Below are 70114 nucleotides of genomic sequence, written 5' to 3'. Positions count from 1 at the left end.
ACCCGCACCTTCAAGTGTGATAAGGTGGTCCTGTCACACAACCAAGGGCTGTACTTGTACAAAAACATCCTGGCCATCTTGTCAGTGCAGCAGCAGACGATCCACGTCTTCCAGGTGACTCCTGAAGGCACTTTCATTGATGTGAGGACCATCGGCCGCTTCTGCTATGAGGATGACCTCCTCACTGTGTCAGCCGTTTTCCCAGAGGTGCAGCGCGACAGTCAGACAGGCATGGCCAATCCTTTCAGAGATCCCTTCATCAACTCCCTGAAACACCGGCTGCTTGTGTACTTGTGGCGCCGGGCAGAGCAGGATGGTAGTGCGATGGCCAAGAGGCGCTTCTTCCAGTATTTTGACCAGCTGCGGCAGCTGCGCATGTGGAAAATGCAGCTTCTGGATGAAAACCATCTGTTTATCAAGTACACCAGTGAGGACGTGGTAACCCTGCGGGTCACAGATCCCTCACAGGTACGAAGTGCTCTCCTGCTCTTTCTCCTCCCATCCCCTTGGTAAAATGGGAAGGTTTCTCTCTTTGCCTATAGCCAGCCTCTCAGAAATTTGCATTTTCTATGCTCTTGAATTTTTGTTATCCTAGGCCTCAAACTTAAAATAGCTCCATTTTTCTCTGGCCACATGTAATTATTTGGACAAATGGAAGCTAAATCTCAAGTCATTGACATGTGGGTAGTCAGCTCTGTAATTATTGCCCTAATTCTTCTGCAGAGCATTTTCAGTTCCCTTGAGGTAGAAGCCAAAGTGCTACAAGGTCAAAGTTTGGACTACTGGTGGATAATCCTGCCTGATTTTGTGGGACTGTGCTTGTTGGTCTGACTGCTTTAGTTCTAGGAATGAGAATGAGCCCACCATACCAAAAAAAATTTTCTAAAAATTTGGCCTTTCCTGCTTAAGGGGTTAATGTCAGTATACTTTTTCATACAATCCTTAGGAGTTAACTAATAGGTAAGTTCGTCTGGCAGTTAAGTTTTATGGCTTTACCCTGGTCTTGCCCATGTGCTGGACCATAGGCTGTAGGGCAGTGAAAAGATTAAAAGGAAGCCAAAACTTCTGATCCCCCAAGTGAATCATCAGGACTGCAGGTCCTGGGGTATTCCAGTTTGGCTGAAGGATCTTGGAGGGGAAAGAGCTATTTCTCAAATGGGAATCAAGTGGTGTTAAGGGCGCAGAACCCTCCCAAGACTCTTAGGTTGAAATATCGTGTTGAAATTCAGGCTATTTGGGAGTATTTCTCTTTGAGAAGCTCTCCACTTTAGTGTTGGTCGAGTAAGAGACCTACCTTTCTGTACCTTTGCCCTCTATTCTCCTGTTTCCAGAATGTCTCCTTAGATAGGAGTTTGGGGATTCAGAATAGAGAGCAGACCAGTCAGCCACAAAGAGGGCTGAGTCTCAAATCTCCCACTGACTTGTAGTTGGTTCTGTCTTAGTAGAGACTGTGCAGGACACTGTTTCCTAAGACCTTACCAACTATCCACGGTAAAATGCTTTCCAGTATTTTTCTTCTGAATCATAGCTTGTATATTCTAAAAAAAAAAGGTGGGTGGAGGGGGGAGTAATATGGTTGGAGGTTAGTTTTTCTGGATTCTTTTCTTTCCTATTAATGAAGAAGGTGCCCATTAAGCCATCACGAATGAGCGCCTAGTCCATCTTATGTGTCATGGAAGATTGGCATAGACACTCTTGACTTCTGTCCCTTCTGTATTTCCCAGTCTGCCCTGGAGGGAAGGCTAGTAAGGTTTGTGTAATTTTATATTCACATAATTATGATGGATCCTGGTGGAGCCCTGATAGGGTCAAAGTGTTGTCCAAGTCTATAGAAAGGACATGAGTCAATCTTTTATTTAGGTTTGAGCTATAATTACCTTTGTCATTTGGAAAGAATAAGTTGTCTGTGATAGCTGCATTTGAGATTATCCTTCTTTCCTTTGCTAAGACATGACCCATTTATTTCTGGTAGCTCTAATAAATGTGGCTAGACTCAGTCTAGTGCTCAGTGTTTTGCTTACAAAGCTTGTAACTTTAAACCCAGTTTGTCCTAGTTGTCCTCCCACCTCCTTCCCCAGTTTAATTTGATAGGTTCCAATAACGTTAATGAGAGAAAGTGCATCTACACACAAAGCCTTGCTAATATTATGGGTATTATTCTCAGGTTACTTTCCAGCCTCTTTAATTTACAGTCATATTTAATTTCCAGTTTACTGCAAAAGTCATGTAATGAAAGCTCTGGGAAGGACTAATGACTAGTAAAACAGGTGGGCCATGTGACTCCAGGAATTGATGATGGAGACTTAAACTCTGTCGTAGGAGGGGGAGTACTAATTGAAACATTCTGAAAACTTCTAGGGTCCTGTTGAAAGCTTACAGATTGATTCGCATTGCCACATTCATTGGGACAAAAACCAGGTGTTCCTGGAGCTTCCTTGTTAGAGCAGAGCACTGGTGATTTAGAGGGCCGATCACCCAGGGGCCCATTCAGACAAAGTGGTAACTGCCACCTATGGCATTTGAATGCTTTTCAGGTTCCCCCTCTGATCTTAATTGCTACAAATCTCAAATGTATCTTCCAAATGCTCTTGGCTGAAAGAACGTTTATGAAGAAAGAAATGGAAAATGCCTCCCTGATTTTTCATTTGTTCAACAGCAGTTCCCTGCTTGGTTACAACTTGCCTGGGCAGTTTTAGGACACAGTGTACTTCAGGTGTCTCTCTGCATGTTAGAAATCTTAAGAGGGAAAATAAATGTCCCTAAATTGAACTTTCAACTGTACGTATACAAGAGAAAATAATTTGCCAACAGGCAGCTACAGGCTACCAATCACTTTCTCAGCAGGGAGGAAAATTAAATCTGGCATTTAAAAAAAGTGCCTTTTATTTCAGGCTGGGTTGGGGAGCAAGTAGCGAATAAATACTAGGAAGGGAAAATGTTGAATTTGCAGAGTCAGAAGTGAAAGATTGGCAACCTTTCTACACGTACACGCAGGCCACCTCAGTAATTCCAGCAGCGCAGATATGGTGGTAAATCCAACAGTACTGGCCATGACTGATGGCCTTTGATCGATAAAGTGCACCGAGGCTTCCTCCTCTCCCAGAACCACCTGGAGCCATGTTGTTATGGTAGTACAGGAGCAGAAGTGTTTGCTTGGTTTACTTGTTTGAATTTTCAAGCAAGTGGTAAGTTTCCGAGGCATGGCAGTATACCCAGCTGTCTCATAGCTCTCTCTGTTCTTCTGCAGGCGTCTTTCTTTGTGGTATACAATATGGTGACAACAGAGGTGATTGCCGTGTTTGAGAATACATCAGATGAGCTTCTAGAGCTCTTTGAGAACTTCTGTGACCTCTTCCGTAATGCTACCCTACATAGTGAAGTGCAGTTTCCCTGCTCAGCTTCCAGCAACAATTTTGCAAGGCAGATCCAGCGCCGGTAAGCTCTTCCACCAGGCTTAACAGGCTTAATTTTTCTTTAGACAGTTCACTGGTGTTAGGCCAGTAGTCATGTCCTCCAGAACACCCTTCCTGTATTCTCTCTGTTTACCTTGCTTTGGTTAGGTCGGCCTGTTGTAACCTCTTGGGTCATCCTGAGCTTCTGTCTCTCAGCACCTGTGGAATTACTTGTACATTATCTCTGATTTGTCCTAGAGGAAAGAGAGCTGTATGAGAGCTACAGAAAGATAGAGACCATGTCTTTATTATTTATTGCTGTATTTTCGTGATGTACTGTCAAACATTTAAGTATTTTTTGAGTGAATGACTAAGGAAATACTTTTAGAACTTTTGGTTAAACATGATGTGTTGAACACATGTGTTTATCTCTGCTCCATCCCCAAACCCCACTAAAATGACATTAAAGGAGTAAGAGGTATAAATATAACAAGAGCAAAGAGAATGGGAGAGGAGAGACATTGGAGACAGGAGATGATTGGCGACGGGAGAGAGATCTGAATCAGTGTTGGGTGCTGAGAAGCTAATTGATGATCGGTAAACAACTTGCCACACTTCAGAGAACAAAAACTTAAGACTGCAGAGCTTAGCCATCCAGAAACAAGTTGCCTTGCTCCAGAGAACTCTGGAAAGAGTTGGGGGAATTGGAGGCCCCAGGTACCTCTGAAGATACCTATGATGTAGGCTTAAATAGGATTGGGGGAAGGTCTGGAAAGGAGTAATCAGGACTTCTCACCCCTTTCTCTAAGCCTACTCTGCCATATGACTGTCTCTTCTCCACCTCCGCAGAGGGCTGGAGGTTTAGTCTCTGGAGAAACTGAACCATGTAGGCTCTGGTTTCAGGTTCATGAGGCACAGCTGAGGTAGTGATGAGATTTGTCATGCTAAAAACAAGAATTAAGTGAAAACCAACAAACTGAAGGTGAGATTTCTGTCCTCTTTATCAGATTTGGCAGCCAGGCTTATACTCCTGAGGGAGGAGGTTAGAGATTTTTTTCCTTAGGGAAACTGACCAACCCAAAGAAGAGACCTTCAGATATTCATACTTGGAGTCCCTCCACAAACACCTGGATCACCCTAAGTTAAGACCCCCCCATCAACCAGGTCTTCCTATGAACCGGAGTTTTGGATATAATTATCTGAGAACATTATTGTGAAATGAGTGGTTACTTTGGGCCATTGGACCAAGCTGAATCCTACTCTAGTTGGTCAGTGCCTTATTGGATGCCGCATACTAAATTGCTCCCCCAACTCTAGCCAGTTAGGGACAATATCTGCTTTAGGTTTCAAGATAGGTCAGACCAGAGTGAACAGATGACTCAGAATAAGCATCAGTGCCACTGGAAAAAAGGAACAAAGCAGATACATTAATGCAGTGGCATCACCCCTTATATAAAAGAGTAGTACTCAGAAATAGATGGATATTGATTTTCAGACAAGTTACTTGCCTTTTCCTTTTTCTCTGGTTCACACAAGTTTTCTGTCTTATAAGCATTTCTGTTCAGTATAGAAGGATTTTTGGAGGCAGAACATGGATCAGAATTTGCTTTTTTCATTTTGGAATGAATTTTCTTCTTTTATTTTTAAAAAAGATTTATTTATTTTGAGAGTGGGGGGAGGGGCAGAGGGAGAGAGAGAATCTTAAGCAGACTTTGCACTGAGTGTGGAGCCCAGTGAGGGGCTGGATCCCACAACCCTGAGATCAGGACCTGAGCCGAAACCAGGAGTCAGACGCATAACCAGCTGTGCCACCCAGGTGCCCCTGAATTATTTTCTTCTTCTTCTTCTTCCTCTTCCCCCTTCTTCTTCTCCCTTCTTCTTTCTTCTTCTCCCTTTTTTTTTTTTTTTAAAGATTTTACTTATTTATTTGTTAGAGAGCACAAGCAGGGGGAGCAACAGGCAGAGTGGGAAGCAGGCTCCCCGTGAGCAAGGAGCCTGATGTGGGACTCAGTCCCAGGACCCTGAGATTGTGACCCCAGCTGAAGGCAGACGCTTAACCGACTGAGCCACCCAGGCATCCCTGAATTTTCTTCTTTTAAGTTAGCTTTAAAATCAGGCAGATCATTATCAACTAATTACAAAGCTGGGTATAGCTGGCTGAGAGAAAATACCAAAAAAGTCACTAGAAGGTAAACTGCCATGAGGGCAGAGATTTTAGTTTATTATATGCACTGCTGTACCCATAGCACCTAGGCCAGTGTCTTTCATGTGGAAGAAGTTCATAAGTTGTTTGTTGAATGAATGAAATCACCCAGTAATTCGAGGAAGCTGTTTTTTGAGAGTTATTTCAGAACGCATCTGGAATTAAGTGAAATTGTAGGAAGTCTCAGGAGGAGAGAATAAAGGTTGAAAAGAAAGGTGGAGTTCCAGTTTTGTGATCCTCAGAATTTTACATCATACCACTAAAAGATTTTGATCAACTGTAGGTATCCTCTTACATTAATTTTTAAGTTGATCTTAAAATTTTTTTGCTGTTAAATTTGAATAATTGCAGAAAGTGCAGTTTTCAATGTATATTTAATATTGATTTTTAAAAATAAAATTATTACAAGCCTTTTTTCCTAGTTTTATTGAGATATAATTGGCATATAACATTGTATAAGTTTATGGTACATAACCCAACACTTTTATTTTTTATTATTTATTTAATTTTTAAAGATTTTATTTATTTGACAGTGAGAGTGAGCACAAGCAGGGGGAGTGGCAGGCAGAGGGAGAGGGAGAAGCATACTCCCTGCTGAGCAAGGAGCCCGATGCGGGGCTTGATCCCAGGACCCTGGGATCATGACCTGAGCCGAACGCAGAAGCTTAACCGACTGAGCCACCTGGGTGCCCCAACTCAACGCTTTTAAACATAACCTGGGGGGGAATCTAGATGCCATAATAATTTGATATTCAGTATTTGATATAAAAAGGAGAGAACAAATTATGCCAATATTATTTGAGATTTTACATTGTTATTCCTTATGTTCAAATTCATATATTTTATCTCCCCCACAGAACTGTATCGTAATGTAACATTTCATTAACCATCTTGTCTTGCTTTGCTGCATTGAAAATACAATGTGTATATAAATTGGAATTCTTTATTTCTTGTGAACTCATGGCTCTAAAATGCTTATTTTTATAGTCTCCAGTAATCTTTTAGTAGAAATAAATAAAAGTGGATCCAATATAGATTAGAGTAAATGTTCAAGAAAAAAAGCAGGGGGACACCAAGGATCATGAGTTACTTAAGGAAAATCTTCACTTTGAAAGAAACCAAAATAAAACAAACAGTAGAAAGCATAAAGGAACAATAATGCAATGTCTGAAATAATTCAAGCTATAAAAGAAGAAACATTCCTAGAATAGATAAATTTTTTAGGAATAGTTGAGGAATTCTCCAAGAAAATAGAATAAACAGATGAAAGTAGGAAAATGGGAGAGAAACAATGAAAAGAAATTAGAGAATTTGCCCAGGACATCCAGTATCTGGTTATTTCCACAAGGCTCAGTAGAGCAAATGACAGGGAGGAAATAATGCAAATTGTTTTCCGGTCCTAAAGAACATAAATTTTGAAATTGGCAGGACCTTTCAGTGGTGTGCTAAGACTGGCTCTTACGGGCTCATGAGAGCTAATTTGTTAAGCTTTCAAGAATTTCTGCAAGCAATTGCTAAATGCGGTCGTTATTAAAAATTAATTAATTATGGGGCACCTGGGTGGTTCAGTCCGTTAAGTGTCTGCCTTTGACTCAAGGTCATGATCCCGGACTCCTGGGATCAAGTCCCATGTTGGGTTTCCTTTTCAGTGGGGAGTCTGCTTCTCCCTCTCCCTGTACTCCTCCCCTGCTCATGTTCTCTCTCTCTCAAATAAATGAAATGTTTAAAAACAAATTGTGTCCTTAATTTAAAAAAATTAATTACGTTGTAGTTATTTTACTATTATTTATGCTTTTGAGTGTATTTGTATCTATTTTATCTGTATGGTGAAAATACTATCCAGTTAAGAGCTACTGCTCATCTTTCGACAGTTCCACATTCAGCGATGTCACATTGGTACCTTGAAATTGACCACAGCAGTAGGATTGACAGCACAGAAATTGGCAGGTGCAAATCATGGCTTTTGCCCCCAGATAAATAATTATTAAATCTTTATTAGCCTGTCACCAGCTCCATCAAGTACCTAATGAAAAAAAGACCCATGCTGAAGCATATCATCATGAAATATTGGAACATTGGTGGGCACCTGGATGGCTCAGTCGATTGGGTGTCTGACTCTTGATTTTGGCTCAGGTCATGGTCTCATTCTCATGGGACCAAGGCCTTTGTTGGGGGGCGCCTGGGTGGCACAGCGGTTAAGCGTCTGCCTTCGGCTCAGGGCGTGATCCCGGCGTTCTGGGATCGAGCCTCACATCAGGCTCCTCCACTGGGAGCCTGCTTCTTCCTCTCCCACTCCCTCTGCTTGTGTTCCCTCTCTCGCTGGCTATCTCTATCTCTGTCAAATGAATAAATAAAATCTTTAAAAAAAAAAAAAAAGGCCTTTGTTGGGCTCCACGTGGAACCTGGTTAGGATTCTCTTTCTTCCTCTCTTTGCTCCTCTCCCCTCATGCTCTGTCTCTCTCTCTCTAAAAGAAATAAATCAGTCTTTTTAAATGAAGTTTTAGAACATTGGGGATAAAGAAAAAATTGTAAAAAATTGCATAAAGAACGTATATTTCACATGTTAAAAAATAAGTCATCAGAATAGTATTGGACTTAGCAATAATAACACTGAAAGCTTGAAGCCAATAAAACCATCCCTTCAAAATTCTGTGAAAAAAATGATTTCCAGTCTAGAATTTTATATCCAGTAGGGTGGAACAAAGACATGTTCAGACATGAAAGTTCTCAAAAAATGACCTTTCATGTACCTTTTCTAAGGAAGCCTCTGGAAAATATATTTTCCCCATAAACCACCATAGTATGGTACAGGAAATAGTCTGAAACTGTGTAGGTGGGGGGAAACTGATGGTTTGGGAAAAGGTGGGGAGGAATTGATTAAATGTAGGAGAGGTTGTGGAATTTAGTACTGGAGGTTCAGGAACTAGGAGGCCATGGTGCTGGAAGGGTAATCTCTGTGAATTTAGAAATCCCCACGAATTGAGAGAGTCATAACTGGACAGAGTGACAGTGAGCGAGGTGTTAAACATCAGAAGACGTCCCAGGGATTACTGCTTCATGTTTTTGTCAGTAGGGAGCACGGAGAGTGGAGCTGGTGGAGCTGCTGGGGAAGACGAACTGCTTCAACCTAGAGATTGTCATGGAGGCTGTGATTTACGATTATTATGTAGCTGTGGGCCAGCCCCCATCATCTGAAGCCAGTGAGCCAGGCAAGGCAGCGTGGATTATGAGAGTAGTACTAGATGTTGGCCGAAAAGGAGCTGAAAACCAGAGAGCCCAGAGTCTTTGATTCCAGCTCATTCAAAATGGAAAGAAGTTCTCTTTGGCCTAAGATTTAATTTTATGATTTACGCTGAGGCTGTGAAAATTACGGGCAAGAGGAATAACAGAAAAGCAATATTGAGAGCTAGGCTTTCTTCAGGGGAAACTGAGAACTGTTGATGTCCACCCAGCATCACAGGTTAATGGTGAAGACAAAAATCAGAACCCATCTCATCAAGCTTTCTGGTCTCCACAAAGTTGGGAACGTTCAAGTTTTTAAATTTATTTCATTAGTTTTCATTCCATTGATTTCAGGGATAAGATGTTATATTTTCCCCCTGGACTAAAAAAATTATTTTCCCCTTGAATTTTAAACCATATAATATGCTTTGATATAGAGATTTTAAAAAATACATTACTAATAGTTGACATTCTTTCTAAGAAACTATGGGAAAGTGAAAAAGAAAAAAAATCAAGATGTAATTATACAAGCACAGTTATAATTTTGGTATATTTCTGCCAGTCTTTTTTTTAGGCCTAAATTTTTTTTTTTAAGATTTTATTTATTTGACAGAGATTGAGCCAGAGAGCACAAGCTGGGGGAGTGGCAGAGACAGAGGGAGAGGGAGAAGCACGCTCCCCGTTTAGCAGGGAGCCTGATGCGGGGCTTGATTCTAGGATCCAGGGATCACGCTCTGAGCTGAAGGCAGACGCTTAACCAACTGAGCCACCCAGGCGCCCCTTCTTCTTTGTTTTTTTTAATTCCACTGTGTATACAGAATATAGCCTGTTTCTTTTACTTACCATTATGATAAACATTTCCTCTGTAAGCATGCAATCTTTGAAAATTTCAGTTTTCCATTAGGTTTTTATCATTATCATAAACAATGCTGTATTGAATGTGCACAGATTTTTCTGCATATGGGATTGCTTCCTTAGGGTAAATTTCTAGAAGAGTAGAAATACTTGGTCAAAGGGTATTAAATTTAGTATTCATGACAGTTGTGAGAAATAATTGCTCTGTTATTATAACTGAAAGTGAGAGAGATACGTGACTCTGTGTCCACGTTACTGTTTAGATACCGATATTTCTGTGGGAGTAGAGGTAGCTAGCTCCCAGACTTGAAACAAGGGATGAGTACTTTGTTGAAAGTTTTGATGGAAGTTGGCTTATAACTGATCCCAAGAAGAGTCGGAGAGGGGCGCCTGGGTGGCACAGCGGTTAAGCGTCTGCCTTTGGCTCAGGGCGTGATCCCGGTGTCGTGCGATCGAGCCCCACATCAGGCTCCTCCGCTGTGAGCCTGCTTCTTCCTCTCCCCTGCTTGTGTTCCCTCTCTCGCTGGCTGTCTCTATCTCTGTCGAATAAATAAATAAAATCTTTAAAAAAAAAAAAAAGTCGGAGAGAGGCTGCTCTTTTCCATGGGATTCTCTGTCTCTATAACTGCTTTCTAAATGCAAGCTGAGGCTGTTATTTGGGGGAAGTAGATTTGAGTAGAAGTGTTGTCATAGAATAGTTATACTCATTTTAAACTTGTTTGGAGAGTCTGTATTAACTTTTCTAAAGTAATTTAATGTTCCCACTTCAAATTCTCTTTTCTGGTTTTTGAGAGTGTTTGTAGCCAGGCAGACTAGTGACGTGTGAGAGTTCTGAGTTCCTTCACTATCTAGATTTCTATTTACAGAATGAGTTGTTTTTAGACATGTTTTATCAATTTAAAATCCAAGGCAGCTTTTTGTGCCTACTAACACAGCCTTCCTCACTGGTGCTTTATTTTAGGTTTAAAGACACCATTGTAAATGCCAAGTATGGAGGGCACACGGAGGCAGTGCGCCGGCTGCTGGGTCAGCTCCCCATCAGTGCCCAGTCTTACAGCGGTAGCCCCTACCTTGACTTGTCTCTCTTCAGCTACGATGACAAGTGGGTGTCTGTCATGGAGCGACCCAAGACTTGTGGAGATCACCCTATCAGGTACACCATCACTGCTCCAGATGCTAGTAACTGTCTAAGGGCTAAAGGTGGCCCGCTTTCTTTCTCTCTCTCTCTCCTTGGACCTCATTCCACTGTGACTGTGCCCGCTTGTACTCATGGGTTGAATTGGAAGGACAGGCTGTTTCTATAATGTGGTGAGTGCTTTTGATCATGTAGGCACTAATCTCATAAATTAAGTAGTTCTGCTCTTTACTTCTCATCAAAACATCCAATTCAGATAAGTGTTGTTCCCTTTTAAAGGTATCCAGGGTAGGAAACCACATATCATTTCATAATAGTGTTTATAGTTGAGACTTTCTAATTTTATTTCACTCAAATTATTTTATCCCCTCATGTTACCTAGTAGAAAAGATAGCAGAGATAATTTGGGGAACAGGCAGATTTTGGAGAAACTCATGCTTCCTCACTGGAGAAATTTTAGAATGTAGACTGCTATATTATTGCTAGAACCTTGAAAACTAAGCAGTCCTTCCCTCACAAATGTCTACTCCACAGACCCCCTCTCTGTCCGTGTTGGGAGTTTGTGTTGCTTTGTATGTTGTGTTTGATACTAGGGAGAGGAACTGGTACCACAACTACCCATGGGATGATTTCAGGGAAGGTGTGTTCCTGGAACCCTTAGCTAGAGAGTAGAAGGCCTTTTTCACATGGAAACAGTGGTAGGTAGTGTTTCACGATCCAGCTTTATTGTGTATTAAATAGGCTTGTGTAACACATTCTGAACAGTTAATCACCACTCATGGTATTTCCTTTGGGAAATTGCAGTCATGTTCCAAAAACCAGTTAACTTTTTTTTTTTTTAATTACAGAAAGCTTTAAACATATAAAACGTGGAAGAGTATAATGAACCTGCACATACCCACCACCCAGTTTTAACAGTTATCAGCTCATGGTCAGTGTTGTCATCTCTTTCCACCTGCCCCCCACCAACTGCCACCCTTGATTATTCTGAAGCAAATTGCAGATTTTATAGCATTTTACTGAGACATTTCGGCATGAATTTCTAAAAGATAAAGACAGAAAAATACAACCTCCATAACCATTATTTTATCTTAAGAAAATTATCAAAACTTTATTAAGACCACGAAGTACCTAGTTTTCACATTTTCCTGTTGTTTTATAAATACTCTTTATGGTTCCATTTATTCCCATCAGGATCTAAACAAGGCTCATACATTGCATTTGGTTGCTGCTCCCTTAAGTCTGTTTTATCCTGTAGGTTCTGCTTTCCTCTTATTTCCCTGGCAGTGAAATTGTCCTGTAACGTTGCCCACATGCTGGAGTCTGGTCACGCGTCCCTGGAGTAGTATTTACGATTTTTCTCATTCTCGTACGTTGCCTGTGAACTGGTAGTTAGATTTAGAAGCTCGAACAACTCACTTAACCTTACAAGCCCTTTGTGTGTTGGGGACTGTGTGGGTGAGGTGAATGTGGTTTTTACACATAAAAGCTTTTCACGGGCCTCATTTGATATTGTCAAGGTAGCATGAGATACATTCCTCTCCTTTCTGACCTGCCTTTCTAATTTGAAAAGAGAGTAACCTAAGTAATAAATTTGGAAATGGCTATTGCCTCTGACTAAAGGGGTTTTTCACTTATTTTTAATTTAAAATGAGGAATATGAGGATATTAAAGGCATTGGAAGAGGAAACGCCATGACTTGAGCGCCTGTATCGGATGTTCCATTCTAGTCTTTGTCAGTATGCGTGTTCACGTGTACATTGTTAGAATCCTGGTTACCATCGTCCTTTGTAGTAGCCTGCTTTTATTTCAGAAATGTTTTTTCATGTTGTTACATAGTCCTCAGAGTTACAGTCCTAATGATGGCTTATTATTCCCTCAGTTAGATGTACCACAGTTGATTGAACTAGTCCCCTGTCACTGAGCCTTCATTCTCCTGCATTTTTACATTGGAGCTGTGCTGGAGAAGCCGTCTTTATTCATATCACTATGTCCTCCATTTAAATTAAATTCTGAGGATATGAATTCGTGGAAATGGGATTATCGAGTCAGAGGCTATGAATATCTTTATGTCTACCATATGTTTGCTTTCCAAAAGGGAAGTTATAGAGCTCTGTAATTCAGAGCTCTTCGGGACTTCCCCTAATTCAGCCCCAACCCCACTGAACATCTCTAGTATCCTGATACCCGAAGACGCTTATCTTGCATGTGGGAAGATGTCTTTAAGTCTGGGGGTGAATGGAAGTATTAGATGAAAAATGAAAAACTACTTAGTATTTTATTTTTGTGTGTGAAAAAGAAGGACCTTCTGAAAGAATTTATTCTTAAAAATGAAAAACTCAAATATGGGCCAAGATCTGGGCTGTCCTGGATAGTAGCCACTCACCACAGGTGGTTGTTAAGCACTTAAAGTGTGAGTAGTCCATGCTGAGACGTGCTCACGTCACACATCAGATTTCAAAGGCTTGATACCAAAAAAAAAATGTGAAATATCTCATTAATATTTTTTACCTGAGTTATAGGTTGAAATGGTAATATTTTTGGATACCAGTAGTGGGTTAAATAAAATATATTACTTAAATTAATTTCACCTTTCTCTTTTTACCTTTTTTAATGTGGCTACCTGGAAATTTAAAAGTATACATGTGGCTTCCATTTCATGTCTAGCCCTGGCCTAGACAGTCTTGGGGCAGCTTTTCTGGAAAAGGGGAAGCTGTAGTTAAGGCTGTAATTAAAGGTCACCTTGGGAAAGAGAAATGACCCAATGACTCAGGACAGCACAGTAAAATTCATAATGACCCTGTGCATAGAATGAGCTGTTCAGACAAAGGCGGTTTTGCATTTCTGATAACCTGGGGCCGATGTAAGAGGAGATAACAGATTAAATAATGAGTTGCTGCATTTCCGTGCTGTGCAGATTTCAAGGTGGTGGTGAACATCTGTACCATCTTCTCTTTCTCTCCTTCTTCTGTTTAGGTTCTATGCCCGGGACTCTGGTCTGCTCAAGTTTGAGATCCAGGCAGGCTTACTGGGCCGCCCCATCAACCACACAGTGCGACGCCTTGTTGCCTTCACCTTTCACCCTTTTGAGCCTTTTGCTATTTCAGTGCAGAGGACTAATGCTGAGTATGTTGTCAACTTCCATATGCGACACTGCTGCACATAGGTGCCTCACCAAAGCCCAGTTATCTGGTCTTCCAAGACATTGCCCCCTGTTTATCTCGGTGGACTCTGAAGCAAAAGCTCCTGACTGCCAGCTTTGTTGGTTCCAGACTGTTATACCTCAGATGGGGAGGGCCAAAGAGAGGAGCGAGGGTGGCTCAGCCTAATGGAATTTTTATCATATCCAACTACTGATTGATTGAAAGTCCTCTGGTCTTTTCCCTGTGGGAATGTCCAGCATTAAGTCCATTTAATTTTTGTCTTATTTTGTATTTTATTGCTATGAAGATGAGAGCATTACCCCATTCCCCCTTGGCGTCTGTTCTTTGGCATTATGGTGTGCAGTCTGAAGCAGGATGTCTTGTTTCCTCACGGGAACTGTGTACATCCTTTCCACGTAGCTGACAACAGGGCTGTCTTTATAAAAAAAAGAATAATAATAAAGCCTTGGTATTTTCTTACTTAAATATATCCTGTTTGATGATTGCCTTATGTCCTGATCTCACTGAATGCTTTTCACCTCCGTGGGTTCCAGGAAGGACTGTGAAAGGCACCAGAGGCCATGGCTGCGGTGGCCACCCTTGGGAGAACTTAGTGGTGTGTGCCAGCATGGAACACCGTTCTCTGCCAGGACTGTGTCCTTCCCTGGGGTTTTGTCCTGGTAATTGTTACAGCTGGAGGAACTGGGCATAATTGCACATTGTCATGAGAAAGCATGCTCCCATCTGTACCATCTGTGTCATGCGGGTGGAGGAGTAAGCAGTTCTCTTTGGCCACAGCAGATACAAACGCTGTGTAGCACGTACAGCGATTGGGAAGGGAGAGCTGGCAGGCTCCTGGCGTCTCTAAAGAGATCAGATTGGTTGTTCCTGGACGGCCAAGCCATCACAGCTCCTGCAGACACCTGCTGGGCCCTAGCCGACCTTCTGTACGGTCTCAGCCAGGGTCCTACAGCTGCCTGGTCAGGCTGTTTAGGTTTCTTCTGCATAATGTAGCTACCGTTCATGCAGTAAGCTTGTTCAGTAACGTCTGACTTTGAAAGCAGCCTCGAAATGTTGGGTTTCAGAGTAGGTTGTGAAAGGTGGATTCTGTATCCCTCTGACATCCCTTGGGAACATGACAAATGTGGTATGAGATGCTGAGCCCCACTAAAAGCAGTTCAGCTCATTTCATCATCTTCAATATTGAACAGCTAAATTCATTCTCATTCAGCATTCAACACAGGATTTGAGCACCTAGTATGAGTCAGGTAGATGCTGTGCTATGACGTGGAGGATGAGGAAAGACATAGAGAATTCGAATGCAGAAAGGCAAAAGCCCCCATAGCGGTTGTCTGGGGACGGTGGAGGAGGATGGAGGAGATGGGACCGTGTTGTGTGAACCAGGGCAGAGGACAGACGTTTCAAGGAGAGCTCCAGCATGCCCAGAGGAGTAGAAGCATGAAGAGGGCTGTTGGGGTTGTGGAATGGTCAATAACAGCTCTGCGGCACCAGCTTTGGGGGAGGCCAGGGGAATGTGGCCAAATTGTGAAGGAGAGTCTTGTGTCTTATGGTGCTAGGGTTTTGTGCCGTGGAAGACCTAATCTGCATTTCACAAAGACCGTGTTTAGCAGTCCGGAAGATGGTGTGGGGGCACTGGAGACTGGAGGGAGGCCGACAGGGCAGTCGGGGTCATAACCCAAAGGAGAATGGGAGGGTTAGGATGACATCCCTGGGCGTTGGAAGGGTGAAATACTGAGGCATCCTCCTAGATTCTTCATAGGTCATAGCAAAATCAGGGTCGCACAGCAGTCACATGTTTGTGGGGCTCAACAAATCTTTGTAGACGCACCTTACCTGCAGCTTTGTCTTTGCACCAGGTCGCTCGATAGCGCCTGAGGGACTCGCAGTGTGGAAATACCACAGAGTTTGAAGTCACTTGGGCCTCAGTGTGAATGCCCGCCTTTCTGCCCATTAGCTGTGTGACCCTGGGCCCATTTCCTCACCTTTTTGAAGCTTAATTTGTACTTTGCTCCACCTTACTCCTCCACTCTCCTGGTCGTAGCTTTCATCACGTCTGACGACTGAGCAGTCCTCATATACCTTTCTTGTCTGTGAACTCTCCCACTGCCTGGAATTGCTGCTTGACCCCTTCATTTCTCTTCACAACTCCTCCTCCCATTTCTCATGATCACCTTGCCCCCTAGTCCATGCCAGAAATAGAAACAATCAGGTGGGAATTCCCTTATCTTTCACCACATCAACCGCATGACTTGGCGTGTGTATTCCTTCCCTGCCTTTCCTCCCGAGTGAAATAGCCCTGCTTCTACAAAAGGCCAACTCCTCCTCCACTTGCTCACTGAATCCTGTCTCTTCTTGACTTCTCAGTGTCTTCACTCCTGCGATGATTCTTTCCCGCATCTTCCTCTTGATAGGTCATTCCTTGTCAGCATGTTAGATAACCCCTAGGATCTTCTTTCTTTAAAACCTCCTGCTTTGGCCTCTTTTTCCCTGTTAGTTACCACTAACATCTCTCTGTTACTCTTCACAGAAAAAATTCTTGGGAGGGTTGTCTAAATTAAACGCTGTCACCCACCACGTTCCATTTGTCCTCCGCCTGCTCCACATGGGCCTCAGTCGTCCCGCCCCACCGAAACTGCTTGTCTCAGCACCAGTGACTCCATGGTACCAATTGTGCACTCACCTCTTGTCCCTCTCATACTCAGCCTCCTGACATTGGGCATAACTCATTTCTCTCTCGATCAAGAAACACTCGCTTCTCTTGGTTTCCAGGACAGTACGTGTTTCTGGTTTTCTTACTGCCTTGCTGGTTGTTGCTTCTTGGTCCCTTTGCTAGCTTCTCCTCTTTGGTTCTACATTTAGATACTAAGGGCCCCAGGCCTTGGCCTTGGAATCTCATTTCAGTTCCTCTGTATGTAATTTCTTTAATTGATTTCTTCCATTCCCCAGGTTTTAAATTCTAGCTGTATGCTGATGAGTCTCAAAATTATAACTCTAGCCGTGACCCCTTCCTTGATGTCCAGATTCATATATCCCGTGGCTAACATGATATCTTCATTTGAATATCTAATAGGCATTTCAAAACCAGCACATCCAAAACAGTGCTCTTGGTTCCCACTGCCCCCCCCCAACCTGTTTTTCCTTCAAGAATTACCATATGGCTTCAGTGTCTACCCATTTACTTTAGGCAGTCACTTAGGAACTATTTCCAATTTTCCTTTTTTCCATCCCCTCCCTCTCCGCACACCACCCACACCTCTGATTTCACTCTGGGGATGTGCCCTGAGCAGTCTAAACCAATCATGGTAATCCCATACTCCTTGTTAGTGACCAGAACTAGAACTAGGTCAAGAGCAGTCGGCAGAAGAGATTAGTTTACGAATGTCATGTGACTTAAAACAGGTCAATGGTACTATGAGGTACAGGTTTCTGGAACTGCTGGGGGAACATTTCTCTTTTGAAAATGTGAGTGAGGAGCCACGTAGCCCATGGTTCCACTATCCACCACCCATGATCCTATTCAAAAAAGAGCCTGAGGACAAAGCTGACCTGGAGGGCAGAATGGAGAGGAAAGAACCCGATCATAGATGATATAGTTGGTCGACTGGATCACACGACCTTGAAACCCACCTTATAGCTGGATTTCCAGTTCTGTGAGACAATAAGTTTCCCTACTGTTTAAGCCACTTCGAATTGGGTTTTTTGTTTCTTATAATTGAAAGCAAATTAATAGATGCAAAGAGGAAGGCAGGTCCCGTGAGGAAAGAGTCATGAAATTCCTGCTGGCTGGGTACCTTCTTAGATTGGGTTTGAAAAAGCCCAATTATGATTCCTGTTCTTGGATTTCTGTAAGATTCTTGGCTCTCCTATAGCCCTCTGCATCCGTATCTCGGATGGCCTCTTATACTGGAAATGATGTAACTAAAATGAGAAAGCATTCAGCTCATGGAGCACTGGACCCGTATGAAGTTCGCAGTCCCTATGTGTTCATGTTAACTTTGTTTCTAAAAGATTTAAGGCTGCTCTCAGTAAATTCTAGTGCCTTCTCTCTACAGATGTCCAGTGAATCTCAAGAATCTTTGGAGAAACAAATTCTTTGGAACCAAAATGTTTAAGAAAAGCAGAGACTTCCAGGGACATATCTTTCAGATCTAAATTCTTCCCTGAAACTCTCTCCTCTCACCCCTACTCTGCAGGGGCTGGCATGTCAATGATCAGTTCCAAGCTACTCTGGACCTTTGAGAGAAAGGCTCCATTTAAATTTAGCAAAACCTCTTTCATTCAGAGTCCTTGTAGAGAAGCACAGTGTAAATCAGTGAAAAGCCTAAATTAGATAATTTTTAAAAGAACGGTAGCTTCATTATTTTCAAGTACACAGAGTAACTCCATCTCAGCCATGAAGTGTTCCTTTGTAGAAGCCCTTAGAGACTTTTCCTTAATGAATGGATTATAATTATTGGTAATCAGCATAACAGTTCTCTGCACTACGTGCTTTGAAAAGAATTGAGCATATTAAGTGATTCTGATGTTCCAGAGGGCAATTTTATTTACAACATTCATCTGCTCAGTGTATACCCTTTATAGCTATAAGCCTCTGTTGTTTTAAAAAAAAAGAAAAATTCTAAAGACTCTCTCCATCACACGACATTTGATTATCAGAGGCAGAAATAATGCAGAAGGAGAGAGATACACAGTAGGACTCGTTCTTTACCCGTGGTGTCCCAGCAGAACTCTGGGAACAGCTTAGCCTTGCGAGTGGGGCCAGGTGCAAACCCTGGGCTTCATAAAAGAGCTGAACTGAGTTCCAGTTTCTCTGTAAAATGGGGCTAATGTCTACTTTGCAGGGCTGATGTGAGCACTAAATGAGTATTAATTAAAGCTCTTAATACAGTATGTACTCAGTGAATGCTAGCTGCCTTTCTCTAGGTTTCTTGGTCTGTGTGGGAGGCTCATGCCTCTTTCATGTCACAGAGACTGCACCCAGCCCTGATAGTGCCTCTTCATTCCTTGCGAGAAACATGAGCTTGCCCCTTCTCCAGGCCCAGCCCCTACACAGGAGACCGGTGGCTTTTGAGGTGGTACCATTCTGCTGCCATGGCCTCTGTCCCCGGCATACCCATGTCTGAGAAGACCAGAACATCCCTGACCCTCTTCGCAGCCAAACACGTTGGATTAAAAGGAACCTTGTTTGCTGAGAATTTGTTGTTGATTGTGAACGTGTAGTAGGCATTTACTGTGGGGCCGGAAGCTATGTAAGCACCTTTTGTTGGAAGGTATTCCTTCATTTCGTGAATTCGGAGATGCATTTTTCAGGATTGGAGTGTATCTAATATCGGTGTCTTATCAGTGATGCTAGACAGTGACCGTGACGTCACTGCTGTTGTCACCTGTGCATGTACACGCTGGGTGTGCTCTTCACATTGTCGTCAGCCCTGCTGAGTAATATGCACTAGGGATACCACGTGTGTTAAATGTACGTGATATTTAAAATGTCTTCAAAAAGATTGTACTGTGATTTCGTGTTGAAATGAAAGGTTATTTTATGTACAGAAAGGTACAGACGCAGAAGTGCGGTTAATTTTGGTATCAGGGAAGCAAAGGTTTGCCACTGCAGGAATGAATGTGAGGCCAGATATTTTTGCAAATCAGTAACCCTGGGCTTTTGGAACTAAGAAAGAAAGCAAGGTAACCACTGGTAAATGAGGTTTTATGGACATGCTGAGAGTCGTGCACAAGAATTGCTTATCAAACACCAAGCAGGGCACATGAATGAAGGGAAAGCTATCACACGCCTTGGAATAAATGGAAGAAGTTTTAATGCAATGAGAGGCCTGGTGTGACCAATTCATGCAAAGCACGGGACTAATCATTAAGGTGTGAACCAATTTGTCAGGAACTTCATGCTGACTTTGAACAGAAGCTGATTAACTTACAGGGGCCACATGATTCCGAATAGGAAGAAGACGACACTAGAGCTGAAGTCAGATGAGAAATGCTGGTGACACTGGCTGTTCCTCAGCACACCCCTAATGCCTCTAAGTCCAGAAAAAGGCCTAAAATGCTCTTTGGGTAAGTATATGTTTTAAGGATCCAAGGATTTGTTTTAATTCGACACACAGACATGGAAGTGACTCGTGAAGGAAGAAGTCTGTTTTACTTACAGGTGTCTAGATACAGGAGGTGCAGTGTGCCTTGCTTCCATGGGCAAGCACCTGGGTCACTCAGGAGGTAAGGGAGCCAGGGAAAATGTGGGCAAGAGCCTTGATTGTGGTTTCTTTTTCTTTTTTTTCTTTTTAAGAACTTTTTTTTTTTAATTTTAAGATTTTATTTATTTGAGAGAGAGAGAGAGAGCATGAGCGGGAATGGAGGCAGAGGGAGAGGGAGAAGCAGGCTTCCCACGCAGCAGGGAACCTGATGTGGGACTCGATTCCAGGACTCTGGGATCATGACCTGAGCCAAAGGCAGACGCTTAACCCACTGAGCCACCCAGGCTGCCTTTATTGAGGTTTCTACAAGAAGGAACAGGCAAGGCAAGCTGAGTAGGTTTGGGATTGGCTAATGGGAGTATTCGGTGGACTCTGGAACATAGGGACTGTCCCTAGTTGTCTGATACCTGGCTCTGAGGTATTAGGGCAGCTGGATAGTGGCCCAGAGTGTAAGAGCACCATGAAGGAGGTGGTTGGGGTATTGGCTCTGGATTGGTTGGTGTGCAAATAAAGGCACACTCCCAGATGTGCTATTTGGTATCTTTAGGAATTAGCTAACTCCCTATAGGGAGCGGCAGTCCCTATAGGGTCAGTGAGGTCCTAACATGTCAAATCATCAAAAAATAAAAGGCATGGTTAAAACAGTATAAAATAGTAGTTCCAAGTAATAAGAAAGCATTGTCATGGTGTAATTATCTGGGTTCTTTTTTGTTAGTGTTACATTGTTTGTAGCCAGCCTCCAAGAGGCCCACCATGATCCCACCTCCTAGATTCATGCTGTTGTGTAGTTCCCTCCATCACTGGATCTGGGTTGGTCTGTGTGACGAATACAACACAGCAGAAGTGTGAATGGGTCACTTTCAATCCCAGGTTATAAAAGGAATTTCAGGGCTAGACTTCTGCATCTACTCTACGCCCCCCCCCCCACCTCCTTGAATCACTCACTCGGGAAAACCAGCTGTCATGAGGATATCAGGTAACCTTCTGGAGAGACCCACTTGGCTTCTTGCTAATAGCCATGTGAGAGAGACATTTTGGAGGTGAATCCTCCAGCTTCTATCAAGCCAACAAATGAGTACAGCCTTAGGCGAAACCCTGAAGAGGAACCACCCAGGCAAGCCACGCTTGGTGCGGAGTCCGCCTGAGAGTCTCTCCCTCCGCCCCTCCCACTCATGCGTGCATTTTCTCTAAAATAAATAAATACATCTTAAAAAAAAACAACAACAAAAAACCCACCCAGCCAAGCTGCTTTCAGATTCTTGGCTCTCACAGATTGTGTGAGATTAATGGTGTTTTAAGCTGCTGAATTTTGGGGGTAATTTGTTATATAACAATATATAATTAACACAAATAAGAGTGCGTTTTGCAATGTAACACCTTGTATTTGAAAAATGCCATATTTTCCTCATTTTATAAATAGGGAAACTGATCTCAGAGAGACTATCATCATTACTAGTTAATGGCAGGTAAAACTAATCCAGCCTCTGTCAGAATCCACTTAAATCCTGGATTTCTATAGGTCTACACTGGTATTTTACTGACTACCAACAACATTAATAGGGAATTCTGATGTTTCTGTGCTTCTGTATCCATTCCTTCCCTTTCAGGGGGAACGACCAACAAAGGTATCTTTTATTAGAGGTTGAAAATACGTTCCACATATTTCTCCCTCTTCACACTAGTGTGTAGGTTGGCTTATTTGTTCATTTAGGATTTCAAATTTATTGAGGACCTACGAAGCGCCAGGAACTGAGAACATGAGAATTTGTAAGTCATAGGCTCCAACCTTTGAGTTTCTGAAATGTTTCCGAATGCAGCTACAACTCAAGAGATACTTCGGTTTCCTTCCCCAGCACTTCAAGAAAATGAGTACTCCGATAAAGCAAATCCAGTGAATGTTTTTGTTTACCTGTACATATATAAGCTGTATTTACACTATGCTATCGTCTGTTAAGTGTGCAAAGTATTGCTAAAAAATGCTATCATCTGTGCTTTCAGTGGGTCAGAATGTTCTTGCTGATAGAGGGTCTTGCCTTGGATTGGGGCAATTTCTCAAAATAAGACAACAATGAAGTTTGCTGAATCCATTGACTCTTCCTATCACGAATGATTGTCTGTAGCAGGTGATGCCGCTTGATAGCCTCTTTCCCACAGTCGAACTTCTTTCAGAATTGGAGTCTGTCCTCTCAAACCCTGCAGCTGCTTTATCAGCTAAGTGTCTGTAATATTCTAAATCCTTTGTTGTCATTCCAACAATCTTCACAGCCTCTTCATCAGGAGTAGACTCCTTCTCAAGAAACCACTTTCTTTGCTCATCCATGGAAGCAACTCGTCACCTGTTCAGGTTGGATCGTGAGATCACAACAGTTCAGTCCCATCTTCTGCTCCACTTCTCATTCTAGTTCTCTTGCTGTTTCCGCCACACGGGCAGAGACTTCCTCCATGGACATCATCCATGAGGGCTGGAATCAACTTCTTCCAAACTCCTGTTAATACTGACATACTGATATTTTGACCTCTTTCCATAAATCACGAATGTTCTCAATGGCATCCAGAATGGTGAATCTGGAAATCTTTCCAGAAGATTTTCAATTTACTTTGTCTAGATCCACCAGAGGAATTAGTGTCTCTGGTATCTATAGCCTTATAAAATATAGTTCTTAGATAATGAGACTTGAAATTACTTCTAGATCCATGGGCTGCGGAAAGGCTGTTGTATCGGCAGGTGTACAAACATCAGTCTCCTTGTACATCTCCGTCCGAGCTCTTGGGGGACTAGGCGCATTGTCAATGAGCAGTAATATTTTGACAGGAATCTTCTGAGCAGTAGGTCTCAACGGTGGGCTTGAAAAATTTAGTATACCATGTTGTAAACATAGTACTGTCTGGGCTTTGTTGTTGCACTGATAGAGCACAGGCAGAGTGGAGTTGGCATCATTCTTCAGGTGCCCAGGAGTTTCAGAACGGCACATGAGCACAGGCTTCAGCCTCAAGTCAGCAGGTGCATTCGCCCCTGACAAGACAGCCAGCCTGTCCTTCGCGGCTTTGAAGCCAGGCACGGACCTCCCCTCTCCAGCTGTGAAGGTCCTAGATGGCATCTTCTACAGAAGGCTGTTTCGTCCACACTGAAAATCCGTCGTGTGGTGGAGCCACTTCATGGATGATCTCCGCTCGATCTTCTGGAGAACTCGCCGCAGCTTCTACACCAGCCCTTGCTGCTTCACCTTGCAGTGTGATGTTACGGAGACGGTGTCTTTCCTTAAACCTCATGCGCCAACTCTGCTAGCTTCAGACTTGTCTTCTGCAGCTTCGTCCCCTCTCCACCTCCACAGAATTGAAGAGCATGAGGGCCTTGCTCCGGGTGAGGCTTTGGCTCAAGGGAGTGTTGTGGCTGTTGGATCTTCTGTCCGGACCAGTGAGATATTCTCTGTATCAGCAGGAAGCCTGTTTCACTTTGTTATCATTCATGTGTTCACTGGAGTGGCACTTTTAATGTCCTTCCAGAACCTTTCCTTTGCATTTACAACTTGTCTGTTTGGGGCAGGAGGCCTCGCTTTTGGCTCATCTGGACCTTCAACACACCTTTCACACACCTTCCTCTCACTGAGCCTAATCATTTCTAGCTTTTGATTTAAAGTGAGAGATATGCGGCTCTTTCTTTCACTTGGACACTTAGAGGCCATCGTCGGGTTATTAATTGGCCTACTTCAATATTGTTGTGTCTCAGGGATCAGGGAGGCCTAAGGAGAGGGAGAGAGAGTGGGGGGAACAATGGGTGGATGGAGCAGTCAGAACACACACAAAACAATTACATAACATCAAAGATCACCAGTCACGGATCACCCTAATATAATGAAAAACTTTGAAATATTGCACGAATTACCCGATGTGACACAGGGACACAAAGTGAGCAAATGCTATTAGAACGATGGTGCCAATAAATTTGCTAGACGTGGAGTTGCCATGTGAAAACGCGGTATCTGGAAAATACCGTTCTGTGAGGTATGCCTGCACTTCTCGCCCCATCTGTGAAAGCCAGAGGGGCCCTGGCGTTGCTCTGGCTCACCCATCGCACCATCAGTGACGCTGCCAGGTGACCAGTGTCTGAGTGCGGAGTTGGGAAGAAGGAGCCGAGGGGTGGACGGCTGTGTTGTGGGAGCCCACGTCTCCTCTGCATCTTGTTTTACTGACTCTGATGATGGAGTTCTGTCCTCCACCAGGAGCACTTACAGCGCCACGGGACAGCTGTCTGAAACTGCTGCCAGGCTCTGCTGGTAGAAGGGGGTTCCCGGGCCCTGTGCTGCACATCCCGTTCTTCCTGAGACCAGAGATGTCCTGGTCTTCAGCTACTGTTTCTCTTCCAAACTTAGTAATTAACTCCCCAGGATTAGGAGAGGAGACTGTCACTTAGCTTTAATTAATTGTTGAAAGAACAGAGAGGGGTCTATGTTTCTACTAAAAGGAAAAAAAAAAGGGGATTGGAAATATTCTGAATGGGGGAACGCAGAAGGAAAATAAAGGTGATTTTCAAACTCAGTTTCTTCTCCCTTGTCTTTAAAGGGTTTTTTGGGGGGTGAGGGGGTGTTAAAAGGTTTTAAATCTGTCCTTAAGGAAGGATGTGTTACTCAGAATAAATTGCCTCTCGATTGTTTTCCAAGGTCAGTTGTTAATAAAAATTTTTTAAATGTCATTCTGGTTAAATTTTTAAAGAATAAACCTTTATCTGAAAAGTGTTAACTCAGGGTAGGTTACAGATAAAATTGAGGTAGTAGGTGGGCACGTTAGAATCTTGAGGGAAGTTTCTTTTGAAAAAACAAGTTGATATTTTTATTGGGAGAATGAAAAACTGTGTAAGTTTTCACATTACTAATTGCAGAGAGTTAAAAAAAAGTTTCTGAGGAGGTTATGCAGAAGACAAGGATTCATAATTGAGACACATCTCAAAACCTTGGAGGGACAGGAGACTGTCCTGGTTGTCAAATGGGGGGGGTGAGTTTTAGAAGATTGGAAAGTGTTGTGTTAGGAAAATAGTGATTTTTTGAAAAAGCAGAATGAAAAGAGCTGGCGTGGGACTCAGGTACATTTCTGTGGGTCTTGCAAAGAGTGGGTTCTGGAAGGGGCAGGCAGAGTGCCAAGGGCTGAGAAGGACAGGGGACCCTTGCAAAGTAGACCCGTGATTACCCAAGTGCTCTTGTCTTCTCGATTTCGGTTTATAATTGTGCAGTGAGTAAGCCCCTTTTCAGAAGGGTGGCTCACGTTGGTTGAGTGTCTGCCTTCCACTCAGGTCATGATCCCAGCGTTCTGGGATCAAGCCCCACATCAGGCTCCCTGCTCAGTGGGGAGCCTGCTTCTCCCTCTCCCTCTGTGCATTCTCTCTCTCTCTCCAATCAATCAATCAATCAATCAATCAATCTTTAAAAAAAAAACCCACAAAAAACAAATGGAAACTTATGCATAACAAAAATTATCAAAAATCGAATGACAAATGACATTTGGTATACTAAGGATTGATTTCCTTAGTAATAAACCATTTTATTTTATTTTATTTTTTAAAGATTTTATTTATTTATGTGACAGATAGACAGCCAGCGAGAGGGGGAACACAGCAGGGGAGTGGGAGAGGAAGAATCAGGCTCCCAGCGGAGGAGCCTGATGTGGGACTCAATCCCAGAATGCCGGGATCACACCCTGAGCCGAAGGCAGACGCTTAACGACTGTGCTACTCGGGCGCCCCAGTATAAACCATTTTAAAAATATATAATGAAAAGATGAACAACCTCAAATGAAAAATGAGCAAAGAATCTTGTTAGCAGGGTGTTCACAGAAAAAATAAATACACATGGTCAAGAGCTATCTGAAAATGTTTCTGATATTTATTTTTCACCTATCAGATGAGCGAAGGTTCAATGTTTGATGACCCCTATGTTGTCAAGAACGTAGTGTGCTCTCCCCACGCTGTTGGTGGGGGAGTAAGCTGACTCAGACTTCCCGAAGGACAAAAGAGCAGCATCTTCAAAAATGCTCCTATTTTTTAAACCCAGTTAAATTCTATGTATTAAGCATACAGGAGCAAGACTATGTACAACACCACTTCGTTGCAGCTTTTCATTGTGAGAAAGTAGAAACTACTATGTGCATCAATAGAGGACAGACAGAATAAATGGTAAGATGTCCATAAAATCGGATCTGATGCAGCTGTTAAAAATAATGGGCCAGGTCCGTACATACTGATTTGGAAAGCTCTGTGAGCCATTACTAGTAATTGAGCAACCATGTTTAGTGTGATGCCATTTTTTGTAAACAAAACAAAACAAAACAAACCACCCTAAAATCTGTATTGAGATTGAAGTCAGTATAGATATAAATATGCACATGCTCATCGGGTCATCGAGTCATGGAACACTTTGGAAATCATACTGAAGATCCTATTAACAATAGTTACCTCTGGAGAGCAGACCTGGGAGCAAGGGAAGGTGGGCATTTACTTTTTAGCTTATTTTATCTTTGTAATTCTTTAATGTCAGCATGTATTAGTTAACATTTTTTTTTGAAGATTTTATTTGCTTGAGAGAGAGAGGATGAGCAGTGAGGAGGGGCAGAGGGAGAGAGAGAGCAGACTCCCTGCTGAGGAGGAAGGCTGATGTGGGGCTCGATCCCAGGACCTGGAGATCATGACCTGAGCCGAAGGCAGACGCTTAACCGACTGAGCCACCCAGGCGCTCCTTACTTAACATTTTTTTTTTTAAAGATTTTATTTATTTATGTGACAGAGATAGAGACAGCCAGCAAGAGAGGGAACACAAGCAGGGGGAGTGGGAGAGGAAGAAGCAGGCTCCCAGCAAAGGAGCCTGATGTGGGGCTCGATCCCAGAACGCCGGGATCACTCCCTGAGCTGAAGGCAGACACTTAACGACTGAGCCACCCAGGCACCCCTTACTTAACATTTTTAATGAGGTTTTTTTTTTTCAATTTTTAATTGTGGTATAAAGCACAAACCATATAATGTACCAACTTACCTCTTTACGTACAGTTCACGGTTCAGTATTGATAAATACGTTCACATTGCTATGTGGCCAATCTCTGCAGCTTTGTCAAATCTGAAACAATAAGGCCCCGCTTCCCCCTCGCCCAGCCCCTGGCGACCGCCGCTGTGCTTTCTGTGAGTTTGATTACTTTAGTTTCGTCGTGTAAGTGGGATCATACAGTATTTGTCCTTTTCTGGGTCTTTTTGTGACCGGCTGATTTCACTTAGCATAATGTCCTCAGGGTTTGTGCAGGTTGGAGCTGCGTCTGACTCTCCTTCATTTTCAAGGCTGAATAATATTCCGTTATATGGTACACTGCACTTTGTTTATCCGCTCATCCATCAGTGGACACGTGGCCTGCTTCCACCTCTTGGCCATCATGAACAGTGCCTCTGTGACCAGAAGTATGCAAATATATCTCGGAGATCTTGCTTTCAATTCTTTTGGCTATAGACCCAGAAGTGGGATTTAATGAGTTTTAACAAAGTAGTTAGCCAGTGAAGTTCCCTGTGACAGCCGAGGTGTATTAGGTGGGCACCCCGTGGGCTAGTTGAGCTGCATCGTCCTAGGCCAGGATTTTGTTTCCTAGTCCCTAGGGGCTGAGCAATTTCATTGCTACCCCCTGAGCCTCTCCTTTGTACAGACAGGAGGGGCCTTCGCGGGCTGGTGCACCCGCTGTTCCCTGCCTGCTCCTGCCTGCATTAATTCAGCACATTTCTATAGCTCCCCGAAGGAGGAGAGGCTGCAGCAGCATTTAATTAGCGGCTGGGAACATGCTTTCCCAAGGACACGACTTATTTCGCAGCCAGCTGTTGCCAGCGGCTCCCTAGCAACGTGCAGCCCTCACATCTGATTGCTTCTCTCCAGACAAGGGGGGTGGCCAGTCCACCTGCTGTCACAGCCTAGGGTGGGAGCGCGGGCAAGGGGTCCCTGGGTTGAGGGCTAATTCTCTAAAAGAAGTAAATGATCTGAACCTGGTATTCCTGCAAAGCCAGATGTGGTGCCCAAACCCCTTGACCCTTGAACTACCCATCCCACCCCTCCTTCAAGTTCATGATTAGAGCAGACAGAAAGAACATCACCAGCTATAACACAGAGCAATATGGTCTAGAGAGGTCCCTTGGGATTGTGAAGCTCAGTTGAGAGACTTTGGGGAAGAGAGAATGATCTGGCCCCATAGGAGGCAGAGACTGCCTTTCAGAATGGACTTGGGGGTGCCCTGGGAGCACCCCGTCTTGGACAAGGGGGAAAAGGAAAGCCTCATCCCAAGTGGCCCGCTAACTGCTCTGGGCTTCCTGAGGCTCTGGAAAAAGGGCGTGGGGAGGTAGACGTCAGTGGCAGCCACCACCCTGAACTTGAATTTGCCGTGCCTCACGGCGTCCGAGAAATGGCTGCTCAGGGACCTGACTTCAGGCCCCGATTCCTCCCAGATGCTTTTTCTGTAGAGGCTGCAACTGGATGTTTTGAGGCAAGGTGCTGCTCAGTGACGTGCTTTATTTGGCATACGTGGGCCTTTTACAGTTTTGAGGATTTGTAAAGTAACCCGCTTTTCTATGCCACCATCAGGAGGCCCACAGCCCCATAGTTGGGGCCCCTTTAGACTGGCTTGTATAATCCCACTTCACCCATCCATCGGCCTGTTGCGTGTGGGAGCCCCACGCCCTTCTGCAGCCACAGTGGTGAGGGGTGCTGCACCTGCAGGGGTCCCCTTGTATTTCCTCGTTTGTTCCGCAGACGTTTCTGGAGCTGCGTCAGAGTGTCAGAGCCTGAGCTAGGCACTGGGCTGCAAGGACCAGTAAGGTGTGACCTTTGCAGTCCTGCGTGTCCGGACCAGATGGGGAGGCAGACAAGGAGACAGGCTGGGCTTCACTGAAAGCAGCTGAGAGGCGGGTGCACAAGGGCCCCGGCAGCAGAAACCCAGGGTGCCTGACCCACACTGGTAGCGTCAGGGCCAGCTTCAGGCAGAGATGTCACCTGAGCCCAATCCTGGAAGATGACAGGGGTTAGCCTGGTGAGGAGAGGAGAGGGGAGGGGAGGGGAAAGGGAAGAGAAGGAGACCCCAGCCAGAGGGGCCTGTTCGGGGACTGGCATACAAGACCAGGGACCAAGGTTCTCCCTGAGGCCAAGGGTGCCCAAGGGGGTGGCCTGCTGAGGGCCTGCGCTTAGAGAGCCCTGCAGAGTGTCATCCAAAAAACCGTTGGTCAGATTTGTGTTTTCAAACCGCTCCGGCTCTCCAGAGTGGATTTGACATGGTAAAATCCAAGACTGGGGACCCAGGAAGAGGCCGTCGTGGAAGGGACGGTATCAGACACACCTGGTGGGGCGTGGGACACCCGGTGGGACATCCACAGGAGGCTGGGTAATGAGCCCGGAGAGCCAGAGCTCTGGACTGGAGGTCAAGATGGAGGGGCCAAGGTCACCCTGGGCAATGTTTTGTTGAGAAGAAAATATAACAACAATAGCTAACGTCAATTGATCAGTTACTATGTGCCAAGCATGGTATTTTAAACTGCACGTTCATTAGCTCCCTAAATCGTCCCCACGACCTCACAAAGCAGACACCGTGGCAGTCGGCACCTGGAGGATCAGGAAGGAGAGATCAGAGATGCCCCTCAGCCCCTGGCCCGTGGTCACTGGGCGGGAGAGGCAGGATGTAAGCCCGAGTGGCCTGGATCCAAAGCTTCTGCTGAGAACTGTCCTGCCTTGCCCTGCATCTCCGCCTTTCTGGGCAGCTCTGAAGGAAGCAACCACATTCCTGTTTTCAGATGAGCCCATCAAGGCCCGGAGACGTAACTTGCTCCACATACCACACGCCGTGAGTGGCAACGTCAGGGAGTGAATCCAGTTCTCTCAGATTCTGATGCCCCAGCTGCTTTCATGCAGGGCCGGGCCAGCTAGGGAAGGAGAAGGAAGTGGGGACCCCACCCAGGAAAGCCTGAGGTGGGAGTGGAGCGGAGAGCTGGAGGACACATTCACTCATCTTTTACTGAGGGGGGGACTCTAGTGAAGCCAGCGAGTTTGCCTCTAGAATTCTGACGCCACCACTCCCCAGTCTCTGGTCCCATGGCATCACCTTGCTCAGCCTCAGTTTCCTCACCGGTCAATAGGCACAAGAATACTGACTTCAGGGTCGTGAGGATGAAATGAGGGACCGCACGCCCGACACAGTCAGTGCCTGACACAGGCAGCAGAAAGCACCCTCTCGGAGCGGACAGCCTCTCCGAGGCCTGGGCGGAACGGAGCGAGTGTGGGGAGGGTTAACCAGCCATTTTCCTGTCCTTCTTCCCATGAAAGGAAAGGCCTAGCTTTTCCCGTTTCTCTTTCTTTTTTTTTTTTTTAAGATTTTATTTATTTATTTGACAGAGAGAGAGACAGCCAGTGAGAGAGGGAACACAGGCAGGGGGAGCAGGAGAGGAAGAAGCAGGCTCCCAGTGGATGAGCCCCATGTGGGGCTCGATCCCAGGACTCTGGGATCACGCCCTGAGCCAAAGGCAGACGCTTAACAACTGAGCCACCCAGGCGCCCCAGCTTTTCCCATTTCTGGAGAGACCATGGGGGACAACAACCCTTGGTTCTGGCTTCCCTTCCAGCTGCTTCTTATTGATGAGGTGAAAATAGGAAGCTAACACCTCAAGGCTCCCCCACTGTGTAGGTGAAGGCCAGCTTGCCTCAGCCTGCAGGCACCTTCTAGGCGCATGCTTTTTGTCGTGGGAGCCACAAGACAACAGGAAGCCTGGCTTGGGGGTGGGGGGTGGGGCTGCAGAGGAAGGCTGTGGAAGGTTGTGTCTTCTCCAGAAAATATGAAGTTGTGGCTGGACTCAGCCCCTCAGCGCTGCAGGTGTCATGGAACTGAGGGCAATCTCAAACGGCCCCTAATTCAGAGCCTCCCAACAGTTTCAAGTTCAAGGCCTCCGTTCACTCTTGAATGATGTTAGTGGGCTCACCCTACAGCTCTGCTTTTCATGCCGTGAGTGACATTGGCATTTGTTTGGTCCCCCAGGCATTCGAAACTCTTTTTGGGTTTGAGGGATCCTACATTTCATGAACTCTAATAGGGAGCTGGGACCAGCTCCCATGAAGGGGTATCGCAGCCGAGGCCCAAAACTAGCGGGCAGGACTTCGCTTTATAGTCTTTCGGCTGGATTCTTAAGGTTCCTTCATAGGTTTCAGGACACGTTCTGGAGAGGGTTATACAGCTGTTGCTTTGGCTGTCCTCACTGGAATGCAGACAGACAGAGCTGAAGGCCCCGCTTGAGTTAAAGGGGATATCTGCTGCCCAAGGTGCCTTCTGGAAGGTCACCTGGCATTTTCTTGGGCACTAGAGCCAGACGCTGTGCAAACTTCTGTATTATGTTAACTTACTGAACCCTCTCAGCTAATCCTCTCAGCGCTCTGGAGTGCCTACTATTGTCTCCATCTTCTATGAGGGACTCAGGCACAGAGAGACTAAGTAACTTGCCAAAGGTCACACAGCTGGAACCAGAATTCAAGTTGGACTTCCGAGTCTGCCGCTAAGTCACTCCCTCGCCCCTGTGTGTGGTGAGGGACCCTGGGGAAGGATGTGGGATACAGGAGGGCAGATGGCGTATCTGGGACTCACTGCCAGCAGAACACTCTGTGGGAAGGATGGAAAATCCCCAACTGAGCCATAGATCCAAGCCAGGGAAACAAGGGGAGATGCTCCAAGGGATAAGGGCCTTTAAAGACACCTGTGAATCTCTGGCCGGGGAGGGCGGGTGGCAGATGGGCAGCCGTGGAGCCCAGCCCTGACCAGCTGTTGTTTGCAGAGTAGGGCGAGTGCATGGTGACAGCTGGATTAGGTGTACCCAACAACTTCAATGACCATCAGGTCAAGACGCACAGTGGGCCCTCCTGGCTGGCCCTGCTTGCACCTCCCAGCCCTGGGAGCTTAGCACTTGCTAATCTCTGTCCCCATGACAGCAGGAGGTGACAGGGCCGTGGCTCAGGCCATGGAATCTCCCACCTCTTGCTGGCCAGGGAGCTTTTGATCAGAGAATCTTCTCCCTTCCAGAAAGGAAGATGTAAAACTAGAATGATGGGCCCGGAGTCCGTAACTGGGGCAGACAGTCACTCCTGACCTACTCTCAATTCCCCTCTTTCCTGGCCTCTTTGTCAACTTTGATCTGGGTCTGCTGATTTCATTTGTTTTGTCTGCCCTTCCGTTTCCTGTCTCATTTCACAAAGGGCTTGAAGCAGCTATCAAAAATACATTCCAAACAGTAGGACAATAAAATAAATATTTGCATAACTTGGGGCCAGAGAATACGTGGGTGAGCCCCCAGAGGTGAATGTGGAATGCTGGGGTTCCTTAGTGACCCCTTTCCAGAATACAGTTTCTGCAGCCATTCCAATCCGTCTCACACCCCGAAGTTTAGAATGACGTTTTGGGCACACCTTCTTTTTCATATTACACAAGCAGTTGATTCATTTGGTAAATATTTATTAAGTACCTAATAAAAAGACAAAGAAAAACATCCCCCACCTTCATTTCTAAATTCGTTTGTCACATTTTGGAAACACTGCCGTGGGGTCCCTTTAGAACCAGACACTGGCTAATGTTTTGAATTCCGGGTGACACTCTAGAATTGACTGCTACATATCATTTTAGCCATTCACCTTGTTGGTAATCCAGAGTCTTTCTACTCTACTTACTGTTTTGGAATGTTTCTCCCAAATGTTCTAGAAAACCATTGTAAAAATCACTTTATGTAATGCCCTCCAACACTCACATGGTATTTTTTTGGAGAATGGCTCAGCCAGCACCTGGGTTGTGTTCCTCTGCAGTGTGGAGCGTGGTTGCTGAGCACTCATGTGCCTGCTCTCTCTTCCACCCTGGGCCCCCTAAATCCACAAGCCCCCACCTTTGTGGAGTTACATTGCCACCGACAAGCAGAAGCTAAACAAGAAAAGTAACGAACGAGTGACATCCCCTGGTTTACATTTTGAAAAGACCCTCCCTGGCTGCTGGGTGGGAAATGGGTCCTGCCTGAGGGAAGGTGTGGCAGGACACAGGGAGGCCAAGCAAGACTAGAGGAGTAGCGGACACGGTGAGAAGAGGTCAGAATGGGATCTAATTTGAAGGTGAGGCCAACCGGACCAGCTGAGGAATTTGGCACAGGGGTGAGAAAGAGGAATCAAGGATGTGTCCAAAGTTTTTTGGCCTGAACTGGGCAAGCGGTTCCATTAGCTGCCTTAGATAAGACAGGTGAGAGGGAAAGGGTTTTATGTTGGCAACGTTAGGTCAAGATATCTGTTAGGCATTTCGGGGAAAAGATCTGCAATTTCCTAGTGATCAGTCACCACTTTGCTGACTCTGGGCTGGGGATGCAGGAACAGAGAGGATGGTCCCAAAGGGATCGGCTGCCTGGGGATGCACTGCCCTGATCGGGTAACTTGGACTCCTCCGGACCCCCCGCCCCAGGCATCTTGCTCTAGCCTTACGCGCTCATTCACCTGACACACGCAGCCCATGTTTATTGAGTGCCGTGCTCGATATTTTCCACCTGTCCCTCGAAGGCCCATGTTTACGAGGTCATCTAAATGGACAACATGTCCTTTTCTGTTGTTCCATTTAGTCTTCTAGCTTTTGAAGAAACATGAAAGCCACCTGCATGAATAGCTCTGTTTATAAAATATAAATAATAAGGCCCCTGCGGCTGGGCTCCTGTAACCCAGCCAGTGGGAGGACATGTGAACTCAGAGCCTTTTTACCCTGTGTCCCCGCTCCTCAGGCTACCACCTCCCTCTGCTCCGGGGACGTTGTCATGCCTCTGACAGAGCTCAGCTCAAGAGCCTTAGGGGCACCCCAAACTCCTTCGCGTGGCTTTCCCTGGGTGGCCTCAGCCCCCTTTCAATCCTTCCTTTCAGCATTCCAGCCTGCCCCTGCCTCAACTGCACCCCACCCTGTCCCACCCTGTCTCGGGCTGTTTCCAGAGCGTGTGGCTGGCCAGCCCCCTTCCCTACCTCTCCGCTGTGATTCTGCTGTTCCTTGCCCCCCTCTCCCACGATGCCTCCAACCTGTCGCTGGTGCAAAGACCCAGCTCAGAGCCGCAGCCCATCCCCCCTCCCAGCCCCGGCCCAAATGCCTGCCCTGCTCCCCTGTGCTTCTACAGTGCTGGTCCCCAAAACCTGAGTCCACCCAGGAAGCACTGCTGACCTGTGTCTGGGAAGCGAGACTTCTTCAGTCACAAGGGCATAGAGGAGGCAGGAGGCTGTGTCCCCCTTGCCCCCCAGGCTCTGTGCGCAGTACGAGCTACTCGCTGTGATCCGAGACGGCCCCGAGTGGGTCTAACTCACTTTTGTGCCCCCTACTCACCTGGCCCAGCACCGCTTGTGCAGGACGGTAAAGGGGCCGCTTCCTGCTGCCTTGGTTTTGCAGCTAAAGGCCCTCAGCCGAGGGCAGTAGATGCTAAGTACCCCCACAGTGTGAGGCTGTGCTCCTCAGGAGGTCTGCGGTGGGGTTGGTGCAAAGGCACTACTGGGAGCTTGTTAGAAATGCAGACTCTTGGGCCTTATCCAAGACCCACAGAATCAGACACCTGCATTTTAACAAGGGTCTCCTGGGGATTCACGTGCACAGTCAAGGATGAGGACAAGTCGCATCCATGCAGGACGTAATAAAAGGTAGCAAAACAGATCCAGCAACTGCCACCCCATCCAGGCAAAGGAAGAGACTGGAAATTTGGAAAGGTGTATAGTGACAGGAAACAGAAACTACTCCGGCTGTTTTCAGTTGAAAAGGATTTGTTACTGGAAATTAGGTGTTTACAACGCTGTCTGAAGGGCCCAGAACATCCCTGCAGACCCTCTAGGAAACTGCTGCCCCTGTCCCATCAGGAAGGCTGGGCTTTCAGAGCGAGTGTGGGCGTGGGTGACCTCAGACCCCTGCCTCTCCTTGACCCCAGGGTGGGGACACTGACGTTGTCCCTACCACAACCACCTCTCCCCACCTGCAGAGCTGGAAAAAATCTAACATCTCCCCAACCAAAGCAGCGCAGTGGGGATGGTCTCTTCTTCCTTCCAAATCTACTTAGTGAGACCTTATATAGGGCCAGGACTGCTTTGGGGTTTGAAGTCAAGTGATTGGTGGGGGAGCTGGCAGAGTTTGGGGTGCCTGTTGGAAGAGGAGAGTGCCCAGCTGCAGGAAAGCCGTGAACCTGCTCCACGCCACCTCTGAGGCAGGGTTCTGCTCGAGAGTTCTGGGAGCGAAGTACTGATGGCGTCTCCGGGAGCTCAGGTCGAACATATGTGGACAGACACTGGTGCCCACTTCTGCTTCCTGCTGGGAGGAGGGAGGCTGGTGGAGGAGGGCAGGGGCAAGGCCAGGGTTGGGTAAAGCCCCACTGCTGGCATCCGGTGGGGCTGGGGTCAGTGGGGCATCCCCGAGGTGCCTGTGGCTCGGTGGGCACTGGGGAAGGAGCCCCATCCTATCCCCCGCTCCCCTTCCTGCCGTGCTTGGGTGAGGCTGCAGACGGGAGGGGAGAAGCTCTGGACAGCCATAGGATTGAAGTTTTGTTAGGGTTTGGCTGGACTTCGGATCCCTGAAAGAGAGTGCTAACTATCCGCACGGGACTTACTCTTACAGGTCAGTAGGGGATGGGATGAAGGAGGGCACTTGTCGTGATGAGCTCCGGGTGACGTATGCGAGCGTGGAATCACTATAGCATACACCTGACACCAATACTACACTGTGTATTAACTAAAAAAAAAAAAAAAAAAAATCCAAAAAAATTGGGAAAAGTAACCACAAAGCCATGGCATCTTCCTGGGCCGGAGGTTCAGCGGTGTAGAAAGGGAGGCCTGACCATAGTTGATTTGAGGCAGTGATGAGAGGAGAATAAAACTGGATCCTGTCAGACTCCATCCAAGTTCAGCCTGTTTCTGAAACTTGTCACTCTCCGAGGGGCGGCACAGAGCCGGCTATGTCCTTGGGGGGCCTGTGGGGGGGAGGCAGGCCTGCACTCTGCTGGTTGTGTCCTGGGAGGCCCTGGGCCCACGTCGTGACCCAGTTTCCTGCCTCCGTCAGAGTGATGTGAGCTCTGATTATAGGGGTGTGAGGGTTCTAAATGACTGCAAAGTACTTTTCAATCAGACAGAAAATAGGTGAGAAATGCATTTCCGTTAATGCTCCAATTATCCCAATCCCGACAGGACAAAAAAAAAAAAAGTGCCTGCTCCCAGGGACGGGCTGTCAGGATCCCCTGATTGTCCTCTGCCCGAAGCAGCTTTGTCCTCAGCTCACACCGCTAGGGAGCTGGAGAGCTCCATCTCCAGGGGGGCCGGGGAAGTGGAGCCCAAGAAGGGAGCCCCTTCTACCTGCCCATGCAGGGCCCGCTCAGGGCGCGCCAGCAGCCCCCCAGGCCCTTGCTGTGAGACATGTCCTGGGGGGGCCGTGGTGCTTCTTGGCTCTCTTCCACCCAGTTTGGCCTCCTGGACCTGTCTCGGATGGGCCCTGCCCACAGTTCTGATTGCTGCTATTCTCCGTCACATTCTCGTCTCATTTCCGGGGTGGGTAGAGCCCGTTCCTTGCCTCTGCCAGCTTCTGGTGACCCCTCTCTGCCTCTGCGGTCGCCTGGCCTCCCCTCTTCTGAATGTGGTGCAGACAGACTCTGCCTCCATTTTATAAGGATCCGTGTGATCTCATTCGGGGCCCATCCAGATAGTCAGGGTCATCTCCCCGTGTTAAGATCCTTAAGTTAAGCACATCTGTAAGGACCCTATTTGCACCGATGTTGACATGTACGGGGTCGTGGTTCAGGCCCCTAGAGCCTCCCTACCTCGCTTTATGCTCTGAGCTGTGTGCAGTTTACTGCCTGGACTGTATCATCTCTGCCCTTCGTTCATGCCATCCTCTGCTAGAAACGGCCCCCTTCACCCGTCACCCCCAGCATCTGCCTTCTCGTACATACTCTTATTTTCAGCTCAGATGTTACCTCCTCCAGGAAGTGTTCCTTGATACCACTACTGTCACACACACCACCGCCCCCCCACCCCCGAAAACACACACGGGTGCCCCTGCTTTGTGGTAGTACCGATAGTATTACAATGGACCTTTCCAGAGTTTGTCTCTCCCACTAGCCTCTCAGCTGCTTAGGGCAGCGACCAGATTTCACACATATTGTATCTGAGTATTGATAGATTTTCGAGGAAGGAGGGAGGGAAGAGAGACCCCTGAGGGATAAACTCTTGAGTCGTTTGGCTATTTAATTTAATTTTTGGCTGCAAATTTTTAACAATCTGGCTTAATCTACAGTTGAGTGGATTTAAGGGAGTAGGAGGACAGGTGATTGGCTCCTACAGAACACGTTCTGATTAAAATTGCAGGAAAAAAAGCTTTTGAAAAGTAATGCTGATGATGGCGGCAAGATGGGCCTGCACCTGCATTCATCACTGTGTTCCTGGCTGGGTCCCCACAGCCCGGAGCCCGAGGGACCAGTGTGAGGGGAGCAGGGCCCCCTGCGTGAACACCTGCCGTGCAGAGCCCAGTACCGGTCATCTTAGCAAATGTCCCTAACAGCCCTTGGAGGGGAGAAGCAGAGGCTCAGACGGATGCCAAGCTGGTCTCCAAGGACCAAGCCTTTCCCCCCTCAGCAGGCTAGAAGGGATGGGCAGCTGGAGGAGCCCTGGGGAAGGCACGGGGCTTGGGGAGAAGAGCTCACTGCATTTCTGGGACACACAGGCAGGCCTTTGTCACACCCCAGAGGCTGTCCCCCAGTGCGGTCACTCGTGTTTCAGGACCGGGCTTTCCTCCTGGCCATGCACAGCCTGCAGGCTCCTGGGATGCTGGAGCCGCATCCCACTCAACCCCCTCTTTGACCTGAGGGGGCAACTGAGGTCTGATGGGGGCAGGGGAGTGTGGCCTGGCAGCCTGTGTACGGAGTCTTTGCTCAACTGGGTCTCGGCGACATTTGTTCTGCTAGCCAGGGCCCCCTGGACACTCTGCTGCCCCTTAGTTGACATTTCGTTTCCGCTCAAGGGGATTACGCAAATCCAAGGTGGTTAAGCTGCCACGGGGCACTATGGAAACAGAGCGCTGAGCTCTGTCTGCCCCCTCCTTCCAGCCAGGCAATAAAGACACGGAGGCCAGCTTCTCTGGCAAGACTTGTTATGCTAAATCGCAGAGCATGTGCACAATTTAATTTGAACCCGGGCAGGCAGAGGGGAGAAGCCAGATTCATTACCAGAACAAATTTCTGAGCCAAGTCAGATGTCTTCCCCCAAACACTGGACCACCAGCAGGATGGGGGGGGGTGTTTCAGAGTCTTTTACAACATCAATTAAAAATGTTATGTGCACACTTCAGCGGACAATTTATATAATGTCCAACTCTGCAGCTTCTATACATTTTTTTTTTTTTTTACAAACCAGTCCTTCATTTCTATATTTTATTTTAGTTGGTTCACTAATTAATCTGAATAAGCACCAACGGGTACATGGCACCGTATTGTAAGGATGGAAAGGTAAAAAGTGAGGTCTTGTCTTTGCCTCTTTCCCAGTTACTCTTTCCCTCCCTGCAGAGACGCTACCATTTGGGGGTACGTCTTTGCAGATACTCAATGCGTATATATTTATGGACACGTATCCTGTCCTTTGTACAAAAATTAATGGCTGTACTATGCACATTGTTCCCCCTACCCAACCGCCCCTTTTCTAAGATTTTATTTATTTATTAATCAGAGAGAGAGAGAGCGCATGAGAGAGCACAAGCAGGGGGAGCGGCAGGCAGAGGGAGAAGCAGGCTCCCTGCTAAGCAAGGAGCCCGATGCAGGGCTCCATCCCAGGACCCTGAGATCATGACCTGAGCCGAAGGCAGATGCTTCACCGACTGAGCCACCCAGGCGTCCCTCTTTTTCGCTTAGCAATACCTGTTGGCCTGTTTCAGGGCCAACATTCCATTATATGGGTGCATCCTGAAGTCTTTAGCTGGCCCGCTATCGCTGGACATTGAGGTTGCAGTATTTTGCCATTACTCCCAGTGCCTCAGGAAACACGTCTCTTTGCCGACTTGCTCCACACGTGAAAGAGTATCTCAGCCGCACTGTCCCATATAGTAGCCAACAGCAACGCGTTACTATCCACTTTTCAATTAGCTTGAATGGAAGAAGACTTAAAATTCAGCTCCTCAGTGATGCTAGCCACATGTCAGTGCTCCGGAGCCCCGCGGAGCCAGAGATGGAGCATTTCTACGGAGCAGGGAGTTCTCTGGGACAGTGCCGCCCCGCAGGATACATTCCTGGAGGGGAATTCTGCAGCCAGAGCTCCGCAGGTCTGACGTGGCGACAGATACTGCGGAACCTGCCCCCGAAGAGCCTCTCGCTATTTCTCTTCCCCGCGATCAGAGCTCAGAGAGGAACGGCACTTTTCTTCCCGAAAGACTGTATGCAATGTGGAGGGGGAAGCAATGTTCCCTGTGTGCTGCTTGCGAGGACGTTCTGTTTCTGTTGTTGGCGACCAGTTGAACCCTGCTGTCCCCAGCTTCCAGTGGGCACGCCTGTCACTGGGAGTCTCCCCGCTGAGGCCTGGCTTCCTGCCCCCTTGCTGAGGGCTACCTCTCTCCAGATCCAAGTCACCTCCCTCTCCTCCCTGAGGCCAGGGCGCCTCCACACCCTGAATCTTGGCCCACCACGACTCAGGGGACAGTGCTGGTGTCCTGGCACCTTCCCTCTTGCCATGGCACAGTCTTTACTGGAAGATTCGGCCTCCTTCCTGACCTCCCTCCCAGCCACTGTCCTTTTGGCGGGTGGTGACCTCCGAGTTGCCAAATGCAGGTGGCCTTGCCCGGTCCTCATCTTGCTAGAGCTCTTAGCCACAGCCTGCACTTTGTCCCTTGGCTTCCAAAGCGCCACTGCCTCTCTGATCACTCCTTCCCCGCCTCGTTTGCAGTCACGTCCTCCTTCAGCATTCATAACTCAGCCTCTTGTTTTCCTCCTTCTCTAGTGTTTTCCTGGGCAGTGTCACCCCCACCATGGCTTTGATTAAGCATCATTTGGGGAATGGCAGTCATGCATTTTAATTCCCATTTCCTGGTTACTAGTAAGACGGAGCATCTTTTTTTTTTTTTTTTTTTTTAGACTGGGGCTATGGCAGGTCCCTGTCCCTGCCCCCTCCAGGCACGACCGGGCCCTTCTGTGTGCACCCCCTTCGCAGCCGGGCACCCCACCCCAGCCCACAGCCTGCGTCCACCCTGGGATTCTAGCCACCCCCCTAGAGCTTGGTTCCCCCAACTCTGTGCCACACAGGTGCAGTGGCCACGCCATCCTCTTCTCTGGGCCACTCCGCTTTGTTTGGGGGTCTTCAGCCTCACAGCCTTCTTCTCTGTCCCCTTTCCCGACTTCCCTTTGCGGCTTCAGCAGTAAGACTGACAGCTTTCTTTTCCGCAGCTCAGTTTCTCGCCTTAAACCTCTGGGATTCTTATTCCCACTTGGTTTTAGATGCCTACATACCTAAACTTCACCGCCTGTAAAGGAGCGAGCTATAGTCCCTAATGCTCAGGTTCCTTCTTGCCTAGAACCTTCTGCATGCCCACCTCCCCTTCTCCACATCTGCATAACCTGTTCTTTATTCTTAGTGTTTTACTCCTTCCTCTTCTCTCATCAGCTTTGCCCTCCATTTGTCTTCCTATCTGGTCTGAACCCCACGACCCTCCACGCCAACCAAACCATACCCCGTAACCCGATGATCTCTTACCCCCTTTGCCTGGGCCTTGCTGCTTTGCCAGCTTCCGATCCTAAGGGTGCCCGCTGATCCAGTTGCTCCTTTTGCCTGCCATCTCCTCCAGACAGCCTTCCCTAGCATCCCTTAAGCTGAGGGGGCCTTTAATGCTTCTTTTCTTTCTAACTAATTCAGCCCCATGTCTGTCTAGCTTCCTTAGACTGTGAGCTGCATCCAGGACAGTCATGGCAGTGCCTGACCTGTTTGTGCAAAATAACCTATGTTTGCTTAATTCGGTTGAGTGGACAATTCCTGCCTTGGCGGTGACTGCTCTCGATCACTTCGCGCTGATACGACTCAGATTTATAAAAAGCAATGTGTCTCCAATACAGGAAGAAAGGAATTGACAGAAAGGATAAAGGAGCCCAGGGGGAAGGTGTATACGCATTTTTTTGAATGGACACGGCAGAGCGAGGTTGCAGGCAGAGGCGACTGGAGAATGGCTTCCCCTCAAGCGCAGTGATATCCTGCCAGCACCCAGGGACTCTAGTGTTAAACCGGCTTATTCTGGTGGTGACGCTGTATCTCCGTGTCAGGTGAGGACCTTGGCTCAAAGAAGGGGAAACACTGCATCTATGCAGAAAGGAAAGAAGGCATATTTGTCCTTTTGCCTGCATAGAGCTTCTATGCAGATGTAGCCAGTCCTGGGCCACCAGCTCTGAGCCGGTAGGAGCAAGACTGCAGAGGCACTCGTGGAAATAATCTGAGCCCTGCTGCCAGGGAGGGAGGGAGGGTGTCACATATGCTGATGCCAACACTCTGTGCAAATACTTGGGACCCACTGCTCTGCCTCTCCTTTGCCCTGGGCCCACCTGTGTCCTCAGGACTAGGAGGGGGGCTGTGGCTGAGAAGGGTTTGTGGCAGCAGGGGGCGGGGTGGCCAGCATTGTAAGTCAATGGTGACTGCCTTCATCGTCAGGCTTCGGTGAATGCCTTCCTGGGAAGGGGCCAAGTCTTTGAGACGCCAAGATCTAATATGGAAGAGGTAATGTTTCAGAGAGCATCAGTTTCACTGGCCTCTCGGAGCCTGGCCACAGCACGGAGAGCTCACGATAAGGCAGTGCGTGTCTCCGGCAGACCTTGACCGTGGGCTCTGGTGGTGGTGCCAGGCATCTGTTTCTGGGCCCAAGACCATTGATCTTGTACGGCTCCCAGTGTCCTGTCCGTGCTTGAGCATTCCCTTCCATTTCAAAGCCCTCCTGTAAATAAAAGAATGTTTTCTAACACTACCGCGTATGGAGGGTTTCACTTCCGGAACGAAGGAGGCCACCATTCTGTGGCCTGGGAGGCCGAGGCTCCAGGACCACACCAGCCTGCTCCCCTCCTCTCTTGCTTCTGGTTGGGTTTAGCCACCGAGACGCCTGCAGGTGATCGGAGGGTGGAAACAGTCAGGGCATTTCTTTCCTTTCTCGGCCAGGCCAGAGTTTGGCAGAGGCTGTGCTCCTTGTGGCCAGGTTCTGGTAGCTGTTCCTGCCCCTGCCCCCGCGGGTGGGAACGGCTTCTGGCTGGTCCTTGAGTGCTCCAGGGTGTTTATTCCCTCAACCCTGCCCACACGTCTGTAAAGAGCCCTCATTAACCTTCTCTTCTAAACCTTTTGAACCATGTTTCTTGCTTGGGCCCTGCCTGATAAACTGTCCGACTGTCCACCTGAATAACGGCTAAACCATATCAAATCCCAGAGCGGTTCTCAGGAGCTGTGTGAGCGAGTGCTCATGTTTTTTCATGAATCATGTTTACAGGTAGTTTGACGGTGAGACAGTGGAACTCCTTCTAGCAATGGCCTTAACCCATCAGGCCTCCGGTTGGGTTTCTTTAGTCAAGGGTCACAAGTGAACCTTCACAGGTCCTGCGAAGGACGGAAGAGGAGGCAGTAGGGAGACATTTTTCCTTTTAAATTCATGCCCAAGCTGTGGTCTTCCCCCTCTCCAACCCTGCATAGCACAGCCGCTTTCCTATCTAAGAGGGCACCTGTGGATGATGTCCCTGGAGTCCAGGCTGATCGCACTGCCCAGCTGGCTGGGTCCAGATGTGGAACGCCCGCCTCTCTGTGCTCAGCCGGCCTGTCCTACAGCCTGGCTCACGTGGGAAGAACGGCGCCTCTCTAGACCCCTTGCCTTGGGCTACCGTGTGGTATACAGGGAGCTCAGAGGCGATCAGTGAGCAGCTAGTCCTGCCTGGGGCTCCCAGGCTGAGCCCACTTGTGTCTGCACCATCTGGACTCCATACCAACTACTGCTCCGGCCCATCCCTCCATCCAGCCAGTTTTCGAGAGAATCCCGTCTTAAACCCCTCTCCTCCCTTCAGGGTCCCTTGATCTCGGGCACTGGGGCTGCTGAAGGCCTTGGCGGGTGCATCGGGTGACGTCACGGTAGGGGAGCTCAGGCAGTCCTCCCACACCGCTGGCGCTAACTTTGAATACGCCCGCCAACAGTGGAATTTGTACCACCAGAATATTCTAGAGGGAGGAGGCAAGAAGCTCTCCATTTGGGGCCTGAAAGGAAATACCTGGGAACAGTGAGGAGGCTGCTGGGTAAGCAGCAGCTCATGTGTCCGTTTCCCCCTCTGCCTGGGGTCCCGCCTTCATTCACAGTCACCTCCTCACTTTCAGAAGGCAGCCGGGATTACTGTTCGCAACTCTACCAGCAGAAACCTCACAAATTACTACAGGTGGTAGAGATATTTTTATTTTTGCAGAGCAGAGACAGCGTTCACTGGTTGTGGAGTCTGGGCCGCAGCTGCCCCGGGCTCCTCTCGAGTCCCTTCTGGACACCAGTCTCCACTTGAAGGAACAAGCAAGGTCACCACGCAAGGGTGTAAAGCTCCCCCTTGCTCCCTGAGGGGTCTCCAGCAAGCCCTGCTCTGGAGAGAGCTCTGACAGTGCACCTTCTATGAGGTCCAGCTGGAGGTGGGACTTGCGGTCAAGTTCAGGGACATGGCTTCCTTTCCATCACAGCCTCCGAGCCTTCCTGGGACGGCAGCCATTGTGCGGGATGGGGGTGTTGTCTGTGATTGAGATCACTTCCAGGCCGCCCATGGTCAGTCCCTTGATGGCAGACTGGAAGGAGCAGAAGGAACAGAGAATGCCATGGTCCCAGACACAACGACACAGCACGTCCACGCAGGTCTTGGAGAGGGACGGGCTGGGGGCTCTGATCCCTACAGTCCTGACTCTGTTCTCTCATGGACTCCCAACCAAACCCCTTTACCACGTCCTCGCTGCTGTCCATTTCTCTAGGAGCACTTGCCACTTCCCACCTTGTGCTTTACGATCTGAAAACTGAGACTATCTGTAAACCCCAACAGACCTTAAGCATTACCCTTCTGTAGTGTCCTCTGCCTGGAATGTCCCCTCCCTCCCCACACACCTGGCTGATGCCTTGCTATTCTTGAAAAGTCAGTACAGATGTCAGCTCTTTGGGGATATATCCAGTGGGCTCCCAGCACCCTGGGCACGAGCTTTACCGCTGGACCCACCAGTGTGTACTGGGGGACCCACTCGTGACAGGCCCCCCCAGAGCACCTTCCTATGCCCAGTGCCTAGCACACAGCAGGTCCTCCATAAATGTCTGATGAATTAAACTCTGTGACCTGGGCTTGCTTTTGAGAAGCTCAGTAGGTTAGAAGAGCAGAAAGAAACTCAAGCTGTCCTGGAAACCCACGAGAGGGTTTTCCCCCTCTCCTGACTCTGTTCTCAAGCCCCATTTCTCTCACTAAGGAAGGACACACGCTGCAGAGACTCCCGGCCACTTACCAAACGCCCGGGGCCCAGGCCCTTCACCACCACGCGGATGTGGGTCACGCCCTTGCCCACAGCTTTCTGGAGAGGACGAGCAAGTGGTTAGTGCTCTGGGGAAAAGGCACTCACATACATAAACAGGCAGAAAACAGGGAAGGCAGCAAAGGACAGATGGCCCAGTGTAGGCAGACACCAGCAGAGAGCACGGAATGTGTCCAATTCAAGATTTACAGCCACCTGTGATCCCTGTTAACCCGGGGCAGCACTGCCACCTGATGGAGATTTCTGAACATCGCTCACATTTTTCTCAGTAAGGGCAGAACTTTAAGGCCTAGCCTAATAATCCACTTAAAAAGTGTTATCATAAAATCATTGAAAAATTTTAAGTGATGTCATTTAAATTTTCTTTCTTGATTACAAAAGCAGTTCACTATAGAAAGTTTCTGGAAGACACACGGAAGTCACTCAACCTACCACACAAAAGCTACTGTTAACACTGACATTTTAAGTGTATACAATCCATATTGTATTTTGATGATCATTAATACACAGCAAACAATATTTTGGGGTGTTAAGCTTTGTTTGAAGGCCAAGGTTTTCCTTCAGGAAATACTTCTGGTTTGGCAGAAGGTGAACCTCTGTAAGGCGGGCGCTATGGTAGACCGCGCATAGAACGGGGTCCCGGACCAACGACTCAAAACAAGTCGCACCCTGGATCTTAACTGGCTCTCAAAGACGTGGGTAATACCGAGTGTCTTCTGAGGATTTAAGGTAATGAACATAAGGTGTCTGGCGTACAGTAGATGGTCCATAAATATACTAATAGGAGCATACTGCCAATTTGCTTCTAGAAAGGTCCACAACAGCTCACGATGAAATTGGTGTTGCATGAGAGAGAGAGAGAGACAGATCTCTTCAGACTGCTGCCAAGGTTGGGGTAGCGAACAAGAGTTGTCGGACACCATTGCTCCTGAATGACTTTGAGGAGAATCTTCCTCACAGTGATAAGCCACGGAGAAAATGGAACACACCACAGAAGAAGCCAGAAAGAACACATGCTTACCACGGCGGCGGCTATGCCTGCTGTCTGGGCGGCAATGCCCGTGCCCTTCTTGGCATTCCGGAACCCCTCCGTGCCACAGGAAGTGCGGACAAGGGGCTGGTAAGCTGCAGAGACCACCTGGATCTGTGTGCTGGGGAAACAGGGAGGCATGGAGGATACAGGGACTGGTCAGGGAATAACAGCACTAAGCCAGGCCCTTGCAAGCCCAAATGAGGAAGAAAAAGGCACTCGACTGGTTTCCCTTGGAGCTTCTCAGATGAATGCTTTCTCAATTGCTACAGGAGGTGTTGGGAAAGGTCAGAACCCCCCCAAAACCTCATCAAAAACTGACGCATCATATCATCTAAGGACTGCTCTGTTACGGACTGCATGCTTGTGTCCCCCCAAATTCATGTTGAAATCTTAGCCCCAAACCTGCTGGTGTTTGGAGGAGGGGTCTCTGGGAGGTGAGTAGGTCATCAGGTGGAGCCTTCATGAATGGGGTCAGTGCTCTTATTTATAAAAGGGACCCAAGAGAGCTCCCTCGCCCCCTCCATCATGGGAGGACACAACGTGAAGCTGGCCACCTGTGACTCAGAGGAAGTCTCACCAGAAGACCCCCTCCACCCCCCATGCTGGCTCCCCGATCCTGGACTTCCAGCTTCCAGAACTGCGAGGAATCCACGTCTGTTGCTTAAAACCTCCGTTTGTGGTATTTTGTTTTAGGAGTCTGAGCTAAGGCAAGCTGCAGAATCCGGGTGCTTAAATGTCATCCAGAAGAAGGCTGGCGTGTTTTCCTCCTAGTGTCTTCCCTGCGGCTGGTGTCCAAGTTAGATTTGATACCCTTGTTGGGCTTTTTTTCCCTAAGAAGTTAGATGTTTCCCATCAGGTAATTTAAAAAAAAACGCTTTCATTAGGGAAAGTTTCAGATATACCCAAAAGTGAACAGAAGAGTATATGAACACCCATGGACCCATCACCCAGCTTCAGGAATACTCCTATCCAATTTAGTCTCATCCATAAACCCTGTTTCCACTCCCTTCTTCCCACACAATGGGTTATTCTGAAGCAAACCCCAGACCTATCATTTCATCGGTAAATATTCCAATATATATTTCTAAAAGATAATGACTTTAAAAAAAATCCCACAAAACCATTATCATACCCAAAAAAGTGAGCAATATTGCCATACTGGATAATTTTAATGCTAATGATGCTCTCTGTTCCGTGATCAAAAAACTTTTACGTGAAACTTCTTTTCCAGTCATCTCTAACTGACTTCCAAAGACACTTAGACATGCTTTTCATTTCCCCTTGGGCAACATTACTCTATCTTCTGGTCTGAAGAGCTCCCTGAGGACTCCCAGTAAAGAGGGAGGTGGAGGAACAGCCCCGGGCCCAGGCCACCTGCTTGTTGGTCTGGCTACGACTGCCCTTTCCCCCTGACAGGGGAACTGCTTGTCCCTGACACAACTTCAATAGAGACACATAGGGTAGGTCATCGGCGCTTATACAGAGAGTGCTAACCTGTGTCCTTATCAGCCTGAGAAGGGGAGAAAAAGAAACCCAGTTGCTCTCATTTCAAGCTTGTCACATGAATGCTGGATGAACCCTATGGCATCTCAGCTGTGCCCCACACATCATCCCCGACTGCCAACAGTCTCCTGTACAGTTCTCTGAATTGTTTCCTGGGTAGGCTTGTGACCAAGCAGTGAGCCCATCTCCCAGTGGGGGCCGGCCTGCAAAGTTGTCCTGGAGGTCAGCAAGGTTTCTGTTGCCAACACGCAGCTGGGAAGGCCCCGACACTCATCTGGAACCCACGCATTGAATCATGATTCTCGTGTAGCCCTATGAGGCTGGAGGTCAGTGCACTGTGGTGAGCGCTTCAGGGACAATACCTACTTACAGATTTACATTTTGGTTAGTTTCTCAATAAATCATAGACTCTTAAACCACCTCTCTCATGTATATCTCACCCATCCTCTGTTCCCCAGTACCCAGTAACACTCAATACACACACCCTAATAAACACTCTCTCCAACTATGTGAGCAGAACCAGGAGATACTAGTCGTAAGGCGGGCAGAGAAAGCTTAACACTAGGATCGGCCCAACCTAGTTCACGTTTTCATGAAATCTGAAGAAACTTTATAAAGGTAGAGATGGTTTCCCAAAACGAGGAGGGGTGCCGGGGGACCCCTGCATCAACACTACCATGCGGAACGCAGCCCCCTGGGCTTGCCCTCCCCCACAAAGGGGAAAGAAGCCCCCCTAAGACCTGCCCAGGCGCCCCTTCCACTTACTTGTTGTAGGACGCTTTAATGTGTGCGATTGGGATCTCCTCGAATTTCTTTCCTGCCCACCTCAGAGGGCTCTCCTGTCCTGGAACTGGAGGGTAAATGCTGTAATTAAAGAAACGCTTTAGGTAAATCTCGATTTCTTTGTTTTAAGTCAGTGAAACCAGCAGCCCTGTGCCTTGGACCTGCTCCGGGGGTAGCTGCCCCCAGTCTTCTCGTGCTACCACTGTACCCACGAACACTGGGCTGAGGCGGTCTCTTCTGACTCCGGACACACCTAGTGAGTTTCTGCATTTAATGCCCCCTCCCTACCTTCCTGCGTCCCTTCTGGTGCCTTCAGATCACTATTTTCAATTCACTTTCTGCAACTAACTAACTAACTAAATCAATAAAGTCAAACCTCTCTTTCTGGTTTCAGGTGATATCTTGACTCTCTATTTTATAAAAAAGGACAAAATAATTTTAATAATACTTATAGTATCATTACTATAAAAACAATCCAGTATCCCCCATGATAGAAGTCAGCAAGCCTTTTCCGTAAAGGGCCAGATAATAAATACTTTAGGGTTTGCAGGTCACGGAGTCTCTGTTGCAACTACTCGGCTTTGCCTCTTGAGTGTAAAAACAGCCACACACAACAGTAAATTAACGGGTGTGACTATGTTCCAGTAAAATGGTATTTACAAAAAACCAGGCACCTGGCCAGATTGGGATAGGGGCCCAGTTTGCCAACCTCTACCCCGGACCAGTAGCAGCATTCCGTGCTGGCGGAACAGCACAATCTCGTGATTCTGGTGCTCAGTCCCCACACCTGACTTCTGGATGGGGCCTGAGCATCTATTTATAAAATATCCCCCGTGAACCAGATGCAAACCCACGACTGAGAACACTGATTTAGACATTGTGTTGAGTTCAAGATCTTTCTCCGTCTCGGTCTAACCTGTCCTCTGGCTACCTCTAGGTCAGTACGCTCTGTGTGCAGGTGGAGAAACTGAAGTACAAACAGGAGAATAGGGTCAGCAAGGGAAGCCAGGCTTAGGGCCTAGGAGCCCTTCCTCAGTTCAAAGCCCGGTCTGCCACGCTGTGCTTCCTTTTATTCAAACACACACAGCTGTCCTTCAACATTCCAGACGGGAGTACGCCTGCCGTTGCATGCTGCCTACACGCACGGACCAGACCTGTGTTTGTACCTCCCTACGCCTCCTGAAATTCAGTGGACTCCAGTTTAGAAAATACTCTATTATAGGAGCACGATCCTGCTGCCAAGCCCCACCTGCTTTCCTAGATGTTTTTTAAAAAAAAAAACAGAAAATAACGCAATGGGTCTTCGAGAGCTACAGGAGTGTTCCTCCCTGCTAGGCCTGATCTGGAGACGATTCAGCCCCTCAGCAGGCTGCCGGCTTTTCAACCTACAGGCTAAGCTGGAGAGCGGACGAGGCTCTGAGAGGACATCATTTCCCCTACTGGCTCGGGGGGTCCAAAAACTAAGCCTACTAAAGTCTGACCGTACTAGCGTAATGCCTTTATAGACAGCAAGGGTTTTGAACTCCGGAGGATTTGGAACTTGAACCATTTAACTGAAGGCACGGATAAAATCAGGCCTCTAAACTGACCAGGTTCGATGTACAGATGAGTGGTACACCCGGGGGGAAGCCCAGACAAAGGAAAGACAAACCCTCTGGCACTGGTCTGCTGTCTCTTCACACCCGTGCTCACATCAGGAAAACAGAGGGGCCAGCACACACGGCTCTCTTCGGAAGGGCTGAGGACTGAAAACAGCCTCTGCTCTCTGCCGCTGAAGGGCTGGAAGGGAAGGCTGACTTCCACCGTGAGCAGCTCAGGCATGGGAGTGCAAACCACCCCAAACGGACCCTGACAGTGTGCCAGACGCTGGGACCTGGGCCGGGTCTGCTGTAGTTCCCCTCCCAGATAAAGAAAGCCTGGCCTCATGGTCTGCAACCTACTTTCTAATTGTGGCTGGAGACGATTTTTTAAAAATGCAAATAAATGTAGAAAAATGCAGCGATGATAGCGCCTGGCTTACCACTCCTGTCATAATTACACAGATGGCTTCCATAAGATCCTTCCAACTGTATGGCTTCTGTTTCTTGACCTCCTTTTCTCCAATGATCCTTTGTCCTCTATCCTAGCCTGGCTACTTCCTCCTGTGGTCATACCTGGCCTTTGTCATTGCCATGTCTGCAACCTCATTATAACCTTGGTTTCAAGCAGCACACTCAGGCCACCACCTCCAGGCACACCCATGCGACCCCCACTCCAGGAATCCTTCCAAGCCCACCGATTCTCCCGCTGGTTCACTTTCCCTCACCACCCCCAGGTCTTCACTTCTCTCGTGGCCTCCAGGAAATTTCATGACCAGTCAGTATCATCACTCCCTTGCACATCCCCTCAGTCCTCTGCTTCCTCTTTCTTCATCGTACCTTCCTGGCAAACCCTAACCCTGGCTGAATCCATCTCTCCAGCCACTCCAAGCCTCGGCATGCCTCTGCACAGCTGGCGAGAGAAAAATCCACACCAGCGTCCACTGGTCTCTTTATATATCACAGTTTCTCAACTTCAGCACTATTGATATTTTGGGCAAGATGATTCTTGGTGGTGAGCGGCTGGCCTGCATGTTCTGGGGTGTTCAGCAGCTTTCTTGGCCTCAACGACTAGTTGTCTCTCCACTGTCTTGAGTTGTAACAACCCAAATGCCTGCAGATCTTGCTAAGAGTCCTCTTAGAGGCCAGACTGCCCCAGTGGAGAACTACTGCTTTATTTTAATGACTTCTGACATCAAGTGGGCCCTCAGCACTGTCTCCATGTCTCCAATGTCTCCAATTCAATTATCCTTCCACTCTCTGGATGACTCCGTTATATCTTCCTTTGTCTCCTGAAGCCTCCACCTCCCTCCTGTGTCCTCACGGCCAGCTGGTGACCTTCGTAGAGGAATACAAGCAATCAGAGATTCTCCCAGCTTCCACTACCAAACATCTGTGCCCACAATATTTGCCTTCTCTCCTCTCCTGATGCTCCACTTGTGTTAGTCTCTCAAGGACAGCACTCCCGCAATGTTTCCACCCCGGATCATTCCCTTCAGCAAAACATGCCGTCATTTCCCCAGCCTAAAAACAAACAAAAACCTCTTTATCCCAAAGCCTCCCTGAGCTATTGCCCATTTCTCCACTCCCTCTCAAAGAACTGACTACACTTGATGTTTCTTTCTGTCTTCTATTCTCCTTGAACCCACTCCAATCAGACTTTAGCCCTATTATTCCACCAAAAATGCTCTAGGCAAGGTCACCAACCCACTCGCTATGTTAAATCCAATGAGCAGTTCTGTCATCAGCACAGTGACTTATCATAACAACATCTGACACAGCTGGTCTCTCCAGCCTTGAACTACATTAAGAAAAAAAAAATCCTTATGGGTTTTCTTACTACTTCTCAGGAGTTTCCTTCTTTGTCTCTTTTGCCAATGTTTCCTCATCTAAATTTCTAAACATTAAGAGGGTTCTGGGGTTCAGTCCTTGGACCTCTTCTCCTCTTTATTTATACTTTCTCTTTTGATGATCTTGTACAGTCCTGCGGTTTTAACCATCATCTATATGATGAATCTTCTAAATGTGTCTCTAGCCCTGATCAGTCCCCTGAACTCCATTTCTAAAAGCCTACACTGTATCTCCACTGGATGTTAGTGAAGCAAAGCCAAACTCCTGCAGCCTTCCCCATCTTAAGAAATGACGACTCCACCTTGCCAGCTGCTTAGGCCAAAGATTTTAGCGTTCCTTCCTTCCTCTCCTTTTCTCACACCTTACACGAATCCTGTTGGTCCCACTTTCTGTATGTCCTACCCCGAAAGCTGTCATCCTGGTCCAGGCCACCATCATTTCCTGCCCGGATTATTTCAAAAATTTTCTAACTGCTTAGAAGACATCTCCCAGCTTCCATCCTTACTTCTCTACAGTTCACTATCGACACGGCAGCCAAAGGGACTCTTCAAAATGAAGCAACATCATTTCAACCTCTATTCAAAATTCTCCAGTGGCTTCGCCTCTCACTCAGAGTCAATGCTGAAGTCCCCACGAAGTCCTACAAGCCGGACCAGATGCAGCCCCACGCATCTGCTGCACCACTCATCCCCTTCCCCCATGTCCTGTTTTACTCCTCACTCCACAATGACCTTCTCGATATTCCTCCCGAATACTAGACATACTCTCATCATCTGTTATACCCTCACGTTTTACATGTTTTCTATTTACTGCCCCCTAGCCACTAGAATTTAAGTTCTATGGGGGCAGGGTTTTTCGGGTGTTTGGTCACTGATGCGTCCCTAATGCCTCAAAACAGTGCCTGACGTTGCTGAATGACTCCAACAGGGTCTTGGCTTAAATTCCTTCCACAGCTCCCCACTGTCTAAAGTGGAAGAATGTGAAAGCCACACTGTTACAGATGAGTCCTTCAGCTTTCTGATTCCTTCTCTTGCCAGCCTCATCTGCCATCACGCACACACCTGAATATACCACGTGCATCATACTGCATGCCTTTACACAGAATATTAGCTTTGCCTAAAATCATCCCTTCCATGTTGTCCCGCTGAACTCCCATTCAATTTAGTTCTTAGCTCCACATTATCTTCCTGGCAGTCTTGCCTGATTTCCTCAGGAGTGAGACACTCATTCCTTCATACTTCCAAGCAACCAGTTCTTACCTCCAGCATACCCCTGACCAGATTATGCTGCAAATGCTTGCATGTCTCTCTTCCCCAGTAGCCTGTGACCTACTCGTGGGGGAAAAATGATCTGTATTTGTATTCCCAGCACCTAGCACAGTGCTGGCACCAAGAAGGTTTCCAGTAAACATTGTTAAATGGACATGAATGAACACTGAGGTGGTGGCACTCATGGAAAGCAAGGGGCCAGTCCCTGGGGCTGAGCACAAAAACCACCCTGCCCCAACTCAGTAATCTACACCATAGGCTAGCGCCCCCTGCCCCGCCCCCCAGCTCCCATTTTTGTATCCGAGGCCCATGGAAGGTTGTTAGCCTGCTGTGATACCCGAGTCAGGGGGAAAAAGGTGCTATTTACTATACACCTCCGACATTCACTCATTCATTCATCAAACTGTTCACAGAACGTCCACTTTGTGTCAAGGCTCATCTCATCTGATCCTCGCAAACTCTCTCGGCAACCTTTCTATTTGTAGATGAGAAAGCTGGGGCTTAGGAACTGATTTGCATAAAGTCCCAAAGATATCAAGTGGCAGACTTGGGAATTCACTGGTTCTTGGACTCTGGACGGTGGTGCCGGTATCCCGAAGGCTGGGTTTAAGTGGCCCTCACCTGAAGCTGCTGCGGCTCGGAGCCGGAGCCGCCACCTTCTCCTCAACCTCCTGCTTGGCCGCCGCGTCTTGCAGCTGCTGGGCGCCCGTGTGGATGGTGGAGGCTGGCGCCCCGGCCACGACCCTGCGGGGAAGGAAAGCTCGGTGAGGTCAGGTCCCAAAGGCCACTGCAGTCCAGGCGGCTCAGGGACACAGGCAGAAGCGCAGTCGAGGGGGTGGCCATGGGTTAGGAGCGGGGTGTGGGGGGGTGATCATTCTTACCTGGGCGTGGGTGGCCAAGCCCACGCCCGCAAGAGCCAAGACCCCGTCTTTCGTACCACCTGCATGACTTGGATTGACCCCCGTCAGCTTCCGTCCGCGGCGACCGGGCGCCGCCAGCACCACGAGCATTTGTGGGGGAGGGCGTAGAAGGAAAGTCATCTCATTCCTCTTCATAATAAGGTCCATTAAAGATTGTTTTTCCATTTAAATGCTCTACCATAACTATAGTTTCGAGTGTCAACTGGGAGTTTCTTCTCTTTCCCCTAAACTTCTAACATGAGATCTTCGCCCACACCTCCATATTGGAATGGTTCGTTCTAGTAGTTCCCGGGACAGAACTCTTTCCGTCTTGCCGCTCCCGCGCTGCCTTGTGGGAGCATAGGATTGGCCCAGGACCCCGCAGGGAGCCGCGGTACTTTGTGGGCGGGCAGAAGAATGGCGGCGCCCGTAAGGCGGACTCTGTTTGGGGTGGCGAAGGGCTGGCGGCAGTTCGAGGGGCTCTGGGCCGGTCGCCTGGGTTTTCGCAGCCTGGCCCTTGCGGCCGCACCCTCGAGCAGCGGGTCTCCATGGCGCCTTTTGGGCGCGTTGTGTTTGCAGCGGCCACCGCTGGTCTCGAAGGCGCTGACCCCACTGCAAGAAGAGATGGCGGCTTTACTACAGCAGGTAGGATTGAGGTGCGGCTAGCGGGTTCAGGGTGCTGTTAGGGAACCAGTAGAAGCACGTGGGCCAGGGTTCGATCCCGACTCTGGCACCAGTCAGTCTGAGTGACCTTGGGCAAGTCACTTCACCTCTCAACTTCAGCGTACTCAACCCGTGCATAGGTATCTATCTACCTTACTGGGTTGGTTTGGTACATACAAGGCGTTCAGTAAAAGAGAGTTTGTTTTCACTGGCCTTCTTTTGTTGTCACGTTAGGCAGCTCTTTAGAGTTGCTTTCCTTTTTCATTGAACACACTAGGTGTGCGGTGGTGAACAAGACGACTTAGTTCCTATCACAGGTAGTCGATAATTTAGTGAGTCTGTGATGTGTTTTAGGAGCAGGTAGTGGGCACATCTACAAGATGCCTGCGATAAAGTCTGTCTGTGTGAGGGGCAAGTGAGGAAACAGGAGCAAGTATTCAATGTGGTGGCTGTGAGGGGCTTAAATTCCCACAGATAGTGATTGAAGGTGGTTGTTTCCCTGGAATCTGAGATGTTTTTTGTGTTGGCTACTGGGAGCTCTAAACTTCACTTCGTGCTTTTTTACTTCGTTCATTAACTTATTCTGCAAATAGTTGATTATTCATTTTGTAGATAATCATTCATCGCCTATTTTGTATAGACACCTGCTAAGTGCTAGGGATAATTAAGACAGACACACCTCTGGTTCTCAGAGTGTTCAGTCTAGTGAAGGTGGGCCAGTCAATAACCAAATAATCATATGACTATATAGCTGCAGACCCTGGTAAGTGTTACAAAGGAAGACACAGGGTACGGTAAAAGACTTTAACTGGGACATCTAATTTGATTTTATGGGCGGTGTCAAGGAATATCTCCCTAAGAAAGTTATACTTAAATTGAAATCTGAAGGACGAGTAGCAATCTCCTAGGAGAAGAGCATGAGGGAAAACATTCTAGGAAAAAGGAACAGCATCTGTAAACTCCCTGAGGCAGGAAAGTCCATGGTGAGGTCAAGGACTCACAGGACTGGAGTATGGTAAGTGGGCAGGCAGTGCCTGTCCCAGTCCTCTGTTCTTTTTAGCAGCTTGATCTCCAATCACATTCTAACATTTAAGCAAATGTAACTCAAGCCCAAAATGCAGGGGACTTTTTTTCTTTCTTTTTTTTTCTGTGGTGTTTTGATTGTATGTCTGGTTATGCTGGGTGGTAAACTTCTGAGTATGTCAGGTGTGCTATAGCTCTGTTTTCTATTCTGCCTGTTGTTTTGTTTTCTTTTTGGCCTTTTAATTTTCCCAGATTGAAGTAGAGAGAAGTATGTATTCAGACCATGAGCTTCGTGCTTTGGATGAAGCCCAGCGACTGGCAAAGAAGAAAGCTGACTTATATGATGAAGAAGAAGATGAACAGAATATATTGCTGGTGCAGGATTTGGAAGATGTATGGGAGCAGAAATTCCTACAGTTCAAACCTGGAGCTCGCATAACAGGTTTGTGGTCTTTTCCGGCCAGCAAGAGAGAAGGAAAAGGGAGGTATTTTGGTTCCCAGACCAAGGACATTTGCTTAGCCCCTGCTTTGTATTTTATTTTATTTTATCTTATTTTATTTTATTTTATTTATTTTATTTTATTTTTTAAGATTTTATTTATTTATTCGGCAGAGATAGAGACAGCCAGTGAGAGAGGGAACACAAGCAGGGGGAGTGGGAGAGGAAGAAGCAGGCTCATGGCGGAAGAGCCTGATGTGGGGCTCGATCCCATAACGCCGGGATCACGCCCTGAGCCGAAGGCAGACGCTTAACCGCTGTGCCACCCAGGCGCCCCCCTGCTTTGTATTTTAAGTAGCAAGTGATTGCAAAACTTCTTTCAGGTGGGAGAAAAATAAATTCTTTTCCCTGTTCCTCATTTCCAGCCTAATAAAAATTTTAAAGGCCAGTGTTATTTTTGAGTGGGAGGTAAGGGTGTTGGGATAACCTGTTCTCTTTCGGTTAAACTTCATGAATGTTATCTGAGTTTACCTCCTAGTTTGGGAGTGAGAATGGGGGGAAATTAAGCCTTTCCCACTAGTCTCCTGTGTTTCATCTGAAATCTCTCCTAAAGCAGAGGATTGAGTTCTCTTATCTTTGTTCCACAGATGAAGACTGAAGAACAGAGGAAGTGGGGCCAAGTTAAGTCAGTAATAGTGTCAAAACCAGTGAAGTAGTAGTGTTTGAAGAAGTGTGGGTATAGCTTCTTTTCCAAAGGCTCAAAGTACCATGTGTTGTGCTCTTCAAAGGAGAAGTTCAGCTTTTGGTTTTCTCTTTTTACATTGTAGTTTTCTTAAGATTGTGACTCTACCCTGAAAGAGGTCTGAATTAGAGAGATGGGTCACGGTCGTAACTTGATTATAAGGGGGCAAAAGTTGTGGCTCTGCCAGAAAGGAAGACTGTAAAACTCTGTTCTCCTTGGTTCTGACTGATTACAGTCTCTGTCTTCTCTGATCCCATTTTCTTCACAGAAGCTGATGAAAAGAATGATCGAACTTCACTGCACCGGAAGCTAGACAGGAACCTTGTTCTGTTGGTCAAAGAGAAGCTTGGAGACCAGGATGTTTGGATGCTTCCCCAGACAGAGTGGCAGCCCGGGGAGACCCTCCGAGGAACAGCAGAGCGAACCCTGGCCACGCTCTCAGGTGAGTTCTCTGCCTCCCTCTAAACCTCACAAGACTCCCTTCGCATTCAGCCACAGGATTTGCAAGCTGACTTGTGAGGACGGCTGGAAGGATTGGAGGTGGGTCGTTAATGGGAACTTTGATATCTATAAAAATTCCACCTAGAAAGAATTTTAGATCAGGTGAGAGTCTTTGTCCCATTGAGATTTTAAAATTTTGTTTCTTTTCTTTTTCTCTTTATAATATAGCATGTTGGTCTTATTGATGGCAGAAGAAACAATCCTTTCTTTCACTTGCAAAAAGTATCTGCTTTATTGAACTTCATATTTTTTTCCATCCTTTGAGTGGGTTGAATTTTTTTCTCCCCTAAAATCTAATTTTTCATTTTCCAAATAATAATATCCACCATGGCGGCTGCTTCTTCTGAAGGGAAAGCAGGTCTGTCAACAGGTTTTGATCCGGAAGTTTCTTCATGAAGACTCTGCTTGGTCTTAGTTCTAAGCCCGGGGAGGTTGGTGAAACTGCCAGGTTGGCTGAGTAGATCCTGTTGTTGGGCCTTCACCTCCTCTGCAGAACTCAAGAGTTTGCTTGTAGGTCCTTCCTCCTCCCGTGCCTCTCTTTGAGCGGGCCGGTGTTGCGTAGGGGCGCTTCTTCATGCTTGCCTGATTCAGCAAATTTAACAACTGCTCTCATACCTGAAGAATGGAGAGCTTCAGTTTCTGCTCAGTAAACCTTGTCTTCGCAACAAAGTACAGAAGGTTCATTTCCAGGTTTCCACAGTTTGGCATATTCCACAGGAATAGATAATTCTAGTACCTTTCGGGTTTAATTGGCCCAAATCTTCCATTGAGCCCACGATTGTAGGATATTTCATCGTTGTCGTGGGTAACCATGGTGGGTCCTGCCGGCTTAATGGGTCCTACTTACCTTCCCTTCAGTGGCATTTCTGTCTGTTTGGAACACCAGTAGAACTAATAGTTCAGACAGGATTCCAGTCATCAGTATTTACAGTAAAATGTTTTTCAGTTTTTACACCACTGAAAGCTTCGTTATTTATTGTTCATAAAAATGATCATGATTTGCTGTTTGGCTTTATCTTTTCCCATGTTTTTGATTAGTTTAATCTATGGATTACTTGAGGAAATGGATTTTATTTTACCTCTGCGTAGGATGGATGTTTTCCGGATCTAACTGAATAGAGTTACCTTTTTTTTTTTTTTTAAAGCAACATCATTGTGCTGAGAACTTAAAAAACATGAAGTGTGTTTAGTTCTGGAATGTGGCCTGCCTGTCACTCATGATTCTCTCTTTAGCCCATACTTCAGATCCTGAAGAAGTACTTAGTCTCTCAGAACGTCTCTGTCTAGGTAATTCACTGCCTTCTAAAATTGACTTTGAATTTTGAGCGTCTCTTTGAAAATGAGGATATTTTTCATTTCTTGGCTGTCTGATGTCATTTTGAGGAAGATGTCTTGGTGACTCAGTATTTGACAGTCTGTTATCCCTGATAGAGCTGTTTCTGCGTGATTTAGGTTCTGCCCCAGGGCCCCGCACAGGGACAGCCAACTGGAAAGTGCCTAGACTTTCTGTGAAAGAGGCTTATTTGCTTATCTTAAAATGGTTGGCTTGAGGGGCAAGCATTCAATTCAACACACATCTCGGGGTCTGCTAAAATGCCATCTGGGGACACAGGTTGACAGGCACCATCCCTGTGCTCTCCCTGTTCCCCGCTGAGATTTAAAAATTTTGTGTGTACTTTCAAAACTGACAGTCCTACCACTCTCAGCCTGCGCCTCGTTTTTTTTTTTTTTTAAGATTTTATTTATTTATTCAACAGAGATAGAGACAGCCAGCGAGAGAGGGAACGCAAGCAGGGGGAGTGGGAGAGGAAGAAGCAGGCTCATAGCGGAAGAGCCTGATGTGGGGCTCGATCCCATAACGCCGGGATCACGCCCTGAGCCGAAGGCAGACGCTTAACCGCTGTGCCACCCAGGAGCCCAGCCTGCGCCTCTTCTTATCCCTGCAGCCTTGCTTCCTGGCCCGACACTTAACGCATTTACCCCCCTGGAAACCTCAGAGTTACCTCTGACCTCATTCTGACATCCCGAAGTTCTCAAGTCCTGCCTGGTCTATTCTAAATATTTCTTTCTTTATTCCCACAGTGTTAGCTGTCACTCTTTTTGCTTTTCACCAGATCAGGTTTTCTCATCCTTGGCACTGTTGACATTTGGGGCCAGGTAATTCTTTGTGGGGCTCTTCTGAGCATTGTGGGATGGTTGGCAGCATCTCTGGCCTCTACCCACTGGATAGCAGTAGCTATCTAGTAGTGCTAGCCATCCCCAGTCCCCCTAGTCTAACAACCAAGAATCTCCCTAGACATTGCCAAATACTACCTGGGGGGGTGAAGTCACAGTGGTTGAGAACCACGGTGCTGGACCTTTGAAGTAGATGCCAAATAAGTTCCCCCTTGCTTTCATGTCATGCCCCTCACTGCTGCCAGAATGAGCTTTCAGACACAAATCCCCGTCACTTCTCTGCCTAGAAGGTTTCCTGTCAAAGTTCGGACTTCCAAGCATGGCCTACAAATCTGTTTGCTCTGGTCCCGAGGTTGCAAGTCTTCCATCTGGCCGCACACTGACAGATAGTCTGAATTCCAACCTAGCGGACCTTCTGCATTCCTCCCGTAATGTGGTCATGCATGCCTCTCTGTTGTGGCATGCTGGTCTCTGACTGGAACGGTTTACTCCTCCTTGGTCTGACTACTCAAGTTTGAAGACTCAGCTTGTACATTATACCTTCTGTGCTGGAACCTTCTCCAAGCCTCCAGGTAGACAGAGCTGCTCTTTCCTCTAGGTTCCTGTAGCATTTGTGCGTGCTTTTATTCACTTTATGCAACGAACATTTACACTGAGCCTACTGTTTGCTGGACACTGTCCAGGCAGTGGGGTCACAGTGATGAACAGGACACTACGCCTGCTCCATGGGAGCTTTACGTTCTAGTGGAGAACACGCTCTCTGACTTACTCCATTGCCTGGTAATGTGTGTATTGACACATCTCTCCGCGCAGCTAGAATTCTGACTCCCTTGAAGGTACGGACAGTATCTGTTCCTCCCCATCATCCCAGCTCTCAGCAAAGTGCCTGGCTCACACTAGATGCTTGCTGAGTGTTTATTGAGTATGTAGATCTGGCAGTATCAGCACCGCTCTGTTGGCCCTGCCACCAGCACAGGCACCTGTGCCCCCTTGCTGCTTCCCCACGAGGGCCCTGTGCAGCCTGCGAGAGCGGCAGCGAGACAGAACAGAGTGGGTGGGGACCTTCGCGGTGCTCCCGTGGCCTCAGCTGTCATCTAGGAGGGGGCATCTGGGTTGCTTGCCGGGATCACTGTTCAGATGCTTGACTTTCCTCACACATACATGACGGATGTTCCGCTGTCCCTCCCGCGTGCCACGTGGATAGGGCTTCCTCTCGGCATCCACTGTCCTTGTAACGTTCCTGCTGTAATAAAGAGACGTGAAAGGAAACCTACAAAAGACATATTGCCGTTGAACAGGTGCATAACAAATAAAACGTTGATTCATTGTGAAGCTATTAAAATAGCAAATTATAGTAAATAATTAAAATGCAAAGGATAGCTCAAGAAATGTAAAAATGTATATATGTCTGTGAAAGAGTCCATTTCTGTCCTCCCCGTTGGCACCTTACTTCCCAAGTCCTTCTGCAAGATGGAGTTCCTCAAGGTGGGATTAATGGTCAAGGCTGGACACATTGGAGTTTTCCATGGGTACGGCCCAGTTGTCCTGCAGAATGTACGTACCACTGGACATTTTCAGGTGTGGTGTAGAGAAGCGCCCGTTTGTCTAGATCCCCACCAACACATGGAATGATCTCTAATTTTTGCCTATCCAGTCAGTACAAAATGATCTCTTTTGGATTAGCATTTTCCTGGTAGGGAGATTGACCATATTTTCATGTGTTTATTGGCTACTTGCATTTCTTCGTGATTCTTTGCTCATTTTGTAATGAACCGTCTCTTTTTTTTTCTTGATTTGACTCTATTTTTTAATCTGTTTTTCCAGATAATAGAAAAGTAATTATATATTCAGTGAAATAGGTGGAAAATTCAGGAAAGTATAAAGAAACTTGCCAATGTAATTCCGCTACTCATAGATACCCACTGCTGGCAATTTGTGTTGTGGGTGAGCTCACATCATACATCAGTTCCTCCTCTGATGCCAAGAATGTTGTTGTTGTTGCTGTTGTTTGTTTTTTTTAGTATTGAGAGAAGCAATGCATTAAATATGGTGAAAAAAATTATCAAAACCGTGTCTAGTAAATGTAATATAGGGTAAGAAGTAATTTTCCTGTTTCAGAGGCATCCCCCATTAACAGTTTTTGGTGTATTCTTCTGTTTTTTATTTATTTAATTTTTTTGGTGTATCCTTTTAGAAATCGCAGGCACGTACATACCTCATCTGGTTTTTCTCCCCCACGTAGTAGGAGCATGGGTATATACCTTCATTTCTCTTCTATGCAGCTTTTAAGCGCCTCTCTGTATCAGCATGTGAAGCCCTTACCTTAACGCTTTCTAACCCCAGCATATGACGTCGTAATATGCGTGTGCGCAGTTCACTTTGCCTCTTTGTTGCTTTTACAAAAGCTGTAATGAGCGGCCTTGTGTACTCACCTTTGCTCACATGGGCAGAGAAACATATCTGGGAGGATTAAGTTCTAGAAGCAGAGTTGCTGGGTGAAAGGGTATGCATAAAAATGGGTAACTCTTGCCAAGGGGAGTGGTTAACACTGATCTCTATCCCCATGATGGTGTGAGAGTGCTCATTTGTCTCTTGTCCTTGGCAGGCAGGGTACGGCTCAAAGTTTTGGGACTTCAGTAATAATGACATGTTGTTGTTTGAATTTATCTGTCTTTAGTTGTTAATATGGTTGAACATCTTTTAATGAGCTTATAGGTCAGCAGTATTTATTTTTGTGTGAACTCCTTGTTTGTATGCTTAGTTTATTTTTCTTTTAGATTTGTTGTAGATTTCTTTTAGATTAATTTTCCTCATTAATTTGTTAGTACTTATTATATCTGAAGACACTCTTCCTTTGTGGAGTGTGTTGAAAATATTTTTCTTAGTGTGCCATTTTGTCTTTGATTCTTAGGCTTCGTTTTTACTTGTGGAAAGATTTAGTTTTATGTAAATAAATTTTTCTTTTATGGATTTTTAAAATTTTATGTCTTGCTGAGGGCTTTCCCTCTCAAAAATGATATGAAAAGTATCCCACATTTTTTTTCTAGTACTCTTTCGTTTTTTTTCTTTAATGAAAATTTGAAATTACAGAAAAATTCGGAAAATATTAAACATCCATGAAACCACCATCCAGAATGTACAGTTCTTTGAAAGTGAAATTTCTGTTGTTAAATCTTTGATCTGTGGTATCAGTTTTGATGTGAGGACTGAGGTTGGTGGAACCCAGCTTTATTTTTCCTGTTTAGCTAGATGGCTCTCCAGGTGTTCTCCGAGTGCCCTGACTCATCTGTCCTCTTCCCCTTCCCTTTGAAATGCTTGGTTGGGGTTAACCCTTTGTTATAGATTCTAGATAATATCCAACAATCTGTCTTTGTCTTTCAACTTTGGTTACGTTTTCACCCCACAGAAGTCAGATTGGGTTCTTTTTATGCTTTTCCAATGACACTCTCTTTGAAAGGCTAATGAGCTTTGCATTACAGATCCAAGTGTTTTGGTCCTTCATCAGCAGACGGTGGCCAGGCTTGGTCTAGAAGCTTGGTGCTCTGACTCCAGGTAGTGGTCTCTGAACGGCGTCGCTGACTTCAGTCTGAAAGCAGTAGCTTGGCACATGGGATGGACCCAGTGAATCTGGAGCCCGTGAGCCCGTGGATGGAGAGGGGGAGAGGCTCTTCAGGAATGACCCTCGTCCTCCCTCTCAGGGATTGCTTTACGTCGCGCTGGAAATGGCTCTCACAGAAACCCCCAGTGATTTGGGGGGTCAGAGTAAACAGGTGGGTGCATCCTCATCTTCCACATGTTCCCCTCTCCCCTTCAGAAAACAACCTGGAAGCCAAGTTCCTGGGAAATGCCCCCTGTGGCCACTACAAGTTCAAGTTCCCTCAGGCAATGCGGACAGAGAGTAGCCTCGGGGCCAAAGTATTCTTCTTCAAAGCACTGCTATTAACTGGGGACTTCTCCCAGACCGGAAAGAAGGGCCATCACGTCTGGGTCTGTAAGGAGGAGCTGGGCGACTATTTGAAACCGAAGTACCTGGCCCAGGTTAGGAGATTTCTCTTGGACCTCTGATGGGCGGTGCTGCCTGTGGACAATACTCAACCAGGCCTGTGGTCGGGACCTGGAGGACGTTGTGTGCTTGTCCCATCTTTGCAGGGAACAGCATGCAGCCAACTAAATTCAGAGAAATAAACGAGTTTACCATCGTGTGGGTCTCGGCTGATTTGTCCTTTGAGGACGACTGGCTTTTCCCCGTGCAGAGAGAGCCGTCTCTTAGGGTGCCTTTCCCTTGTTTCCAAGCTGATAGTTGAGTGTTGCATTCCTTCATAGTGAATCAGTTAGCTTCCTGGACCCAGAAAGAGAGAACTGAAGGAAATGAATTGACCATTCAAAAGCCCTGAGTTCTGTGAAAGCCTGTAGCCTCACGAAAAGAAACTAGTTCTATGCAGTTCTTTAGCCATTATCCATTTTGTGTTTTCCTCCCTTTGTACATGATATGAAAGTGTATCAGCCTAGCCTAGGAAACAATTTCTTCCTTTTTTCTTCTCTTTCTTTTTTTTTTTTTTAAGATTTTATTTTTATGAGAAAGAGAGAGCGTGCGTGCGTGTGCAAGAGTGGGGGTGGGAGTTGCAGAGGGAGAGGGAGAAGCAGATTCCCCCCTGTGCAGGGACCCCAATGTGGGGCTCAATCCCAGGACCCTGAGATCGTGACTTGAGCTGAAGGCAGACGCTTAACTGACTGAGTCACCCAGGTGCCCCCTTTTCTTGTTTTTTTTCCTTCTTTCCTTTTCTTTCTTTTTTTTTTTTAAGCATTTTATATTTAAACAGAATTTAGTCCTATCTGTTTTGAAGCAGGTGTGTGAAATAGGCAGGGTCCGATTGTCCTTTCCATTTTACAAATGGGGGAATCATGGCCAGATGGGACTCTGCTAAGAGTCTTATGTCACTGATGGTGCAGGAGAAGGCTGATCTCTTGCTTCTGGGCTGGGGCTCTCGATCTCTCCTTGTGTTGTTTGAGCCATCTCTGGTCCCAGTGCCTGGCAAGAGGGCACTCAGTAAACATTTGCTAAATGAGTGGAAAGGAGGGAGGGTCCCAGGCATGCCTCCATCTGCAGGATAGTAGTTCTAGTAGCAAGGCTGCGTCTTGGAGCCCAGCTTCTTGGTTTCCTCTCAGACAGCTGGCCTGTGTGATGTAAGCTGGTGAAATGGGATTTCTGTTTCAGATGTAGCCTTGTGTTCTCACTCAGGCTTGGGGAAGTTGCTTTCTGTAATCAAAATTGAGGTGCCTAGTCCTGATATGCTCTCCTTCCCCGTCCCTCCTCGTTGCAAAGGGGAGATGTCCCGAGCTGAGGCTTGCTGATGTCATGGGCAGTCGTGCTGCCCTGGGAATGAAACGTGGGTGCTAAGAGAGGGCAGACATAGGACCAGGGATATACATGTCTCTTTCTGGGTTTTGGGGTGAGTTGTAGATATGAACTATACTGCATATTTGCCTCAGGGACCTCCAGTCTAGAAAGGAAGGAATCACCAGAGTGAAGTAGAGACACTTTTCAAGACTGTGATACTGTGATTTGTAGTAAGAAATATATTTGGTCTCTGTACCCATTCCTTGCACAAAACTCCTAAAACCTATGGAATTTCCTGTGCTGAAAGCAATCAAGGTGTCTTTCGCTGTGTTACCAGGGCGAGTTTTAGAAAGTCCCTTGGTAACCTAAGGATTGGGGCTGTTTGCCAGGGAAGCCAACCATGTGACTAGAGGGTTGGAACTTTCAGTCCAGCCCCCTGACCTGGGAGGGGAGAGGGGCTAGAGATTTGAATTCAATCACCTATGGCGAATGATGGAATCAGTCTTGCCTATGCAATGAAGCCTTCATAAAAATCCAAAAGGATGGGTGTTCAGAGAGCTTCCGGGGTTGGTGACCCCTTGGGGATTTGGGAAGTGTGGTGCACTCCAAGACAGCATGGAAGCTTTGCACCCTCCCCCCCCCCACCTTGCCCTGCACATCTCTTCCATCTGGCTGTTCCTGAGTTACGTCCTTTTATAATAAACTAGTATTCTAGTCAGTAACATGTTTCTCTGAGTTCTGTGAGCCATTCTAGCAAAGTAATTGGACCCAAGTTGGGGGTGGTCCTTGGAACATCTGATTGAATCTGTTGTTCAGAAGCACAGATGCCTGGACAGGTGATTGGCCTCTGAAGGGTTGGGGGCGCAGTGTGGGGAGGTATCTTGTAGGACTGAGCCCTAAACCTGTTGGATCTGATGCTCTGTCCAGGTAGATGGTGTCAGAATTGAGCAGAATTGTAGGACACCCAGCTAGGGTCTGAGGATTGCTTTGTGTATGGGAAGAACTCACACATTGGACTTGGTACCAGAACCTTAATGACTGTTTTTAAGATGCTCTGTTTTGTTATGAAATTGTTTCTTTAATGGGAAATAACATATACAATTAGTAAATAGAAAAATGGTGTCAGGATAACCTGAAATTAGGTTAGTTCCTGTAACATTTTCCCCAGAACATTAATATTTGGAAGTGATCAGGACAGGATTGAATTGCCTTAAGAAAAAAGCCACACATTTTATAGAAGTGCCTTCCTTTATTATGAATAGTGGCTGGTTTAGTGGCTTCAAAAATCACTCTTAGCATCTCCACTGTGTTAGGCTGTCTAGGGAAATGGAGTGGAAAGAAAGATGCTGGGAAGGCACCACCCTCCCCTTTGTTTTACAGAATCGATGAAGAAGGTCGCTTCCTGGATCACGTTTTTTATTTTGGTGGAACTAATCTCTGCGTGTCAGGAAGAAGCATGAGCCCCAGGAGTAGAGGTGGGAAGGGACCAGTGTACAGGGCCAGTGGGAGCTTAACAGCAGTAGCGTCACTGGGCTGGGTTCTGTTTTATTTGTGCTCTGGCCACAAAATCCCATTGTTTCTGTGTGGTCTGCCCTAACCCCCTTTTCCCAGAAGCCTTGTTATTTTTGGAGTATGATTTTACAAGAATGGAAGCTTTTTTGGCATTATGGTCGGAATGACTGTGTATGCTGAATGCCAGCCCAAATCTTCCACTAGCTGCCAGACATGACCAAAAATTGTTTCTGGTGTATCCTTTGGGGAGAAGATCACCAGGGAACCAAGAGGTGATGTTCTCTGTGTTTCAGGGGATGGGCACCTTCCAAGAAAACGGTGGGAGGAAGAGAGTAAGGTGTGAGAGGTGCGGGTTAGGAGTTGCGGTTTGAGGTATGCTTGTGCACCCGCAGAAGAGAATGCCACTGTGTGTGTGTGTGTGTGTGTGTGTGTGTGTGTGTGTGTAAGACACGTAAAACAGACTACCCAGCTCACTAGAAGCCTCCTCTAAAAGTTAGCTCCCTCCTGGTCCTTGCCTTCCCAAGTGATTTCCAGTAACTTCTATTTTTACCTATGCTGGTACTGTGGAGAAAATATTACCACTCTTACGAGCTCGTTTTCCTGGTAACTTCATCTCAAGAGTACCTCCTGCTGTGCCTTTTCTGCATCATGAACGTGCTTCTAGACTTAGCACTTTATAGGATGGTGAGTTGTCTGGCTCCTACACCTTACCGAACTTCCAATCCTAGGGCAGAGTCCGCCTCAATGGCCACACTTCAAAAAAAATATTTAAGTGAATCAGGCTCCTTCCCCCTGAGCACTGAACTTGGGAGTCAGGAAACCTGGGTTTGAATTTGTTTTGTGACCTTAGGCAAGTGTCAACCAAGAAGGAATTCACTGAACATTTAAGCAGACAGGCATTTTATTTGGGCAATTAGTTCTGCTGTTTGGGATACGCAGTCTCAGGCAAAAACCTCACTGTGCATCCTGAGGAAGACAAGAAAGGGGCGGAGTGAAAAAGGCCAAAGGTCACAAATACAACTCTCATTCAGGTCTCCTATGCAAAACAGGGATTGAAACTAGGTTAATGCAAATGAGGGACTGAATTGGCTCTTTTCAAAGGGAAGAATGGAAATGATTCAGGGGTGGTGAGTAAGGGAAGTCCAGGCTGAAGGCTTGTAGCTGGCCAGAAGTTCCTAGTTCCTCCGATGTCCATAAGCTCCACCCTTGTGGCCTCCCGACCTTATTTTAAAAGACCTTCTCCAGGCAGCCGGTTGAGCCTCTGACTCTTGACTCTTGATATCGGCTCAGATCATGATCTCAGGGTTGTGAGATGGAGCCCTACATGGGGCTCCGAGCTCAGCACAGAGTCTGCTTTTCCCTCTCCCTTTGCTCCTCCTGCCCCCACCCCCCCCTCGCACTCTCTCTCTCTCAAATAAATAAAATCGTTGGAAAAATAAAAGACATTCTCTGAACTAGGCTTGCTTGCTCCATCCTGAAATTTCCTTTTACACAAGTTATTAGTACTGTCACTATTGGCCAAGTGGAGAAACGGTACTAGGGCCCCTACCTACAGCGTAGGTTTCTATCTAAACCGGTAGAGCAGGCATCATTAGCCCTAGTTTATAGTTGAGAAAATAGAGAGGTTAGTTAACTTGCTTAGGGTGACTTGCTTGTAGGCTGTGGGATCAGCCTTTGAACTCAGATCTGTGCACAAAAGTAGTTCTTAAGTTTTCTTGACTTTACCTTTCTCATCTGTAAGAGGAAGACGATCCTCTTTCTCGGGTAATGTGATGATTTATGCGAGACTACTCTGCACTGTGCATAGCCTGTTGTAAACACTAAGAAAATCTTTGCGCCTTCCAATGTATTCTCCCGAACCCAGCTGTATCATCTTCAGCTTTTGCAACTCCCATTCTCACCTTTTCCAGGTGATACCTTGTGGCACCTGAGCATTTCTGACCTATTTGGAAAGGGACACGGGAAATTGGAGATTAACGGATTCCAGTAGCCGATTTCGAAATGGGATGGCAGGTCAGTCCCATAACCACATCTGGCTGGTTGGGCATGCCAGCCCTGTCCCACCCTGGGCCCGGCAGTTCAGACCATCGTTAGGTACCGGCCTGTGGAGCACTAACAAAAGAATGGCCTCTCTGGCCCGTCCATTACCCCAGCAGTGGGAAAAACACAGCTAAAAGGTCAGCGACCCAATTATTAAGAGCTCACAGATCACTAAGCTGCAAGCACACACTACGAGATAAAGGCTGTTTGCCTAAAATCTTAGGACAGCCTCCTTCTCCCTCCTTCTCTGCTGTATTTCCTAGACGCCTGGATGATAGCCAGTCCCTGCAGGCTATCAGTCACCTCCCACCTGCCTTGGAATGTCAGTGCCAAGCGGGAAGGGAAGGGGGGAGTTGCTCTTCTTGCTTCCAGGAGAGGTGCCCAGAACAGACAGGCTCAGGGAGAGGTCCAGGCAGCTAAGTCACCGCCGCAGCTGAGGGCCTAGCACTGGGGTGCCCTGTGAGTCGGATTATGGATGGCCAGAGAGGGCGTTACTAGTCCAGAGCAAGGAACAGGTGCATGTGCACGTACACACACACACACACACACACACACACATGCGCGCGCGCGCGTGCGCCAGTGACCCTGACCCAAGTCATCCTCAAATGGGCCAGAGGAGCCAGCAGCAGGTTTTGTGGAGAAGATTTGGCAGTACGGACATACCATTAATTGCTGAAGAATCAGATGCCCAGGCCCCGAGTAGCTGCTGGGTAGCTGAAGAAGGGACAGAGGTTGGGGGAGAGACCCCCAGTTCTCCTTTGGCCCAGCAGGGGGAAAATGGCCCTAATACAGTCAGATGAGGACCCTGGAGGACCACAGGACTGGTGGCCAAAACTGGGAACATCCTAGGACTACAGGGTTTGGGAGGACACCTCCAGGACACCTCCAGTTCAAGAAGCCTTGGGGTAGACAGGGCTGAGAAGAGAGAGCCCCCTCCCCCAAACTAAGCAGCAGGGTGGAGGTGGAGAGGGGTAAGGCGGGGCTTCGGGATCCAGGTGGGGTTGGATCTTATGCATGAGTTCCACAAGGTGGCAGAATTTGCTCGACAACCACTTTGTCTCTGCAATCTCGCCGCGCCTGGCCTTAGGCCACTGCCTTGGAGAGAAGCTCCTTGCCCAGGCTCTGCAGAACACCCCCCAGTGCCATGTCCCCTGGGGTCAAGGGGCAGCCTGAAGCTGACATGCCAGCACAGATGCTGGGCGTGTTCATATCCTCTGACTTACCTGATTCTCCTGTCAGCCCTACATGGCAGCTTTTATTCTCCCCACGTTTTGGTCAGCAGACAAGCTTGGGGAGGTGAAGGGATGAAAGCCTCATAGCTGATGTGTGGTGGAGCCAAGATTGAACCCAAAGCCACCCACTGCCCCATGCTGCCTAGACAGTTTCTTGGTATCATCAAGTTCCTGCACCTGTCACCAACGGCCAGTCTGCTGCAGGCCCATGGAGCCCTGGAAAGACCTGAATGGGTGCAGTTCGGGAGCATATGAAGAGGATTTGGAGTTGAGAACAATGAGACTGGAGAGGTTGAAGCCACTGAACTTGGAGAAAGACAAGAGTCATGGTTCTCAAGTGTGCATGTTACTTCAAGGGAAGTTGATCAGTCCCCTTTGGATTAGAGGCAGTAAGCTTGGAATGCAGCTGGAGGGATTTTGGGAGACTACAACATGAGAAGAATTCCTTGACATTTAGGTTTATTAAACATCAAAGTGAATTCCTGAAACATTCCAGTGACCATTCAGCAAATATTTGTGGAGGAGGTTGTTTGACTGCCAAGCACTGAGGATAAAATGTTGATCAAAATACTCCCGGCCAACGTCCTCTCAATGGTTTAGGGCTGAGGGTGGGAGCAGGAAACAGACCCATCAACCAGCAAAGGGGAAGTGTGCCATGGGAACACTAGTGCTGTGCATCCGGCCTGGTCTGGGGCTCAGGGAAGGCCTCCTGGACACACATGGCTAAGCTGAGGCCTGAAGAGAAGGAGGAGTGAGCTGGGGGAGTAGAAGGAGTAGGGAGCTTATGCCCACATAGGCCTGGAAGAAGTCCCGTGAGGCTGGAGTACA

General features: G+C 47.2%; 3 protein-coding genes and 1 long non-coding RNA gene across 4 annotated transcripts in view; 3 read left to right on the top strand and 1 right to left on the bottom strand.

Moving 5' to 3' along the window:
* DET1 (DET1 partner of COP1 E3 ubiquitin ligase) overlaps window positions 1–14436 on the top strand; it is a 20657-nt gene extending 6221 nt beyond the window's left edge. The window contains exons 2-5 of the mRNA XM_008687767.2: window positions 1–468; window positions 3248–3435; window positions 10634–10825; window positions 13784–14436. The exon at window positions 1–468 is cut by the window's left edge and continues 625 nt beyond it. Of these exons, the coding sequence (XP_008685989.1) occupies window positions 1–468; window positions 3248–3435; window positions 10634–10825; window positions 13784–13973 (1038 nt within the window). The 3' untranslated portion in view covers window positions 13974–14436. The remainder of the gene's footprint in view (window positions 469–3247; window positions 3436–10633; window positions 10826–13783) is intronic.
* A 5008-nt stretch (window positions 14437–19444) lies between these two features.
* Window positions 19445–24710, top strand: LOC121105519. Its single transcript, XR_005838063.1, has 2 exons — window positions 19445–20037; window positions 22440–24710. It is a non-coding gene; the product is annotated as an uncharacterized LOC121105519 (long non-coding RNA).
* Window positions 24711–43591: 18881 nt separating this feature from the next.
* Window positions 43592–53855, bottom strand: MRPS11 (mitochondrial ribosomal protein S11). The gene is made up of 6 exons (XM_040642774.1): window positions 53604–53855; window positions 53344–53466; window positions 48009–48107; window positions 45729–45858; window positions 44681–44746; window positions 43592–43984 (listed from the first exon to the last, which is right to left on the bottom strand). The coding sequence occupies exons 1-6, from the start codon at window positions 53666–53668 to the stop codon at window positions 43877–43879; spliced, it is 591 nt and encodes a 196-aa protein (XP_040498708.1). The 5' UTR covers window positions 53669–53855; the 3' UTR covers window positions 43592–43876.
* A 144-nt stretch (window positions 53856–53999) lies between these two features.
* Window positions 54000–63364, top strand: MRPL46 (mitochondrial ribosomal protein L46). The gene is made up of 4 exons (XM_008687765.2): window positions 54000–54266; window positions 55560–55749; window positions 56757–56930; window positions 62979–63364. The coding sequence occupies exons 1-4, from the start codon at window positions 54039–54041 to the stop codon at window positions 63227–63229; spliced, it is 843 nt and encodes a 280-aa protein (XP_008685987.2). The 5' UTR covers window positions 54000–54038; the 3' UTR covers window positions 63230–63364.
* The last annotated feature ends 6750 nt before the right edge of the window (window positions 63365–70114 follow it).

Source organism: Ursus maritimus, unplaced genomic scaffold (assembly GCF_017311325.1).
Source record: "Ursus maritimus isolate PB19 unplaced genomic scaffold, ASM1731132v1 scaffold_27, whole genome shotgun sequence".
Taxonomy (NCBI): domain Eukaryota; kingdom Metazoa; phylum Chordata; class Mammalia; order Carnivora; family Ursidae; genus Ursus; species Ursus maritimus.
This window is presented reverse-complemented; position numbering and strand designations above follow the sequence as displayed.

Bases quoted from the DNA above. Each gene is read 5' to 3' on its own strand.
- MRPS11 (XM_040642774.1), bottom strand. From the start codon at position 53,668: ATGCAGGTGGTACGAAAGACGGGGTCTTGGCTCTTGCGGGCGTGGGCT. The intron at 53,467-53,603 runs GTAAGAATGATC...CCTTCCCCGCAG, and splicing joins GCTTGGCCACCCACGCCCAG to GGTCGTGGCCGGGGCGCCAG. The intron at 48,108-53,343 runs GTGAGGGCCACT...CTTTAATTACAG, and splicing joins CCGAGCCGCAGCAGCTTCAG to CATTTACCCTCCAGTTCCAG.
- MRPL46 (XM_008687765.2), top strand. From the start codon at position 54,039: ATGGCGGCGCCCGTAAGGCGGACTCTGTTTGGGGTGGCGAAGGGCTGG. The intron at 55,750-56,756 runs GTTTGTGGTCTT...TTTTCTTCACAG, and splicing joins ACCTGGAGCTCGCATAACAG to AAGCTGATGAAAAGAATGAT. The intron at 56,931-62,978 runs GTGAGTTCTCTG...TCTCCCCTTCAG, and splicing joins AACCCTGGCCACGCTCTCAG to AAAACAACCTGGAAGCCAAG.